The following is a 72,089-nucleotide window of genomic DNA, read 5'->3' on the forward strand; positions in this document are numbered from 1 at the left end:
TAACAATATTGATCCATTTATTTATAAACCAGTTGCTACTTTTATTTTTGAGATTATGAATCGTACACACTATCATGTAATTTCAAAAGTGAATTAACCAATTAGTTAATTAATCAATTACTTTTTAGAGAGTAGGTAATGCCATGTATGTTGTTGTTGTTGTTGTTGTTGAATCACTGAACCACACCTCCCCCCACCCCTTTAAGAAGCTAATTCCCCATGAAATATTTAGTCTTTATAAAATATTAAATTGTTTTATAAAGGCTGGTTGTCATTCACGAAACTATTTGGCTGCGTCCAGTTCACAGTTTATGTCTCATAAATATAGGTCAATCTACCCGTATCGTAAATTTGGCCGATTTTGTGTTTAGAGTTTGTTTTCTTTGCAAACTCGGCCCGACAAACCGTTACGTGTAAACTACCCTTTAAATTGTACATCACAATATCTGACACTCTGTTAATACTTTTTGTTTCTTCAGGCGAAACTGACCCAGGAGGGTTGATAACGTATTTAACATTTTCCCCTACGAATAATCATATAATTTTGCAGTCCGGCTACACAAACTGCCCTTTGCGTGCTGTGTATTTATACGGCTAAATGTGCGCTATATTTTAACTACAAATTATAAACGTAACAACTATATACAACGTATTCCAAAAAGGCGAAGTCATTCTGGCAAAGTGACGTGTCTGACGGTAAACTGATCGAAAAATCTTTTATGTAAACCATTTTCAGACATTTCACTCACGCGCCGTCATTCTGTTACTTTCCGCGAAAGGAAAAAAAGCTTCATAACACCTTGCAAAATTATGACTGACAATCAAAATATGAATAAAATTTCAATTTTTTAAAATAAAAATGAACATTGAAATGACACGGCGATAAAGCATACTTATTTTATTTTAATTAATGTGGGAAGAAAACGTCATTTACAAAAACTGTCAATTTAAGTTCACAGCATAAAATTGGAAAGAAAAAATTTCACATTTGCTTCCTAACTAATGCAATAAAATGCTTTTTAACCACAAAACAGTAAAAGAAAGTCGGTCGGATTGGAAAAAAAAAAAAAAAACTAAAACAAATCACAAGAAGTCTCGGAATAGTAAGCCCTGGTACCCCGGTACCACGTTAAAAGTTAACATTCACATATTTGGATTAATAAAAGGCACAATTATATACTGTAAAAAGTGTTCATGTTTTTGTTCCTGTTGTTCTCTTTGCTGTTACTATGCTCATTTTTCAGATTAAAAGAATTATTTCAAGTGAAAAATGGTTTAACTACGTCGTTACCTTTTTTTTTTTAAATGCTAAAAATTTGGGTCGGTCGGACGACGCTAAAAGGAGAAAAAAAAGAGCTGGATGGCCTTAGCTGTTAGAACGAAATCATAAATGACTGTGGCACCTAGCGTTGTTAGCAGTTTCGTCATGCAGGCCAGACCAACCGTATATCTGGTCAAAAAAACTCCCGCAACGTTGTTAGCATCTCCACAAAAATATGATGAAGCCTTTATTCATCTAGGCATGAACATCTCAAATGAAAAAAGCACTCACCCTGACTTACAGAACCTCTCTTTGGTTGGTTAACAGGATAATAGGAGCAAAGCACCTCAAAATAAGGAAGTCAGTTATTTTTGGCTTGTATACATGTAAGATCAGAACACAACCAAAAGGGTTAATTGTGTGGGGTATTTTGTGCTCATTAATCCTTGCTAAGACCTGTCAAGTATTTTATCCTTGCTGAACCAAAACAGGTCTTCTTTTATTACGCATATTACATTGAACATATAATACATTATAAAATAATTTAATATAATCGGTTGCAGCATAGTAGCAAGCACTATAGTGGAACCTCGCCTTACGATCACTCTGTCTATACGACCACCTTGTTTACACGAACATTATTCTTTTGACCCAAACGTAAGAATCACTGAGTTATTTCGTAACAGTGGAATCCCTTTAATGCGACCACCTCGTTAGTGCGACCTTGATTTTATGGCCCAACAGTGGTCGCATTAGCCGGGTTCCACTGAAACTAATTTATTACTGATGAAGGACTGACATGTGTCTGGAAAATGAGTGATGAAACAGTTTTTAACCCTTAGTCTCTCTTTGGTGTGATTATGTGCAGGACAAAACCTTAATCCATATACTAAACATTTGACTAGAACGTTAAAGGTCAAATGAACCAAAAATTGACATATTTTCTTTTGTCGCTTTACCCTCACCAAACACTTAAAAGAACTATCCTAAGTGAGATTTGGAAAAAGATTTTTCTTCCCAAGCCTTTCTAGAAAGATAAAAGATCAAAATCCGAGCATTTCCGAAGACTTCACGAAAACGTTTCTGAAATGGCCGCGTTATAGACTGGAGACTACGTGACGTCAATGTTGGTCTTTCAGGGCGGAAAAACGTTCTGCGCAAGCTTCTGTGCATCCCTTATCGCCTGCGTTTGTTTGTCTCATTCTGTGAGAGCTCTGACTGAGACTGAATGAAATACACGAGGTGCGAACGTTTGCTCCTTGTAAAGGCTTTTTTGTTTTTGTTGTTGTTGTTTTTTGGCACTTGAAAATTACTTTGGATTCAGAACAACCAATGTTAGAGTAAAAACAGATCATTCCATCAGTCTGAGGTGGAATAAAACGTTTTGAACATTTCCAAACAGGTTTGTATTTTTCTGATTCGATTTGTGAGTTGATTTTGTGCCCAGTGCTTCGCCTTCTTTCGCCAGGTTGAATTAAAACCTGCTTGTACTCCGTTATTAGTAGTTATGGTTACTTTTTTTACATGCCCAGATTTATTTACCTTTGCAAAACCAGCTTTATCCTTGTCTTCAGTCAAAGAACCATAACGGCTAACGCATGCGAGTGAACAACCTTTAGCGCTTTTAAGCTTTTAAAGTTTTAAAAACTTTCTCGGAACTTTAGAAGGGCAGCAAGCTTACTCGAGAAGAAAAGACTACTTCGATCATTTTTCTGTTGCTCAAGTAACAATAGTCAGAGTTTTTTCAGTTTTATATTACATAGTTTTGTTATCTTTCTGTACGCAAATCTTCCTTTCATTCGCTGTGAAGTAGCGGAGAACGACAGCTGCCGGCAGTGACTCCAAAACAATCGACTCTTCGCCCGTAAACAATTGCTGGAGCTGGATTTGACTGAAGCGAGCAAAACAAATCCTTATGTGCAGTTTTCTGTATTTTCTAATGATTCAGTTTGCTGAGTTTAATTTGCTTGAATGAAGACCCTCGCATGGACCAGTTATTAAAAGTAGCTAGCTAATCTAGCTAAGTAGTTGGAATCATGGCTTGGCTGCGAAGCTTGCAACTGATCTTTTGCTTTTAGGATCTTTAGGTAGGTTGTTTCCGTACAGAAAATTCACTTCTTCTTTGTCAGCAGGTATAAGAGCCTTAAGCCTTATGTTTTTTTAATGAAAATTTGTTGTTTTGCAACCCTATTGAAGCTTTTTTTAGTTCACTTAAGCTGAATTTTATGCATGATGGAATTGTTCTTTGCTTGTCGCATCTCTTTGCCAGCTTAAAGTGACGTCTATGGTCCTTAAAATGACCTCAATCGGTAATTAAATCTTATACATAATTGGAAAGAAGTTTTTGCAATAATGTAACTTTAACTTTGTTCGAAGGAAATCTTACTTACGCGTAGGTTTTTGACAGGTGTTATGCATGTTCAACTTGACAACACAAAGCAGAAACGATCAAGTTTAAAAAACTATGGTTGCTTTGAAACCGATCTTGGGGAAGATTTACTAGATAAATATTAACTCTTTTTCTTGCCCACATATCAACGCTAAAACTTCTACATTGAGGATTTTGTTTAAATTTTAGCGATCTGCGAAACTAGAAGTGTCCGATCGGGCGTGGGTTTTAAATATCAGCTCGCTGGGTGCGGTAAAGTTCAGTGACTTCAAACACATTGTGGGCAAACTTGAATTTCTTTGGGCAGATTATTATACAAAGATATTTTGTTTTCGTGTCCACGGTGGAGCTCCGGACGTTATATATCCAGGAACTTCCTTATATGAACACATTTTGTGAATGCATCTAGAAAAAAATCGGACTCACGCACGCACATTTCCAGTACAACTCAAAGAAATTAATAAATGTCGTTAAAGTCCGTTTTACTATGATGTTCGTTCGAGAAATTAAATAATAAGAAGGTTATAAACACAGCTTGCAACTTTTGAAGACAAATTGAATGTTCTTTCCAGGTTTATAGCCGCACAAACCACTTCTGCGCCAAGTCGACTCGAAAAACTCTGTTTTGAATTTCCCACTTTTTTCACCTGACCAACATTGACGTCACAAGCTGTTTTTTCCCACAATTTTCCCGACCGCTCTACGAAGATAAGGACCAAAAAATAGCAATTTTTAATTGCGAATATCTCGGAGATACTTGCTTCAATTGAGCTGAAACTTCATAGTATGTTTATTTGGTTCATATTAAACACATTTCACTAGAATTGGACTAAAATAAAAAAGGTCGAAATTTTGGTTCATTTGACCTTTAATTGATGATTTTGTTTTTAGCTCAAAATCAACTTCACAGGTTTCATCTCTAACCTCTACAATAACTTCTGAAAAGCTGTATCATCCGGGTACAGTGGAACAGCCCGAGGCGTAAAAAAGTGATTGCTTTTACTGTTTTGCAGTCCTTGTAATCTTACATTCAACAATTTTTTCAAACACATTTAGAGCCCTTTCAAAGCAACATTCCTTAGGTACCAATCGACATGTACAGATGGATCTTGCACGGCTTTCAGGTGTTAATGATCACATATGGGCAACCAACGACCATTTTTATTATTTTTAAAAGGGCTGGGACTTTGGTGGTCTCGAACGCCTTAATTTAGATGGTTATCCTGATGGGTCCGGAAGACTAAGTTCGAGGACATGGAGTAACAGTCCTTTCATAAGTGACGTTTTGTTACACCGAAATTTTCAGAAGACTTTTTTTGAACAATAATCACGATATCTTGGTAATAAATATGAACTGTCAAAAATCTCTGAAAAACGTAGGAAAGTTGGTAAAAAAAAAGACTCCGCCTATCTTAGGCGAGTTTAACAATTATCCAGAAATTTTTAGCCTTTCTGGAGCTTTAGGGATTTCGAGGTAGTATCAATTTGCCGCTTTGTAACAGTTATTTTGCAGAATCAAGTCATTGGATGTCCCTGTAATGAGATGCAGTCTAACTTCGCGCCATTGCGCGTATCTTGAAGCCACCTGAGCCGCTAATGACATACAGCAGACAGTTGACCAAAAATGGTCATACCCATCGACTGAGGAACTCAGCATTCGTACAAATTGCACTTATGTCCAGACAAATTGTACGAATCTCAAGGCTTAATTATTTGACAAATCGTAGTGTTTTACCAATGGCACGATTGCTGTGGGTGTTTTGACGAATCCGTATGTGTATATTTAGGGCACGTGTGAGACATACCGGACCCACTGATTTCTTGGCTTGTTGAATAGGCCACTTCCGAGTTCCAGAAACTCTCACTTTTAAAACGGGGCTAAGTGCGAAACCTTTACTGTGCAAAAGAGTTTTTATTTGCATGAGAATTAAAAAGTTATTTTCATATCATTAGCTTCCGGCACTTGGTTTCGCTTTGAAACAGAGGCTTGGAGCAACTCGGAAATGGCCTATTATTTATCAAAATTCCTCACACGATTACCAGAAGAAACAAAGAGCGCAGAGGAGTTACTTGTGACCTTAATTTCCGTCAAATTTTGTAGTTGAAGGTGCAAATCGCCTTACTTTTTGCTGAGAATCGAACTGTATGAACTTGACCGTTCAAACCCCCACGTGAACTTGTTACAAACCTGGTAAAATTATCTAGAGCTCCGGAAAACTGCAAAAAGGTAATGTAGCGTCTAATAATGAGACTTTTTTCTCGGCACTTTGTGTCCCTCTTCACCGCTCACTGGACGGCTCACAATGCAACCAGTCCTTTCAGGCGTCTATCTAGGAAGTTTGCCACTCGAGGAAACGGCTGAAATTCAGGCTACAGATTGTGAGGTCATGAAGCTGACCTGTTTCAATGATCAATTATTTTTTTGTTTTATTGGGTTTGACAGGAATTTGTCTCTGATGAGATGCTGTTTTACCTTTTCTATTGCTCTGTGTGGGGGACCTGGAGTGGGACGTTTATATGATGAACCGGTTTTGGAAAAAATCTGCTTCACTCTTCCAGAGTACCTGACTCGGTGTATGTTGTGGCCTGCGTAGCAGATGTCGAAAGGGGTAGGGGATAGGGAGGAAGGGAAAAAGGGAGGGGGATTGGGGAGAGAGGGAGGAGACGGCGCTCCCTTTCTTTTTCCCTTTGGCGCTTTTCTCCCTCCCCTTTCCCCCTCCCTTTTTTATGCCTATCACGCAGGCTATGTACGCTGAATGTTTGAAATGAATGAATTGTATTTGATGCTATCTTTCCTTGTAGTGTTTTTTGAGTACTTAATTCTGTTTAGGCTGATTGCCGCATTACAAATGGCGGACATCAAAAATTGTTCAACTTCTATTTCTAAGAAAAAAAGGCATTGTATACAGGTTTTTCTTCTTTCTCTTGTCAGGTATTTCGCAAAGCAGAACCCTATCCATTAGTGTTGTCACTTTCCAAGAAGATTGCCGATTTACTACACATGTAGGGCATAAGCCAATCAAAGCTAACAAATGTGTTTTTATACTGAGATCGTTAAGGGAGGAGGGTTATACTCAGACAGAATTATACCATCTGTTTCAAAATCGTTATACCTGATTTGACCTTTGGTCTATCGCTCTACGGTGCTGTTAATGCAGGTCTATATTGAACTATAATTCTTTAATTAGGATTTGCCAAAATGAATTTCTTCTTTGCTCAGATAACTAATCCCATGGTCATAAGCCTTTCTTAAAAATTCTTCGAGTTACATCAGTTTCAGCCGTAGCACCACAGTAGGGGGATATCATTATATTCACCTAGCGCTCGCACCAGCGGCCTTTCGTGATCAAGAAAACCAGGCAAAACATAAAACGAAATATGCAAAATAATGTAGGCTTAAAATGGCAAATTTGACTAGACAGCCCAATATAAAAAACGCAACAGGTGTATAGTTTGCAAATCAGACGAGGAGAAATGTTTGAAAAGAAATAAATAAAGAACATTTGGTTACATATATTAAAGATCAGTTTAATAAGGTGGTACAAGTTTTATACTGTAACATACAGGTCTCAATATTGAATTGACAAATTAAAATGTACTTCTTTTTTCATTGCCTGGTTTATAAAAAAATATTATCCTGGCTTAATCAGTGTTATATTAAGTGACTGTCACGTTTGAAGCTGAATACGATGCCTCAGTTTTTAGGTTGTTTCGTAAAATGTTTCTACTTCGTCGGGAGTAAACTGATAAGTGCCTGCCAGAAATGTGTTGCTGAAGGTGCTTCCATAGCTGTACCCACTTTGTGTGCTGTAGGTATGGCCAAGGTCAGCATAGGAATTGCTACTGGATGACGCGTAGTCGTAAATGGCAATATCGCAGCCTCCTCCGAAAGTAGGTCCATAAGACGAGCAGTCGTATATTGAATAGCGGTAATAACTATATGTCCCTGTCTGAGGCAGTTTCACAGGTGCCCATCCTGGCTTGTTCACCAGCGAGAAAAGGAATGCCTGGGAATCATAATGATACTGGCAGCTGTAACCTTTTGGGAAAATAAGAAATGAAAAAGATGACCAATGCACAGATTTCATTCAAAAATTCGAATTCATACAGATAAGAAAATATACTGATAACTAATAATAGTAGTTTAAGTTCCTTAGCAAAGATCAATGAAAAGTGTGATTTTAATACTAATTTTATTCTTACTTAAGTATTTACTTTTGGAAGGAAGAAACTGCTTCTTATTTAAAAAACTAAGACGCCAAAAATATTGAACAGAGCGATAAATTGCAGAATAGTATTCAGTTATCGGTACCCCGATATAAAGCCCTTACCAAATCCAACACTGTTTTGAATGTATTTTTAAGCTATTTTTGAAAACTGTTTTTAACCTGTTTTGTGAAATAGGTTTTAAATAGGGTGAAAAGTATATTTTTAATGTATTTTTCGACTGCTTTTAAAGGTGTTTTAACCTGTTTAAAACGCTATTAAAAAAGAATTTTTAATGTATTTTTAAATTCGTTTAAAATATATAAAAAATTCCAGGGCTTTTGCAAGGCTCAAAACAGGTCTAAAATAGTTTTTAAATATCTTATAAATCGGAATAAAAACAGGATAAATACAGTTTCAGAAACATATTTTAATTTGCTATACTATTTTAAAACTATTTTTAATGGAAATTTTAAACGTATTTTGAAAAAAACAGGTTTAAAATAGGTCCAAAAATATATTTTTAATATATTTTTCGACTGATTTTAAAGGTGTTTTAACCTGTTTAAAACGCTATTAAAATGTTATGCTTCAAAATATATTTTAATAGCTTTTTAATGGGTTTCGAAATTTAGTAAAATAATCGTATTTGCAAATACAATAAAAATACTTTGAAAATAGTATTAAAATACCACAGAGGAAGAAAAGCAATAGCACGCGTATATTGTGAAAATACATCAAAAATAGGATGCAAAAATGCAAAAACAGTATAAAATTGTAAGAAAATAGCCTTAGAGTTGTCTGAAAACAGTACAAAAATCGGTCGAAAGAGCATAAAACAGTACAAAAACAGGATGAAAATACCATTTAAATTCATGAAATAAAATGAATACAAAACCGTCGAAAATTACTCTGAAAAAGCAAGATTTACTTCTGCGAAATTTCTCCACACAGTCCTACGCTAGCATTTCACCGGAATTATCTCTTAGCCGATTACTTTACGTTGATTTCCCTACGAATTCTCGGGAAATTCTTAAGGAATTTTTTAGAAATGCTGAAATCAATCTTTAGCCTGTGTACAAACCCCCTCCCCTCAATAAAAATCGGAGGGGAAGGGGGTCGGTACAGAGGCTATCAATCTTCCGCTTCAAAAGAGTATTGCGTTACGTTACCGGTAAATAATAATCTACATACATGTAACTTACATTTTTTATTATATTCACGGCTTTACTCAATTATTATCAGAAGCTTGCAGGCTACGCCTGAACGTTTAATTATTGGCTGATAAAGAACAACATAAGAATAACACCATCAAATTTACACGAGCATGAAAGAGGTCGGTGACGTGACATCAAGTGACTGAGAACAGCGAGGCTGAGCATGGAACCCTGTAAAAACTAAAATTGCCGTACAGGCGGGAGTATATAAATGTTTACTACCCTTCATTTGTTTCTCATATGGCGTATGCTTAAGCGTCTTAGTAACATGTTATGCATATATTGTGTATAATACTCACATAACAGAAGACTCTTGGATTAACACACAAGACAGCACAAGACCGCGTGCTTCGGAGAGAAACTGAACCAGATCCTTTCAAAGTACATAACAGTCGCTGAGGAGTCATACCCATTTTTAATCCGCGATAAATGCAACATCTACGTGTTCAGACAATCCGCAGAGTTGAAATGTATACTTTTGTAAGATCGTAACAAACAATAAAATCAAGCGCACCCGCCATCACAGCAACCGCCGGTACAATAATTTGAAATGAGCAAAGGACAAAGGACGGTTTGTTTATCACGTGCATTTGTCATATCACCGCGGCGCGAAGTCGTGATTTCAGTCGCGAGTGACATCTTAGAAATAATATGCCATGCATGTGCGGAATAATCTATGAGAGAAAGATAACCATATGTCGGAGTTTATTCATATCTGAGCTTTGTTTCTTGATGCAATATATATGAGGTGAGATGTTAGCTTGGATAATTTATTTATTATGTAATTTCAAGGGCTTATTTTAGATAAACCTCTGTTGACCGCGTGCATCCGGTTCTCGGCCCGCGGCTTCGGCTGTTTGTGAAAAAATTTCTATATGAAATTAAAATGCGATTTTAAGAAGTTTCTTTTAAATACTTATGGAAAGTCCCGTAACCGCATTAATTGAATCACGGCTAAAATCTACGCGGAGATTTTCGCAGAGAGCTTGCAGGTAATGAACAGTGAGGAACGGATAGATATTTTATCGGAACACTGTCACAGTTACGTGTTGTCAGTCAAAGCTAAAACCCATTCCTAATTTTCTTCTCTTTTTTTATTTAATTTAGATTTAATTTTTCGCTCAGCTTCGAACTTTGTTGGGAGGAGAATCCGGTGCACAATATGTGACAGCTTGTTTTGAGTCATTTATGAGTTCGTGACACCATGAAGGCTTAAAAATTAACTTTGTGCAATTGTTACTTTTATTTATAGTCTGAGTATAAGTCTCCCAAAAGACATTACAGTATTGCACCCTAGTAATAATAAGTTATAAGTACACTACTTTAAAGTATTTACAATAAGGTAAGCATTTGATGACTTTAAGCAGACTTCAAATAGTTTATGGATAATCTGTTTTTATAGTCAGAGTGCCGTGTGCCCAAAATACAATTCAAATAGACCTCAAAACAGTGTTTAAGTACTCTATTTAAAAGTATTTAAAATGTGGTCAGTTCTTAAGGTTTTAAAACATATTTCAAATAGTCTATTTGAACTCTGTTTGTAACTTTGTCAGTGGATGCGTCTCAAAATACATTTTAGATACAACTCAAAATAGTGTTAAAGTACCCTATTTAAAAGGATTTAAAATACGGTCAGCATTTGGGCTCTTAAAACATATTTCAAATAGTCTATTTGAACTATGTTTATAACTTTGTGAGTGGATGCGTCTCAAAATACATTTTAGATACAACTCAAAACAGAGTTAAAGTACCCTATTTAAAAGTATCTTAATTACAGTCAGCATAAAAGCCCTTAAAACATATTTCAAATAGTCTATTTGAACTCTGTTTGTAACAGTGTTAGTGGTTCTATGCCCAAAATACATTTTAAATACTCTATTTTAATCATATTTATTAAATAAAATACATTGTAAATTGATGAGAGAGGTTTTCCTTTACATGAAATACAATTTAACTACACTCAAGATATATTTCAAACAGGGGCGAAAATTTAAATTTTTTCGTCAAATAGTATTAAAATACAGGAAAATAGTGTTCAAATACTGAAAATACATTTTAAATACTTTAAAATCAGTTTCAAAATACATATGGTTTGGTAAGGGAGGTTTGAATCGTTCAATTGTTGTTTACTACAGACGAGTGTGACCTCGATATAACGAACCTCTGTATGACGAATTCCTTCACGTAACTAACGATTTTCTTTACCCCAGGTTATAGTAAAATATATGGAAACGAATCTCAATAAAACGAAACTCGTTATATAGCGAAAATTGTCTGCCAGTCCCTTGACCTTTAATTACATTGAGGTTCCAATCTGCAACCTCCGAATTAGCCCCTGCCGTCTTTGCCTTTCGGATCTTGTGATTTGTTACAGAAATTCACGGCGCGTAATCCTAGCTATTGTAGCTTCAAAACGCTACTGAACGGTGTTCTTTTTTGGGGGGGTGGGGGGGGGGGGGGGGGGGGGGGCGAATAAGCACATGAAATAATTGTGCAAAGAAAAATTGAGTGAAAAAAGAGGTGATGCATATTAATTACGGTACAACCCTCAGAAAAGATATCCCGCTTTGGCCTTTTTTTTTTTAACAAATCTGACCTGCTTGAGGGACGCCTGCAGGAAAGGAAAATTTGACTCGAACAAATGTTTCTCTTTGTTTGCAAGTGTCCCTTGAATAGAGGTTGGGTTGAGGTTGGTTAATAATTAATCAGCAAAAACAAGACAAAAAAATCGTCATTAACTTATCTATGCGACTTTATATGTTGAATTCACACAGGTGCAGTATATCGATGCAAGTGAGATAGTTCAGTTTGTGAAAGCTGCCATCATGGTCATTAGTGTACACTTAAAGATATCAACCTTCTTTGTGGTCAGTCACGTTTTGAGTGCTAAGGTGTCCCCTGAATGGAGGTTAAACCCAGGTTTCAGGACCAAGAAAACCTGTCCCTTTCCCTTAAATAGAGGTGTCCCTTCAATATATGTAACAGATATAAAGATCATGTGGACGTCTTTCCCGGACCAAATTTTGGGTCCCCTGTATGGGGTTTCACTCAAGGCGTTTCGATACAGTTTTTTCAGAGACCATACCGATATTTTTCAATCGCCTTAAAAGTCGTTTTATCCTTGTCCGATGGCTATGAAATTTTCAACACTTACTGACTTTGGACTTTTTAAGTAAAATCGATATCACCATGACAACAATGGACAAAAAAAATGAAATCAATAATAGCCGAATTTTCAGCAATTTAGGCTCGCTACTGAAAATCCGACACCAGGAACTTGTGGTGTTTAGCAAATAACCTCCGTAAGAAATAAAAAATTTGGTATATTTGACTTCAAATAAAACGTAAATATATTACAAACCTTATATTTTCAATAGTCGGGATAAATTGATCAATAAAAAGAGTTGTAAATAACTTATTTACAACTTTTTTTATTAAACAATTTATCCCGACTATTTAAAATAGTCTGGTCTTAGAGTGTTATGTCTTAAGTAGCATCAGAAAGTTGTTTAATATCATATTTTGCTGCTTGGAAATTTTGGCGTATTTTCTTTTTTGCCATCCTGAAAACCAACCCGTTATCTCACCACCTGTTTAAGTGCAACTTTCTTCTAAATTTTGACTTTTAGCGCTTTTATGCATCTCTGTATAGAAAGGCTCGACAGAATTCTTTTTAAACCTCATCAAATAATCTTCACGATGCATACAATAATGTCTGAAACTTTCATTGAGATTGATTCACTGCAACACCTTGAAATTTCAAGACAAACCTACTAGCGTACAAACCGGCCAAAAACTTGGCTTATAACATTTACTCTTTCGACGTTATGCTAATTTTCCCAAACTTATGCCTCCATGAATAGCATGAATAGTACACTGATTCAGTGCGAATACAGCTATTTCAAAAAACGTTGTCAGAAGAAAAGCAAAAAGTTTAAGCCAAGACCGAAAGGTAATGTGGTATTTTTATAATGACCTGTTACAGGTCCTATAGGAGTTTTGCGGCCACTCAAGTATGTTCCTGAGAACAGTATGGAACGTCTTTCCGTAAGTGAGAGTATTTCTAATCGTTGGACAACTGTTAAAACAGAGGTGGCTGAAGGGCCTTCAAACAGTAGGGAGCTTAAGCAAATACAATAGCGACAAAAGAGACCGTGAGCAACAATAGGTATAATTTAGCAAAACAACAACTTAGGCCCCGTCCACACGTATCCCGGAGATTTTTGTATCCGCAAATTTTTTTATGCGGATACAAAAATATCTGTGTCCACACGTAGGGTATACGAATCGTATACGACCCGTCCACACGTATCCGATTCGTATCCGAACATCTCAAAGGATTAGTCAACAGAGCATGCGCATTACAAAGAAAGCTAAGCTTGCGATAATTTTGGCGCCAAATTCGCGGCTTTCTTGTTTGTTTGCTAGTTGTCTTCCCGCTCTTTTGAGAAGTCTTTGGCGTCTGATTCCTGAATCAGATATGGCTAGAAGCCGCATAATGCTTAGACGTCTTCTCAGTAGTTAAAGTTTAGATTTGACATTGCAACATTTAGTTCGAGACACGCTATTAGGCTTGAAAGTAGTCCTAGTAGCATTGAACACACAACGTTTCTGCTCGCCGCCTTTTGGAAAATCTCGCGCGGAAAAAGACTGGTTCTGATACTGTGATGTCAGCGTATACAAAAATATACGGATACGAGCGTCCACACGTATCCGGATACACAGCGTATACAGAAATTTCCACTCTGGAGAGCGTATACAGAAATCTCCGGATACACGGAGCGTATACGGCGGACACGTGTGGACGCTAGGTGTATCCGCATAGAAAAATTTGCGGATACAAAAATCTCCGGATACGTGTGGACGGGGCCTAAATTTGCACGTGCATCACGCTTTCTTTGTCCGTGGCCGTTGTTGCCCGACTACGGTTTGAAATGTCTCATATTTTATTGGGGAAGTGAACAGCAGACCACAATTTTCTTTTCTTTCTTTTTTTTTTTTAATTCAAAACTAGTCCTTTATAATTCATTTCCATAGGAATCGCCATCATTTAAAAAATTGAAAGAGGTGGAATAAAGGCGGTGTGGTTGTCCATGCATTCTCACACGCTGGTTTAGTGCAAAATATTACCTGCAGTAGACTTTGGCTAGCTTTAATTAATGCTTGAGTAGGAACCATTATTCGGAAAAAGGTTTGTTTATAATATTTTTTTCGCACACTTCGTTACTACGTTATGCAAATTGATAAAATGTAAAATTTACTGTCATTTTTCCTTGCTAATTACCGGAACAAAATTGCTTTCAACGATGGGAATAAGCAAGAGTGCACTTCGACTGAAATTTTACCTTGTGCTTTTTTAAAAACTAAAATGATAAGTATGATTCAGTATAAATGACGAATAAAATCAGCGACCAGTTTAGTGGAGTGATTGTTTGCCGGCAAAAGACTGATTTGAAACAACCCACATTACCTTGCGGTCTTGGCTTGAAGACTTTTTGCTTTTCTCCCGACAACGTTTTTTGAAATAGCTGTATTGTCAATATGAAAAGATGAAATAATTATTTCTGCCGCAGTGAGTGAGCCTGAAGCGAGCGAACGAGGCAGCTCTCTAATCGGCAAAACATTACATTAGAGGGGCATTCAATCACGTTTTCTTACCAAACGCAAGGAATTGTGGTTATGCGCGGCTCAAAGATTTAGGATGCGCAATGGACTCGCAAGGAATTGTGGTTAAGTGCGAATAGAAGATTTAGGATGCGCGGTAGACTCGCAAGGAATTGTGGCTATGCTAGAATGGGAGATTTCGAGTGCGTAGTGGATTACCACATGCTTTCTTCTTACACTGATTTTCAACTGCAATTTGAATAATTTGCAATCTCGTTAAAGTATAGAAACAAAAGGTCTAATTGGAAAACAAACAACTTTACACGTGCTCTATACTTTTGCAGTTGGCCGAGACTTGTCGACCGAGAACCGAAGGCATTCATGATGAATTCATCATAGTCGATGCCAAGGCAGAATAAAAGAAAAGTTCGGAAAACAGAACACGTTAAGACCAGCAAAATAGCGTAGCATATGGACAAAAAAATAGCATCACTGGAGCAAGCAGCCGTTTAATATCTTTCAAGCATATTTTCACAAAATGCAATATTTTATAAGTCCGTGACTAGGGTTAAGCACTGAGAATACTAATTTAAGCACTAACCATACTGATTAGGGTTAAACCCTGAGAAAAGTGATTAGGGTTGACGGTTAGCTTCTATTTTGGGTTGGGGTTTACGCTACAATATTTGAATAAAATTATCAACTTGCGGAGAAATTGAAGGGACTTAAACTTTGACAACATTTGTTGATCAGAAACTAAGTCTCTCAGTCTATTCTAAATCGACCGACGTATGATGGTTTGGTCTGGCTGGGATTCTTCGATTTGTCAAAATTATTGAAAAAAATATCGGACTGCCGGCCATTTAGTGTCTTGAACGGTTACCGGCCATATAGCCGCAGCCTTTATTATTTTCCAAGCAAATTTCCTTCTGTTTTGAGAGGGAATCAAACAAGCAGCATTAGAGCTACGAGCCCCAAATTTATGTATCATATTTATCAAAAATTGAACATAACTGCCCTCCAAAATTGTTTAAATTGGTGTTTGATTCGTGACATGGATATGGTTGGCCAAGTTAATGTTGTGTTTTCATTGTCGTTTCTCAGAACTATCTTGCAGCGCAGATCACAGCCGAACAAATTCCCTTAAAGGGACAGTGTCCCGATTATGCGCACGCGCGAGCGTCATCTGTTTTTTCTTCAAAAGACAATAAAACTGTCATATTGACTCGACAAGATTTCCATCCGGACCGCACCGCCGACGGAGATTTGTTGTTTATATTCTCAAGTAATATTTTAGACTTTCGAAGAAGTCTTTCGTCTTATATAAATATTTGGTTCGCGGTTCGAAGACTCATCGCGATTTTATCGCTAGCTGGGCCGCCTTGCTACCCGAAAATCTCGTTTCGCTCGCTTTAAAAACATATTTTCAAATTTGAAACTCGTGTCAGAGGTCAGTTGTGCCAAGTCCAGTAATATCTGCCTGATTTGCTCGCGTTCTAGCCTCAAACACTGAAAGACATTAAAAAAATGCAATCTCAACGCTATGAATCATCACAAAGGTTAGTCAAAAATTATATTATGATTTCAGGGCACTTGTTTTTCTAAACATGTAGCGCCTGTTTGTTTGATTTTGTCGGCCGTAGGCAGATTCATTTAAAAGTTTACTAACGTGTCGTTGCAAGACATTCAGCTTCGCGAAGCTCCCCTCCACAAGATCTCCTCATTCACATCAATGTCTCAATTGTTTCTTTCTTACAGTCTTTATTGTTGCTGTTTCATTTCTGCGTATTCCTTTCACAATTATCTGAGCTTGTATGAAAGCTAGCAGAAGAAATAAGCCTTCAATCGGCATCAAAGTGCTTCCAATCTTTTGGTCCTCTGGCAAACGGCAATAAAAGTAACGACATAAAATCCAGATTTTGCCCAAATCGAAACTTAACCGGAACAATATATCACTGGTCTGTAATCCTGAGAAGTTTAATTGTCGTATTGAACCCGGCCAAGCGCGATGCAAACGGATTTTTCAAGGTTCTCTTACTCTCCTCGCATCTTTTGATTTCGCGACATCCTGTCCAAAAATCAAAATTGGTGCATGCGCAGTAACGGGATACTGTTGGCAGATGAAATAAACAGTTGTAAACTCAAGAATTTTAAGTTTCGTGGAAATTGCTCGATTTTTGTGCGAACAGAAAGACTGAACACCAAAGTTAGAAAATAATTTGCTCGTATCGCCAAATCAAAGCTTCAAAATAAATTTCAGTCATTCAGTTGAAAGCGAGAATGATTGAACTTATACATATCAAAAATCGAGTTCCGACGCGATGCGAGCACGTTAGAAAAATACTAAAACTCGCTCATAATTAAGTTAGTCACCTTAGACGCGATCAAAAGGAAGATAATTTCTAAATTTAGGTCACAAAGATTTTGGATAGCTGTCTTAGCGTCATATCACCTTCTACTAAACATTTCACACTTAATTTTCAATTTCTTCACTATTCCTTGCCTACGGCAACACTTCTACCCTTTAGGTATACTAGTATTTAAAATAAATGAACTTAAGCCATTTACATTTTGACGAACCAAACTTGCATTTGCAATTTTTGTCCAGTATTTTGCATCTTCCCTTAGCAAGTCGCAGGACAAATTGTCACAGTTTTGAAAATAAGTTTTCACTGAAGGGAAAGCGTGAACCCTTCGTGTGACCTTTGTTAAAATTGTCCGTTGTTATTTCCTTCTAGAGTTTTAGTGATAAATATAAATTATATATAGATTTAGCCAGGGTCTGAAAGCGAAGCTCTCGATAATATTTATAGCTTGTTCAAACCAAATATAAAATCGTGTAATGCTAAGCGGGAAGGCAACGCCGGAGAACGGTGAAAAACAACAATCGGACTAATTAGCAAAAAAAGCAACTTTGCACGTGCAGCACACCTTTTTGTACATTCTTTGCTATGTTTTGCACCCCTACAACGTGAAACTTCCAGAAACGTCTTAGTTACACGTTTTGTGGAGGAAATGTCGTTCGTGTTCAAGTTCACTTCTTTTTTTCACTGCCCTTATTTTCACCTTGCATTGGTGACCATTAGCATTTCCCATTTTGTCACCGCCGCTACAAAATTTTCATGTAGTTCTTCCAACAAAAAAATGTCTCCTCTGTTTGTTATCTCTCGCTCAAGACCGCCTACTTTCTTTTTTTCTCTGTCTTTCTCCTCCTTTAAATTCCAAATTTGTGGCAACAAGAGAAAAAAAAGTTGTGCATTGCGTTTTAATGGAAAAAAAAAGGATAATAAGAGAAATGCCGGGCATCCTCCCCCTCCCCGTCGTGGTTGCTTAAGCTCCTAATGATTCACAAATGTCTGATGGTAAGCCGTAACGAAAGTGATTGCAAAAAAAGAAGTAAATGAATATTTAACAATTATTCCTTGAAATCGAGGTGAAAAGTGGCAAAATATTTACCGAGCCACGAAGTGGCGAGGTAAATATTCCTAAAGCCACTATTCACCGAGATTGAAAAGAATAATTGTTTTAGTATATACATACGAAGTGATCTCAACAAAATCAGAGAGGAAACCATTCAAAAGTACGATTTGATTGACAGATCAGGTCAGCTAGACACGCGACAGTTTAAAAATAGATCTTTGTAGAATTTTCAAACATGGCAATTCACAAGCTTATCACTTCGCAAACAACAGCGTAATGACTTAAATGGAACCGCTAAAAGTTTGAATTGTTTCCTTACCTGAGAAGAAAAGAAGAGCTTTGATGTCAGTTCTGTTGACTTGCCAAGTTTATAGCTGAAGAGGTTTGTTGTGTCGTTCTTCGCATGAAGTGCCGACAAAAATGGCGATTCGGTTCCTCGAGGTAAGACGTCGTTTTCATGTAGCATTCTTTCTCGTATTTACTTGAAAATTAGAATTCCTGCATTTGCTTTCAAATTTGTTTGTCATAAATAAACTTCGTTTTTGGGCCAAATTTTTCTTGTTAGGAAACGCTGAGTTCAAGAAACGGTCTCTTCTAGGCGAATAAACGGGAGTTGTAAACAATCCATCGACCACAAAACTCAACAACAGTAAATGGAAAAACGCGGTTTTGAATCCTTCGAAGTCTTTTCTTGCCTGAAAAAAAGTCAACCCTAGGATTTTGTCGACTTTTAAAAGATCTTTCTCTAAGAAAATGGGAAAAAAACCGAGCTCGCACATTATCCACTCGCTAGGAGGTGAATATTGTCGAATAGTCCGAGATAGCGAACCAATCAGATTGCTTAAATCACCAAGATCACTGTATATACAAAAAAATATTCATTACAAATTCTTCCTTACACAATTTTACATGCTGTCACGCTCAGGTTTAGAAAATCCTTCCACTTACCCCAAGAGTGGCTGGTATACCCCCCAAATATGTATTTCCCCCCGACTCTTATTATTGTGACAGTTGGTCCTTTATGGTCGCATCGACCGTGAAAAGTACTGGCAGCCCAGCCGTCCACGGACGCACGCCAACAGCGCCTCCATCGTGAAGATTTGCTCGAGACTGGTTTGAGCAAAGTGCTCAAATATGTTAAGTAGCTAACATCATTTCCCACAATAGCAGAGCCTGTCAATCCTCCTACGAGATATAAACAAAAAAATTAGCAATAGTGATGTAGAGAGCCATTTAATTTAAACGGATTTAGGAAACAGCCTAAGACCGGACGTTGCCTTTATCCGAGGCCAAAAAAAAAAAACATGACGGCTTCAAGAACAAAGAAGGACACTTTAAAATTTTATTTTCTTGCGTTGTTCTCAAAATCGTTAATATAGATACACATTTTTCAGAACTACAACAGTGCCAAGTTAACCTGAGTCTACTTCAATGAATACTATTTTAAATTCCTAAACGAGTTAAAAACGTCAATTCAATATTAAATATCAGAGCTCCACCATTCGAGCACGAGAGCTGATGGAGGAAAGGAAGTGTGAAATCAATGCTAAAAGGAGAGCCGCTGCAAAGTCCCGAATTGACAGGATTGACGAATCCTGATCTGCTGATCTACTCCAAGCGGTACAGCGGACAAGGGACAAGGGAGTCAGCTCGTGGCTGAATGCTATTCCAATCGAAGAACACGGACTGGCTTTGAACAAGCAGGAGTTTAGGGACTTCCTTTGCCTTCGCTATAACCTCCCTCTGCCTAATCTCCCTAATTACTGTGCTTGTGGAGAAATGTTTACTGTCAACCATGCGTTGTCATGTAAGAAGGGAGGTTTTGTAGCTCAGAGACATGATACAATCAGAGATCTTCTGACATCACACATCAGTAAAGTGTGCAGAAACGTGGAGACAGAGCCACTCCTGCAACTACTCGACAAAGATATATTCAACCTTCAGTCCACTGTTACAAGTCGAGCTGGATAGGCTGGATATGAAAGCAGGAGGTTTTTGGACACCAGGAGTAACGGCATTCTTTGACGTACGTGTAACGCATGTTAACTCCCGGTCCAACCAGGGCAAGTACACAGCTACGGTCTTCAAAGAGCAAGAAAACGAGAAGAAGAGGAAATACAGCCAGAGAGTGCCTTAAATGTAGAGATGGGAACTTTTACACCACTGGTGTTTGGTACAAACGGGGGCATGGGACTCGACTGTCAGAACTTTTTAAGGTGAATCCCTAGTTTTGCACTGCGCATCTCTTACTGCGCATAACAAGATGGCCACCGTAAAAAAGAGCATGTGAAGTAATATTATTAAAATGAAGTTGACTGAAGAGAAACGCTATTGGAATTTTTGCTTGCTGTTGTTTCTTGCCGAGGTGAGACTCAATGTGTTGCGAATGTGCATAACGTAAGCAGTACGCGTGTTGCTGAGTTCGACCTCCTCTCGGAGAACCTCGATAGTGGATGTTTAACTTGTGCTTACTCACTTTGATTTTCATTTAAACACTTTCTTTATCACATTGTGTCCTAAATGTGATATCTCGATGTAAATTCTGTAAAAACGGATTTTTTAATACTTTCTTCCCCTTTTCACATACATTCTATTTTGAAATTCGCCCCAGTCCTCTCTCAAAAATCGGAGAAAATGCGTTTGGTGCGCACTTTTTGCAGCTCTACCGCAAAAACGAGTACGGTGACCCCCATTTTTTATTTCATGATTTTAATAAGGACAGTGCTTCCTTTCGATGAGAAAAAAATTGGCACAAATCTATGTTCAGTTTTTTGGCAATTTTACTAAATTGTACGGATTGAGCCATCACGGGTCGAAAAGCGCGCGTCCAATTTAATTCTACTTTGGAGCGTCAAGTAAAAACAAGGGCATTAAAGGGCATTTTTCTGGTACGTAAGTGGATAAACAATACATAAAAGTCAAATTCTGTGTGATGTCACATGCATCATCGAAAAAATCTCTCCTTTTTGTCTAGTTTTGCGCTGCCCGCGGTTTTTGTAAAAGGGTCCTAAATAGCCGTATTTGTCAGCATTGTGACGTCAAAACGAGCACGGTGACCCCCACTTTTTATTACTTTTTTATCATCTTCTTGACTTGTTACATCAGTGTACCAAGTTTTAGCTAAAATCTATGTTAGGTTCTTTTACTATGGAATCACCTTAAGAACTCTCGCAAATAAGCTTTCGACTAAGAACAATGAACACTACGCCAGCGTTATTTCCTGGCTTCGAATACAGCTCTCATTTGCTATATTAAGAACTGTACACAGATACGTCAGAGCTTCTAGATATCCATTCAAACGGCACGTGAGGTCTCAGAGGACTTCACGTTCGCTGTAGCTGGTCTACATCTGCACTCATAATTTTAGGCCTAGATTTTTTTTTATAATTTTTCTTAGTAATGCTTGATTTTCCTTTTCCCACTTTTAAATTATTCACAATTGTAAATAGTTTTCTATCGTGGACATATATTTAATTTTTAATTTGTAAACAAGACGACATAATTTGAAACTGTAAATATTACTTATTGTTCTGATACTTAAATATTAAAGATTGTTTATTATTCAATATTAATTAATAATTTATCCACTTAGATTGCGCAAGTATCCATAACAATGATTAAATGCGCCTTACACTAACAGGTAATAAAAACATTAAAAATCTATTTACAATACGAAAACAAATAATGATATGAATAGAAACAGAAATATATGTAACCTATTTTTTGAAAACCAACCTAACGAGATTTGCAGTCATTTGAGTGAAAAGGTGTCAAAAGGCAGGTTTCTTAACCCCAAGAAGCTCCAAGATTACAGAAACGAAGGAAAAGGAAAGGAGAAAAAGAAACAGCGAGGAGGAGGAAAGGAGGAGAAGAGAAAAAAAGCAATGGCTGCGCTCGTAGTTTTTATAATAGCTACTCTGGAGATAGTTTTTGGCGGAGAAAATTAAACTGTCTGGCGCAAAAGGTCCATTCAGTTCACAATAAGCAGATCATTATATCAATAGACATGTACCAGATTCGGTGAGAATCATACTAGCTTTTTAATGACCAAATATGGACTACATAAAGCAACAGTAACACGTGACCTGGCCTACTACAATAATGCAATATCGCAACATCTCCCTTCCTTTGAGGTGAACGAGCTTATGAAAAATAACAAAATTTGATAATCTTACAAAACCGAAAGTAAAAAAAAAAAAAGAAGTAATAGAAAATAAATGTTACAAAACTTACAAAAAAAAAAATAATAATAATATCTGTCATAAGGGGCAATGTCTTTGCAGAAAGATCAGTAAAAGTCTGTTGAAGTTCAAATACCCTTCTTTTTTTTTTTTGCAACTGAAAACTAACTAAGCAACAAAGTCCTTGAACCTAGAGGGTGGTTTTACGACTCGGGTGCGTGTCTTCTTGACAGCTGGAAGTGGGGACGGTGTAGACATCTGCTTTTGTTCAGGTAACGGCGTCTGCACATCACGCTTTGTTGGTTGAATCTCAGTGACCACTACTGTCTGCCGCTGAGTAGTAGCTGCTGGTTGCTCAGCTGGCCTCAAGAATTCTCGGTTCCTGCGAAGAACTTGGTTGTCTGAATTTGTTTTCACCACATAGGATCGGCCTGACAACTTCTCGATACACGTGCCAGTTTTCCAGGTTTGATTCTTCTGCAAAGGTGCAATTCTGACATCTTGTCCTATTTCTATTTCTGGTAAAATGCGGGAGGATCGATTATGATACCATTTTGCTTTCTGTCGTTTCAACTTCAGCTTTTCAGTAACACTTTTAGGAACTTTGGGGTATAGAAGGTTGGTAGCTGTGAGTAACAAGGTTCTGGTGCGACGAGACATCAACCTCTGTGCTGGGCTTGTTCGGATTGACTCCGTTGGTGTGTTTCTCTGGTCTAGTAGGGCTAACCAAGGATCTCTGTTGTCCTCGAGTGTCTTCTTGATTGAGGACTTAGCAGTCTTCACAGCAGACTCCACTTTTCCGTTAGCTTTGTGATGATGTGGGGAGGATGTCACGTGGACAAATTCCCAGTCGAGTGCAAATTGACGAAACTCTTGACTTGAGAACTGAGAACCATTGTCGGTTACTAATGAATCCGGAATACCGTATCTGCTGAATTGTTCCTTGAGGAATTCAACCACAGAACTAGAGGTGTTCTCTTCCAATTTCTTGACTTCAATAAAGTCGGAATAGAAGTCCACAAGCACTATATAATCTTGGCTATGAAGCTTGAATTGGTCTGCAGCAACTCGACTCCAAGGGCGATCTGGAAGCTTGTGACTCTGCATTGGAAGCTTCTGATTCTTAGCTTGAAATTCGTTACAGATTGAGCATTGCTTAATTTGATCACGTACTTCAGCATTCATGCCGGGCCAGAAAACAGTGTCTCTAGCTTTACGAAGGCAAGCTTCTACTCCCAAATGGCTTGAATGGATTCGTGACTTTACCTCGGGTCTTAGTAGCTGAGGGATGACTACTCTTGAGCCTTTGAAAAGAACACCGTTGTAAACGGCCAGTTCCTCACGGTAGGACCAGTACTCACGAATCTTGATTGGCACTTCCTCTTTTTGCATTGGCCAACCGGTCAGAATAGTTGTATTCAGGGTTTGCAAAGTGTCGTCTTGACCTGTACTTCGTTGTAACTGCTCTAGTCGTTCTGGTGTGATCTTCAGGGCTAACATAGGGTCAAGGGTCTCTAACTTTAAAGAAAACACTTGAAATGATTCTTCTGACTTCAGGGTTTCGTGCTGTGCTGCTCTAGATAAATGATCAGCCAAGAACATCTGCGACCCAGGTTTGTAGCTGACTGACAGGTTGAATCGTTGCAGCCTGAGAAGCATCCTTTGAAGACGGCACGGAGCTGAAAGGAGAGACTTCTTGAAAATTGATTGAAGAGGTTGGTGATCTGTTTCTACAAAAATCTTCTCTCTGCGTGCTAAGTATTGATTGAATCTTTCCCATGCAAAGACTATGGCCAGACATTCTTTCTCGATGGTTGCGTAATTCTTCTCTGTAGGGGAGAGAGTTCTAGAGGCAAAAGCTACTGGTTGTCCGCTTTGAAGGAGGACTGCTCCAAGGCCTTTGTCACTGGCATCAGTCTGGATGGTGACTTCTTCTTCGATGTTGTAGAACTTAAGCACTGGATGTTGAATGACAAGTTGCTGAATTGTAGCGAAGGCTTCATCATGCTGCTTTGCCCAGGTGAATTTGGATTGGCCAATTGTGAGCTCTCTCAATGGTGCTGACACATCTGAAAGCTTCGGAAGGAATTTAGAGAGGTAGTTAACGAAACCAAGTAAAGTGAGTACTTCAGGTTTAGATCTAGGCTTGGGCATGTTCTTGATGGCACAGACCTTTTCTGGATCTGGCTTCAATCCATCCTTTGAAATCACATGGCCCATGAATTTCACTTCTGCTTCTCGAAGCTTTACTTTGTTCTTGTTAAGCTTCAGGTTAACTTGCTTGGCTCGTTCAAGTAGGCGAATCACATTTTGATCATGGTTTACAAGGGCTTGGGAGTCAGTATCACCACAACCAACCACAAGGATATCATCTCTGATGACTTTCACTCCGGGTAGATCTGCGAGGCACTCTTGTAGTTTGCTCTCAAAAACTTCGGGGGCTAAGGTTATACCAAAGGGCATTCTTAAGTAACGATATCTTCCAAGGGGTGTCCAGAAAGTAGTGAGTTTGCTACTCTCATCATCAAGGCTAACTTGATAAAATCCATCCTTTGCGTCGAAGGAACTGAAGATTCGTGCTTTGCTGAGCTCAGGTAAAAGTTCCTCTAAAGTAGGCATTTGGAACCTAGGGCGTTGGACTGCACGGTTTAGGTCTTTTGGATCCAAACAGATTCGAATCTTCTGAGGTTTTGCAACTATCACCATACTGCTGATCCACTCTGAGGGCTCAACTGCTTTCTTGATAATGCCTTGCTCTTCCAACTCCAAAATCTCCTTCTTTACATCTTTCTGCAAGGCTACAGGCACACGTCTAGGGGAGTGCTGCACTGGTGTAACATTTTTATCAACCACAATCTTTCCGTCTCCAATGTGTCCTAGGCCACTGAAAACTTCATGATACTTGTTCAGCAGATCTTCTCTTGACAGAGGATTTTGCATTGGACTCTCGCACATTTGGTGTAGACTCTCAGGGACACTGACATTCAAACGGATGAGTTGCAACTTTTCGCATTTGTCGGCTGACAGCAAGGGTTTGCACTTGCTTTCAACAACTTGAAACTTCAGAGTCTTCTTTTTGCCTTTGTGCTGCACATGTAATTTGCATTCACCGAGTGGCTTTAACGTTGAACCACCAAATAGCTTCAGTTTGACAGAGGAGTTGTCCATGGGTGGATCTCCTAACTGTGTAATGATTGAGAGGTCGTCCAAACAAAATACGTTGCAGGTAGCTCCAGTATCCAGTTGACAGGCTAGGGTTGTTGTAAAATCTTCTTCAGCTGATTTGAAGAAACTGACATCTGCGAACCACTGCTTTGCTTTAGTCTGTACCAGGGAGACAGTTTCCACTTGCAGGCAGCTTTCATCAGAGCTTTCTTGGTCTTCTTCAAATTGTTGCACTTTTTTTGATGAGCGACACACGGACGCAAAATGGCCCTTTTTGTGACACTTACTGCACGTTTGCTTGAACGCGGGACACTCTGTTCTTCTTGTATGACGTTGTTTACGACCACAATACTTGCATGTCGGTTCAGAAGAACTTTCGGAATTCTTATTCTCGTTTTTCTTCTCTTTCTTTGAGGATCTGGATCCATCTCTCTTCTTTCGACGATTTGTATCTCCGGTTTTCTTGTCACGAAGTTTCTTGACGTCTTCTGTCTGCTTGTCTCCAGTGGCTTCGATCGTCTTCATCTGGTGCGAAGCTGTTTCGCTCGATGTGCACATTTCAATGGCTTTCTGAAGGGTCAGGGATTTTTCTCTCAGAAGCCTGACTTTGTCACCTTGATTCTTTAATCCGATGACTAATCTATCTCGTATAAACTCGTCTGTTAAAGCTCCATATTCACAGGACGCGGCTAATTTCCTCAATCTTGTGACGTAAGTTTGAACGGATTCTTCGCTTGTCTGTGAACAAGTGTTGAAAACATACCGCTCGTACACGACATTTCTGGTCGGCTTGAAATATTTTTCCAGAGCTTCTAGACATTTGTCGATTTTCTTCTTATCTTCCTCAGACAGGTTAAGGTTAAGTAGAATTTGGAGACATTCTCGTCCCGTCGCTGATCGCAAAGTCGCAAGACGGACCGATTCCTCTCGCTTGTCGAGGCCTGTCGCGATATCATAATCGCTCCATTGCTGTTTAAAAAACTCCCAGTTGCTAGCAACATCACCTTGACGTTTCATGGAACTTGGCAGCGGAAAATTTGACGCAATAAGCTGAGGATAAACTTGCGGAATAGCTTGTGCTTGCGCTGTGCTTGGTGTTGACGCTGATGGCGCGGAAATTTGCGCACTCGACTCCACGAGGTCGTTGTCTGCCGGCATCTTCTCACACTTTGAGCGGACAATTTGCTTCGAAATTACGCACAAAAGAAGGAAACAGCATCAGTGTGCCACCAACAGCATTAACTATTCGTAAGAGGAGCTGGACTCTTCAGAAGGTAAACTTTACTTCTGACACCATGTTTCAATAGACATGTACCAGATTCGGTGAGAATCATACTAGCTTTTTAATGACCAAATATGGACCACATAAAGCAACAGTAACACGTGACCTGGCCTACTACAATAATGCAATATCGCAACAATCTTAAAGGGTGGGTCTTATAAAGTATTCGATAACTTTGGCGTAGCCACCTGGAAGGACCCATCGCCTATTGCTGAACCTTAATTCTCATTGTTGGCGACGCTAGCAAAACATCCAACCAGGCGATCTGAAGTTATATCTGCTTTGCGATTTCAAAGAAACTAGATTCTGAATGTATGTAGGGGCTATATGCAATGAATTGCCTTGCGAGGGTAAAGTTGACGAAGAAAAGTAGCACTTGAAAGTAAAGCAATGTTGAGTCAGTTGCAGAAAATAGACTGTCTTGTTTTCTTACAGTTGGAACGAGTTTGAATTAAGCTAACTTAGCCTGTCATGTCCAATTGAAGTTTAAAATTCGAATTTGTTAGTCGTGGTGAATTTGTATTAGTTTTTTTGCAAGGAATGTCATGTTGTTTCAGTAATTTTGTTTCGAGATATTTTGATCACTTTGAAAATGAGTCCCTTTAAAATTGTATACAGGTGTCCAATTTTTCGTACTTTAAGTTAGTGCCTCATTTTTTGAGGCTTTATCCACTGAAAAACAATGAAATTTAACATCTTTATTAACATTTTTCTTATCAGTCCGGGAGATATCCATTTCTGGATATATGATGACGTCACTGATAATTCCATGTTGGACCTTCAAAGAAAGATCAGTATTTGCAACGCTTTTGCGCCGCCATTATTTTGTTTCCTTTCAAATCCCAGGAGACCACGCGTTATTTGTAAAGGACCATGAGAGGAACATGTGAAACAAAGAAAGATGGCGTGCGTCTCTGCAAAGCAGAGAAAGATCTGCCGAACGTGATGTGAACAGTTGTGATTTTCATGCATTCTGAGTGGAGTGGTCTTTGAATTCTTGCAAATTTCAGGTGTGTAAAAGTTTTTTCTGGTTTTGCAAAAATTACTTCTAGATACTAGAGTAAATTTGCTTGTTGTTTATTCAAACAAACGTATGTAAGGCCTTTGAAAATCTGTGACGTGTGTAATTTCGGGGCCATTACTGGTTCAATGTGTGAGCGTTTCGTGGATCGTATTCTAAACTGATCCTTGGTTTCGTTTAATTTGGAATTGTTAATAATAATAATAATAATAATAATAATAATAATAATAATAATAAATATTTATATAGCGCCTATACTTTTCAGTGCTAAGCGCTTTACAATGCTTCAAAAAGGTCTGGATAAAAAAATAAAAATCCTAAAATCATTTACATATATGTATACATAGTCACAAAAATACAAAATAAAAAACCTAAGATAGTTCGTAAACTCGCTTAAAAAGAAAGGTCTTCAATTTAGATTTAAACTTATTTACATCATCGAGCGATCTAATGTCAATAGGCAAATCGTTCCAGAGTATAGGGGCAATGACTGAAAAAGCCCTTAAAAAAACAGGGATTAGGTCATTCTTATAATCAGGAGCTAAATTGATGAGTATCTTAAAACAAATAAGATTAATCTTAAAGATTATTCTTTGCTCCACTGGTAGCCAGTGCAACTCCTTTATAGTATCACTTATGTGATCAAACTTACGTAAGCAGGCAATCACGAGCGCTGCAGCGTTTTGGACACTTTACAGTTTGTTAATTTCATACTTGGGAAGACCATGTAAAAGCGAGTTGCAGAAATCCAGCTTCGAATTTATGTATGCGTGCACAAGAACTTCAGCCGTTGTGACATTGATATACTTACGAATCTTAGCTATATTTCTAAGGCGGTAGAATGCCACTTTAACTATGTTGCTAATATGAAAAGACATCGTTACGGTGTTATCGAAAATGACGCCGATATTACGTGCCTTATTTTTTCGTGAATTGTTCGTGTTGCAAGGCGTTGCAAAGTTTTATTAGTTCTTAAATCCAAATCCGTAGATTAAGCTGTGGAGGATTCCAAACTTTAATTGAGCGAATCAGTCTTATCTTTGCTGTTGTTTGTGTGACACTTACAGGTCATTTCCTTTGCTCTTTGTAATTCTTTATTTTCCAATTGCCCATAATACACTCTGTTTGCCCCCCAAATTCTGCATAAACCATTGTTTTTAAATGCTCCTGGGAGTATTGCATTTTCCCAAGAGCATTTTAAGACAATAAGTTATGCAAAATTTGGGGGGCAAACAGAGTGTATTTTGGGCAATTGGAAAATAGTCAATAGTCCATTTTCGAGTTCGCTATGACCGCTGAATTAAAGAAGCGACGAATTTTTTACAGCTTTAGCCTCCGTCTGAAGTAATATGTTCACAAATTCCAACGAGAAAAAGACCTGTTTATTACTCTGTCTATTGTGTATGTTCAAATTTCAAACACTTACTTGCCAGAATTTCTGAATATTTTACTTTACGTCGAGGCTAACCCTGTATGAATGTGTCGTTAATGTTTTTATTCAGTGGTAATTTATTAATTCAAAACTGGACTATTGTCCGTGAATGTGATGATTTCCTGCCCTGCTGGGTGCACAGGTAACCCAGGCTCTGTGATAGTACCACAGTACGGTTCCAGTAAAATTACAGTGTTTGTATGGGGTAAAAATACGATCCTAAAATTTCTAGGAAATACTAAATAAAGATCAATAAAACTTACTCTGTAGTTAGATGTTGTTGTCCTTAATGCTCCAACGAAGTTTCGTGATAATTTGTTCAAATTCACTCTATATACAATAATAATGTACAAGGAAGGAGACACGAGATGCCATTTTCGCCGCCATGCTCCCTTTCAACACAACTTTTTCCACGAAATTCGAACTCCAACGAAAAATAAACATGCCAGGATCGTAGAAATAGGATAGCAACAGATATAGAAACCAATGAGGCTTTCCCAGATAGAGAAACGAATCCCACAGACTTTGACAAATTCGAAGGATATAATGGAAAAAGACCTAGGACATGCTCGTCGAAGTAAACAGGTTGTTCCTAAACAGATCTGAAATAGCTGAAATCATTGTGTCCTTTCAAACCAAACTTGTACTGTCCCCTTGACGATCAAAAACCAACCCAAAATAATATAAACAATGCTTATCGAGAGATTACAAATAAAGACAAAGGTATCAAAATTCTTTTGCTGTTCAGATCTTGTTTGATGGTTTGTTTAATTATTTTTGGTTGGCATGAGGAAAGCGTCGCATAACGGCCGGGAGTTTCGGAAACTTCATGCAGGCCTTGCTTTAACCTTTCAGAACCTGTTTCTCAGGTGAGGTTGCATTTACGTTCTTTATGATATGTCGAGAGTAATTATTTCTTGTCACTCACTATTCCAGTTTTCAAGATTTGACTGAGACGCGCGATGTATGGTCTCCTCCGGTGCTAACACTCGTTTACTTAAGGTAGCGGAAAAATTCTCGGCAAAAGGGAAAAGTAAGAATTACAGCTGTACTGCTACGTCCCATTTTCTGTTGTGAAGCCGTATTTTGTAGGTTATTTTAGTATATTTCATGTTTGCATTTGACGTTACACTCGTACCTTATAGAGTCTCGTTATGATTAGGTTTGTAGATCAAGGTTCATCCGTATTTTGTATCCACAGGTTTCAATTCTATTATTTTCCTTTCTTAGTAGTTTTTCAACATAATTGTCATTTATTAAAATTTGAGTGTCAGCCCCTGAATTGGGCACGTTTAGGGATAATCGCTGACCGTGATTGTTACCTACATCAGAGTTCCTGTTTTGGTTTAAGGTAGAGCCCGGTGGTATCAGCTGTCAAGCTTTCATTGGTTTCTTGCTCATGTCATTATCATACCTTATAGGTTTGTTTTTTCCACTTTGGTGATCAACAGGAAATCCCTAAACTCATTAGGAAGGTGCGTTCGTTACTCTCATTGTCAGAAAGCCCGAACGTTAAGTTATTTATTAAGCCTTTTTCGCAATATTTTGCGCAGTTAGAGTGGAGTGCGGTTATGTTGTAGTTATGTTCAGCAGCAGTCGGAAAGTGATGCTGTAGAAGAAACCATATGAGCTGCTGCGAAGAATAAAGAATCCCGAAATGTAAGCTAATGTAAATCAGGGCCGAGTTGTTCAAAGCTGAGTTAAGATAACTCAGGGTTAGTGCGAAATTTGAATTCAGAAATAAAAGCTTAGACAGTAATTTCAGTTTTATTCTTTTTGTCAACAAGTTGATGATTGGATGCTCTTAAAAATAACAGAGAAAATTATCCGAGAAAATGTTTTTGACAAAACGAAATAGAAACCCGGGTAAAATTTAACCCTGGGTTAAGCGCTAATCGGCCTTCGAACAACTGGGCCCAGATACCTGGTACCTCTACGCCAAGCGAGCGAGTTGCTCGAACACCCCTTCATTTGTCATATAAAATCAGCTTGTAACAGAAGGCCTGCAAATTTAAAACTGATTTCTCATGTTACAGATTAATAATTAAAAATTTTACAAAAAATTTCCTGTCCTTGTTTTCAAACCGTTTTCTCGGTGGTTGAAAATGATATAAAATTGCCCTTCTCGTGATCTTTAAACTTCGGCATTGTAAAATTAATTCTTTGCATAAGATCACTTACTTGCATAATTTAAGTTGCACTCAAAGCCATCCCCGATAAAACCTTGTTGAAGGTCACAAGTGCAAGTGAAGGAACCACGATTATTCGAACAGGTGGCAAAACGATGACAATAATACTTGTCCCTGCTGCACTCATTTAGATCTGTAATGTACGAAAGATACCATGTTTAGTAACTGCAATTACAGCAGCTATCAATTCTTTAATTACCGTATTTATTCGATTTAACGCCGCCCTCGAATAAACGCCACGTCATGATGCGGTGTTTATTCCAATAATAGACTCAAAAAGTAAATACATGCAGTAATAATCATGTTTGAGCAAGCCTGAAAAAATTATTTTCTTTGATTTTAACAATGCTTTAAGATCAGGACATTCGAAGCTCAAAGGATTAATTAACTAATTAATTAACTTTATTCACTTTATGTATTCCAGTAGTATATTAACATGCAAATTGTGAAATTGAGAAAGATATAGATAATGACTTTAGTCAGACAAGCACTAAAACATTTTTCTGTTTTTAAAGTTTAAATGCTCAGTTACCATACTATTGTTTGCAAGAAATAAATGGATATTAAATAAACGCCGCACTCGAATAACGAAAAATTTAACAGACGCCGCGGCGTTTAATCGAATAAATATAAGAATTCTTGAATTATAATTAGGAATTGTTCATAAGCTTGTCGTTTACTCATTTATTTCGGTTGTCGTTCAATTTCATCTATGGTTTAATTTCTTTTCTTTTCTTTTGGGGTATGTTATTCAGATATGATAATGAGTTTGAAAAAAGGGAAATAAAATTTAAACCAAGGACAAAATTCAACTACAGCGGGTCATACTCCGCGGTGTAAAAACACGTGAAACTCACGAGTGACGTAGAACAATTAATACAAAGAAGCCACTGACAAGTCAACATAATAGAGCCAAGGGAAATAATTGCTTAAACAAGCATCCTCGCGAGAGGCGCAAGCCTAATAGGGCCGTGCAAGAAAAAAAAAACTCGAATCGATGTAACATATAGTAATGTAAGGCAACATTTGCGACGTAATGCAGAACAGAGAATGCATTATTTTCGAGGGAACACCTGATAGTATAGAACAGAGAATCCACGAGTCGTGTGAGTGCTTGTGAGTCCTGTGTTCATCCTTCGTGTTCATTCAACCAATCATCGGCTGGATTTATTTGCAACATACTGCGGCGTATGGCTGCGCATTTGCCCGCTGGACTTTTTTTATTGCCTGCCGCTAGGAAAAATAACGCCGCTAAATTTTTTGTGTTTTTGAAGCAAAATAATTCGGAATTGTTCATCGGCGCACCATAATTTTTATTTAGCTTTAAAAAGAGACCAAATTTAAGTCTGTACGATGAATATTCGCGGACTTTGATATGATTTTTCAAGGATTCTAAGTTTGCTTATAAGACCACTAAATTTTACCCAAAATGATATGTGCTCAACTTCGGACAAAACCACTAACTTCAATATCTCGAAAAACTTGCTATGTAAAGTCGGGATTTCAAATTCTTTATGCAGTAGAACAGTTGAGCTCACAATATTTCTCATAATGCCATGTGCCGAAGTAATTATCCATTATAATTAATCCTTGTCCTATTGTTGTTTGTCTGTGTTGGATCTTCGATTTTAGTTGCACTTATGTTTGATAATTGTCAAATTTTGATAATTGTTATTTGTTTGTTGTTTAAAACAATTCTAACAATGAAATTAAGGGCCTGTTTACATGGAGTAGGGGACCCCGGTCTAGTGGGGTAGGTTTCTTTTGTTTTGTGTCCCCCAGAGCTTGAAAACAAAAGAAACCAACCCCACTAGACCGGGGTCCCCCACTCCATGTAAACAGGCCCTAACATGTGCAAGGCGTGTAACACTACAAATCTGTATTCTTTATAACCCAGATAATTCAGTCATTCTGCTCAGTACAAGCCTCAGTTTTGAAAGGAGATGGATTCCTCGGAAGACGAAGCATTATCTATCACACAGAGCTCTACGAAAACAGATATTTCAGCTGAAATCGAAGGTAATCGCGTGTAACGTTTAGTCATTTCTGGCAGTGCTTTACTTCTTTATCAACCTCTAAAGGCAGCGTTTCCATTTTCATTTTAAAATAGAGCGAAGATGTAGAACGCCAATTACAGCTTCAGAATTGCGGGAAGTTTGACAAAAGCTGGGTATCAGACGCCAGCCGCCGGAAATGGGCGTGGGTTTTGAAAGTCTTTGCAATGCCGTGGAAGAAGCATAGAAATGAAGCGCTTTTGAAACAAGATTACGATGGCGATCCAGTAATGGAAGAAGATATAGACGAGATGTCAGACGAGTTGTTAGAACAAATTGCACTAAAATTGTTATTTCGTATAAATAAACTTATGACTAAAATGATACAATAAACTGCCCTCCATACCGATCAGTCTCCGTGATTCCATTTATTTTCAGTGTTTGAAAGTTTTAGTTAATTAAAGTGGCACTTAAAAACAAAAAATTGAGTTGCAATGAACGAGAGTTCGACCCAAACGGTGCTGTTGACAACATTCTAAATTATCAGGTATAGTGCAATCTACACATTAAATTTGCTAAAACAGGTTACTGCAATATTTTTATATAAAAATATTGCAGTGTGCAGGCTGCAATATTAAAAATATTGTAGCCTGTTTTATTTAGCCGGTTTAGTATACACCTATTTCAATTAAGGTTGCTTCTGAGAAATTATTAGTGAATTAGGAATTATTAGTGATAGGACTGTACTCATGCTTGAGGTACTGGCCTGGCAGTAGGATGGTATATGAGTGCCCCTTGCTTTAAGGTCGCACCCGTTTCAAGGTAATTTTCGCTTATGCGATCGAATTAAGTTCAATCTATTCTTTATAAATTACTGTAATTCATGACATTTCTAAAAACATTGAACAGTGCGCGCGTATTGCTGGTTTCCAGAGTCACGCCATTCAAAATAGATCAAAATAAAAATCAAAACCGTTCAATAGATAAAGTCCAGAATCTGGGAAATGAAAGGAGGTACATATACAGAGACCCTTGCCAAGATTCAGGTCAGAGGAATATTTCGTATACGAGATATCCGAAGAAATGTTTTACCCAAACCTATAGAGATTTAAATAGTATAGAGACGCCTTGCTGGTGTTCACCTGGATGAGCTCCAACATGGCGGACGGAAACCAACAGAAACATCTGTTACTGAGTTTTGCTACAGAAGTAGTAGAAGCGTGAATTTTTTTCTTCGAGAAACTCATAATACTTTTTCTAACTCATAATACTTTTTCTAATACATGAACTGTTTAGATAGCAAAATTTCCTGAGATAAGTCATTTTTTTAACCTACATGACAGCTCTCTTGGCCGTCATGTAAATGCCGCGTCTCGCAAAAGTTTAGAAATTCAAGCGTACTTTCTCACAAAACCAAGAACCTTTTTGAAGCGAAAATTTGTATGAAAATTAGTTTTCAGCTGCTCTAATTCATCGTGAAAGCAAAATCACGGTAGGATCGATAGTTTTTTAGTTTGAATTTTAGTGACGTCATGTGAAAACCAACAATAAGTAACAGCTTTGCTCGTTGGCACTTAGCGATAGATATAACTAGTAGTTACAATATAGAAAACAAAGAAAAACTTCACAGGTTTAAACACCAAGGATGACCCACCGCAACATATCCATCAGTTCACTCATTGCATCACTTAATTATTTTTTTTCAACTGTCTTGTTTGTCTCTGTTTAATAACAAGATATCATTTAATCATGTAATTTTCAGAGATAATAATCTCTTTTTATGACCATAACCTTACACGTAAACATACATGAAAAACTATACCTTTCTTGCAAGTATACTGATGACAGTCACTACATTTCACGTCATTCCATTCGTATTTGTATTCAACACCAAGTGTATGTACACAGTCTTCATCTCGAAAATTGTTGGGTTGGTTTTTGGCCCAAGCTGTAAAGTTCCCATTACCACGATCTGCCCAAGTAAAGGAGCCCTCTGTGAAAATATCATTCATTCCCAGCCAGGATTTTGCTCCATTGTGAAGATGCTGTAAAAACACATTTTCTTCATTGTTTTGGACATCAACAAGAACTGAGTTTTCTTGTCGGCATTTAGCCAGTGATGTGGTCCAATTTTGACAAGTCTTACTTGTGAAATAGCAAAGGCCGTTGAAATAGTTCCATCCAGGATCACAAATATCTAACAAAAGGTAAAAAGGGGAAAAGATTTAGATTGCTGATATATAAATTGTTATATAATAAATATGATTATGGTCGGATTGATAGATATAAATTATTCTTAGTGGCACTTTTGTAGGAGTACTGTTGCAAGGGTGATAAGAAAATATATTTAAAAATGATTAACATTTTTTTCGGGGCAACGAGTAGACCATCATCATTATTTTTATCTTGAAGGAGAGTAGGAGTGGTGTCACAATGATAAAAGAGGAATCACTTTATCAAATTAGAGTAAAAATTCTGAAGCAAAACTAACTTTTAACGTTGTTCGATGCATAATGGTTTTCATTTCGGCAACTGAGCTCTTCTGTCATTATGAGTTATTAGGGACCTTAAGATCCGACGACGGCGACGGCAATGAGAACGGCCAAAAAGCAATAGGTTTAATTATAGTAAAACAACAACTATGCACGTGCCATCACGCTTTTTTCTACATTTCTTAGCAGTCGCTGCACGACTACAACGTGAAAATGCCTAGTTTCATGTTTTTTAGAGGACGTAAACAAGCAACGACGAAATTTTCCTTCTCTTTCTCGGCTTAACTGTTATAAGGCTCTTAGGAATTCAACTTCAGGAGGAGTAGCGTACTTTCGACAAAGTAAGCGAGATGGAAAAATCGCGATGAAGATTGAAAACCCCGAATTCCCATTTAAGCGACGTTTCACCTGCCGTCGCCGTCCTCACATCTTAAAGTCTCTAATTTCTTTGCGACAAGAACTTCAAAATGGTACCCTGCTGCTAGCAGTGAATGGGGAATCGAAAGAAGAAAATTTGAACAAAAAGCGACTGGAATTTTGTTACTCTCTTGACTCTCACTCGGCATGACTCGCAAAACCATATGCTTGTGTTAGTTTAGAGCACTTCCAAAGTATTTATAAATTCCTCATGAATCGGGTAAGATGTTTGCTAAAAACTACTTCATAAATGAGTTCAGTACTTATTACAGACCTGTGAGCACAGCATAACTGACGGACAAGGGGTCATATCTGGTCCCGTATAATTCCTTGACACAGACTCTGAATGCAGAGGTATTCATGTTCTGAAAAAATAAACACTTAACGTAGCTGGTACATTTTATGCAGTTGTAACCATAAACAACTGGATTAACGTGGAGTGAATGTTAGAATAGTCTCTGAAATTAAACCTTTCTGCTACACCTTTTTATGTGACATAGAAATGCAAACAGATTCGCCAACTGAAAACCGTGGTTTGATGAAAGCTTGCAAAGACCGCTAGAAAATTAAAAGATTGGAAGGTTTAGAAATAAAAAAGTTATAAAAGCTTAAAGAATTAAAAGGTTCAAATGTTATCCAAAATATCCTTTTTACCCTAATAAGGGGTATGATGGTGGCGCAGGAGCTATAAGGCCCAAACAGTTTGATGAAGACAGCAAATGATTTCTTGTTCCATGAAAAAAAATACGGTAACGTTTAAACCCGTACTGTCAGATCTAAAGTTTGAGACCACCGCGGCGCCTGAGTATTTAAAGATATTATTCTAACTTTAATGAATAATACCTACATAATTATATTCGCGATCGAAAACATGAAGTTAGCCAATAAGCAATCTCAAATTTTCTTGGTCCTTTTTTGAGCCACTTCTATTATCGCCTCAAGCGTGACTCCGTTCAGTTTTATCTTTCGTCGAGCTTCGGTTTGAATTTTTTTTGCCAGGACACATCCCTACACATTCGCCCCATGACGGAAACTTTTACCTCGATCCAAGTTGTAATTCCGTTGTGGATCGGTGCTGAATTTCCAGATACTGTCGTGCTGTGATTGGCTGAGACAAGGACTGTCGGAGTCGAGTTATAAGCTCTCGTGAATGTGACGAACTGCCATGGAAGAGAAACATACAACGTTTAACACTGTTTCCTTTAAATGTAGTTACCTTCGGTTGTGTTTATTTTTGAAGTCACGATTGGACAAACAATATTTGCGATTAATTATTTTAACAGAACGAACTGCCCTTTTAATATTTTGATTAACGTTTTTCAAACACTATTTTGTGGACCAGCTTCTTAGCTTTTCTGGTTAATTTGATCTCTACCACGCACAGTGTATAATGACTATAAGTGCTTTGAAGATATAAACAGTGATGTAAGTAAGCTAAATATTTGTGAGGGAAAATCCTGTGAATAGCACGCTTATGCTTATAATTTTGCAAAGAATTCTTTTCTCACCTCACAGTAAGCATTGTTCATTTTATCCGAAGGTGGGTTCGTATTTGGAAAACTTATGACACCATGTTCAGTGAAAAGAGGCTTGTGCAGTTTGGAGAAGGCAAACCAGTTCTGTGAAAAGAGGAAAAAAACAAAAATGATGCCACTCATACTTGTAACAGTTTCGTAATATACCCACAGAAAATTTATTTAAAATCAACTGCATTTTTAAGGCCCTTTCAGTGAACCTAAGCATTTTGAACTCTATAAATTGGTGAACTAACATAATCTCGTACCCAGATCTCACTCTGTTTTACACTGGCCGTGGGAGATCTGGGTACGAGATTAGAATTAACAAAGAGCGCAGAAAGTCAAGGAAAGGATGCAAATCCACAATTTTTTACGACATAGGGGGAATCGCGTAAAAACGTCAGGAAGGGAAACATGGGGAAAAGGCAGACCAATTTGTGTGCTATTTAAAATTCACTCCCTCTGATGATATTCAGTTTTTTTTTCTTCTTTTTCTTCTTTTCATTATTATTATATTTCTGTTTCTTTTTATGCTTTTCTTTCTGCAGTTCCCTTCTTTCGACTGAACCATCACTCGCCCGGACGATCTTTAAAGCTATCAACGCCATTTCATCTTAACCGCGCTGTTATGGTTAACAGACCAACAATCCTCACAAATTTTGCAGACATTTGCGTTCCAGTTTCTAAGAAAATCACTTAGAACGTACCACAGTGATATCTTGGTGTCTACCGTCAAAGTTTTGCATTTCACGAAGACAGACTTTAACTGAGTCCTTAGTTACGTCTTCAATCCAAATGAGAGCAGCATCATACTCTTTACCAGTCCTCAGGTGCTCTGACGTCACAAGGACTATTGGCGCCTCAGCAAACTTGCCCTGAAGAAAAAACCAAAAAAACACAATAACAACAACTGAAGTCATATTAAGATGAATGTTGCTGCAAAATTACACGTAGCTAATCACTGAGTAAGTTCCCCTTCTTATTTATAACCTAACTTTGCCTTGTTATTTATTGTAGCAATCGTCTTTTTTCTTCCTAGTCGTAAAGATCCGTTATTTTTTAATTTAAAGACGGTGTGGATTAAAGCTGTCTGATGAACGAAAGTCTAACATTTGCCTTGGGGACTTGCATCAATTAATCTCTCACCGTAGGAAAAGTCACATCTGCGCATTTGGTACCAGACCACCATTTCTGCAACTCAACCGTTCCCGTCAATCCTTCGGGCGGTGCACCTTGATAAGCCACCCAATCAATGGTGGCAAATTGATTCGCACCTTCTTCTTTCCTCCCGGTTTGCATGACACAGACGGTGAAGTTTTTTGTGTTGATACTTTCTGTCCATGAAGTAACAGCGTCGTGTACTGTCACAGAGTCATTCAGCTTCATGTGATTGACGGTTATTTGAACATGAACTTGTTTATCGGGATAAAACCGGTATGGAGGAAATGTGACTGTCTGACAGTTTGAATCTGACCATTTTGGAACCTGTAGCAGATCTATACGGCCCCGTACAATTGGAAAACCTGTTTTATAATAAATTAAGTACTTTAAAAGGAAGCATCATTGTACTCTTTAAGCATTATCGCTAAGGTCGTAGTCAGCTTGCGTTGTAGTGTAACTCTAAGTCAGGTGAAAGGTGGTGACAAAAAAAGCGTGGAAATTGAACTAAAACTAGGCTATAACTTGCAATGTCGGCTACCTTTCAACAACGAAATGTATAGTGGCTGCTTATTATTGCATGCTGGTTGCTGGTTTCAGTGCCCAAGATAAACATATGCCAGTATAAAGATAAACATATGCAGTACTGGAGGAGGCCAACAAAAAAATTATAAATCAAAAGCGTACCTGATGACATGTACGCGTGGGAGCGCTCGCCACTGCGCGAAATATTTGATTTTCAGCAAATTTACTCTGTGCTAATAGGGTGCAAAAAAAAAGTGCAAAAGAGGCTGAAATCATGGGCAAAGATAATAAATACTGCATTTGCCCTCAAATATGCAACTCCATGTAAACTGGTATTTAAATGTGATATTTACCACCCTTGTCTTTGATTTCCTCCTCTTTTGCACTTTTTTGAACCATATTTGCCCCGAGCAAATTTGTGTAAATCTAATTTTAAGCGATAAAAACTAGATTGCAAGGCAAAAGAGAATAAAAGATCTTACACAGATCAAACATCGGCTATAGTCTGGGCTGCTATATGTTTGTTTGCCAAAGTAGAGAGACGAAGTAACTTGTTACAGCTGTCTATTGTTGCTTAGCCTGCGTGAGGAGCTAGAATTGAGCTTAAAAGTAACGGAAAGTTATAAACATCCTATAGCTAGAAGCCAAATTGAATGCAATTTTGAGCCAACAACTATAATTCTTAGCGATCGAGAGCTTAACTCCCAGACTATTTTATGTGGCATATAAAGCCAAAAAAATCGTTGAAATCATTTTTCGTTACCTTCACAGCTTCCTGGGTGATAGACCAGATTATTTTCGAGTCCTTTGCAATAGCTTAACTTATGCCAGCATCGGTTGTCGTAAGTTGTTCCGTTCGCAGTGCACACTGGGTCTTTATATGAGGGGCATTGGTCATCGCACTCACACTGAGCGTCATGCGCACTGTAGGTCCTGCAGACTCCAAATCGAGGGCAATGCACATTAAGGCAAGGATTAAGATCTGCAGCAAGAAAAAAAACATAATATTGAGTAGTTATCCATTCGGAAAAAACATAAATTTCTAACATATTTTTCATATTTGAATTAAAACTAAATAGTAGTGACATGTTTGCATACAGGCAACTCAACCTGTTATTTTTATCGTTAGAAGACCTTATTAACCATACCGCCATCTTTGCACGCGCTTAAGGCTGATGGAATAAATTAAAGCAATGTTGCGTGGTTTCTCAGGGGGCAAACAAGAGATAAAATCTGCAAATACAAAAAATGCAATAATAATAATAATTCTAGAAATAGTGATCATTACAATAGGAAAATTAATAACAACCTCCAGTAACGGCGTAGCTGACAATCAAGGGATCATGACTCGATCCTAATCCACTGAGGTCTTTAACGCATATCTTCATAGATTCTAATCCAACGTCCTACAGAAAAATATGATAGCACTCATCAGTTACTAGAAAATCCATAATTTCTTCTTAATTTCTACGACGACAATACAAGTCATGAAATTTACGGATCAGATCCAAATTATCTGTTTCTTATGGCTCTTTCACGGTCCTTTTATCAATTTACTAGAATGTACGGATTACTTCTCTTCCCTTATTGAACAAGAATATTATCCAGTGAGGAAAACCCCATTTCGCGACGCAATTAATTACTGCTGGTTGAAAAGACGTCTGTGGAACGAGTGAAGAAATCCCATAATGATGACTTTGCACTTCCCAGATCAAGATACTGCTCCTGATTGGTCGTGCCGCAATCAGAAGCACTGCATGCCCAGTTGACACATCATCAGTATACAATTTTTGCTATCGTCGTTCATCAGACGTCATTTTGTGGAAAAACTAGTGGTGGCGTAGCGTGAAATGCCGGCTTTTTTCTCAGGTTAGAATAAAAATTCAAACCTACCTCAACCCAGGACGATATTATATTATTTTCTGGAAGACGGCTTCCCTTGACCTGAAGATTATACTCATGATTTACGGAAAGAATCACAATTGGCGATTTGTAAAAGGTCGTATTGAAAGGTACTTCCTATAAATAGGTAAAAAAGTAATGTAGGTTAGTAAATGGATGTGAACGTGCTCACTTCTCCCTCTATTTTTGCCCATCGTCTGTAAAGTCCCCGCTTCTAATATTCGCCCACTCAACAACGCGAAATTGAGGTGATTCGAAATATAAAATTCTTGCAAAGTCGCGAAATTTAAAAATCCCAAAATATGCGCACATTCAAGTCGCGAGATAAGCATGTCTCGTTCATCTGGGAATTGCCATTTTGGATACATTGTCGATCACCATGGTCTGGTAAATTTAGGTTTACTATATTAAGTTTTCTCTAGTGTGGCCTCAACCACCGAAAATGTTCTGTGGCTTGCTAAATGTTCTTGTTAGGACTAAAGTTTTCACCTGACAGAAGCCGTAGTTGTTTTTGGCCGATGGATTTCCACTGTTTGGAAAGATTTCTTCTCCAGTTATTGTGAAATTAAGTTGACTCCCATTTCCAGTGAATGCGAACCAGTCCTGTGGACAAGAAAATGATGTTTAATTTGCAAGACGAGTTGCGTCAGGCATCGAACGACACTTCCTTTAACAAGAAATGACTGCATGAGACACGTGAGACAGGACACTGACCTTAATTGTGTTACGAACGTTCTAGGTAATTGCTTGTCCGGGCTGCCGAAGTGTGGCAAAGTCACGTTATTTATTTATTTATTTTTCATCAATATTATAGTTTACTCGAGCATTTTTCTTCACTTACCACAACTGCATCTTGGTGCTTTCCATCAAAGGGCAAGAATTCCCTTAAGCACACTTCAAATCCTCCAGAATTGACGTTTTCTAACCATAAGTACATAGCATCATTTGGCTTTGTACTGCGAGTGTACTTAACAGAGACAAATACACGAGGCTTGGAAGCAAAGCTCTGCAAAAAGATGTTAGATACAGGAAAAACTATTGACTAAAAAATAAACAAGCTTCTCGAGATATAAATCAACATGATCGTATCAATGAAGTGCTCAGTGGCACTTAAATGAAATTAAGGATTTATCAAAGGCTAATGGGAGCAGATTAATTAAATCTTGACTACTTGTCTATTCACATGGACTCAATTTTCTACCCCTCTTCACCTCTTTCTACGAAGTGTTGAAAAGGTTGTTGAATGCATTTTATTTGGCCCATTACTTAAATAAAGCTACTAACAGCAAGGTTTCTGTTCGGCTAACTTTGTTAGGTTTAATGCCAAAAATTTAACATCATTAAATAAATAGACTTCTATTTTCCCAATTCCCTTTGATACATCCATACAATCAAAACGGTCAAGCATTATTCAATCACTACTTCTAAACATAGTTATTAGAGGAGACTGGTTGTGAAAAGCGGCAAACATCAATGATAAAAACAATTTACAATGCTGCTGTTTATGTTGAAAGCACCCAGAAAGCGCACAATCCTTTGTTTTCTCTTGGCAAATTGTTACAGAATAAATTAATGCAACGTTTTTATTGGTCAAAACAATCAAAATGACAGGAATGCTTTTGAACGTTGTGCACTTTCAGGTCCACAAAAACATATAACAAAGGAGTCTGACGGGTTTCATAACCATTCCACTCAATTAACTATGTTCTAAAGTAAAACGTGAAAATGGCTTGTAGGCGATAGAAGGAAAAGTTTGAATCTAAGCCCGAGAGGAAGCTTAAAGGCTTTTAGCAATGCACTTTGATAGGTCCGATTATCCAATAAGAACACATATCGGATATTGAACTAGAGATCATTTGTTTTAGAACTATACTTTCTGAACCTATTTTATTTGTTTCTACTATTTAATTACGTTTTACACCTTTATAACAAAATTATACCCTTGTTATCCGTTATAGTTATCTAACCTGAGAAAAGGCCACCTTCTCACACTTGGTTTCTGTTGTCCATATTCCACTAAAAGTAACGCTTCCATGCGTTAACATGGGTTTGTCCTGAAACGCTACCCAGTTGATAATTCCAGTGTCATTTGTAGAACCTGTTGCACGCGAGCATAACTGAAATCCAGCTGTACTTATGGACTCTGCCCACACAGCAGAAGGCGAATGAACAACTGAAGACTGATCCTCGTGGCTTAATGACACAAAGACTCGAACCTGAAAAGATAAGCATCAATGAAAATTTGCAGGCGACAATTCAACCCTAGATTACGAGCAGTCTCTCTTTTTTCTTCTACCTTGATCAGTACGGAATATCTCTAAATTTAAGGGCAGTTGTGACGTCATGGAGCTATTGTTCTCGAGAAAAATGGCGGATAGATTACCTAAACGACCACAGTCACCGTTTGGAGACTCTCAGGCATATTTGTAAGACTTTTCATGAGGCATACACAATTTTTTCAAGTGGAAAGCCTATCGAAAGCCATACTGGAAGTGTCTCGTGAAATATTCAGCACATTTTGTGGCTTATTTCTTCTTTTAAACAACACGATGTAGGCGAGAATTTGGTCGGTTTTCAAGTAATATATCAAACATGAGATGCAGTGTTTCATCACCAGATGAAACACCGAGAAGAGAGTTGAAAATACGACGCGCAGCGGAGTATTTTTGACGAACTTCGAGGTGTTTCATCTGGTGATGAAACACTCTGTCGAATGTTTGATATTTCTTCTCAAACAAAATCATTTTTGAAGGAGAAATTAAGGATGCAAATACTAAGCAGTGTTTCATCCGATTTCCAAACACTAATTAAACATTAATTTCCTTTGTATTTTCTTAATGAATTATTAATGAGTTTGAGAAGGTAGGTGAACAAGTATCTATTATTTTTTTCGATGTACAGATTTTTACGAAGTTCTAGATATTTTTCCTCAATTGTCATATCCATTAACGTTTATCACGTTGAATGTGGGGATAGTAGACAACCTAGAAGAGGGTCGGGATGGGGTTAACTGACGACTGACAACTCACAAATAGCCGAAAATTTAACTGACAACTGACATTTGCCTTGGGTTTTACTGTCAGCTGACAAAGGACCTGATTGTCCTTTATTTTCTACAGAACTTGTTCTTAAGGCCTTGAATAGCATTGTTCCACTCTTTTCATCGTATAATGTGATCAAATGTGCGTTTTTAGGGGTAATCTTAGCAGCAAGACACTTAAAATCTCATGTGTGTCATGTACCATCTGCAAGTGACCTATGATTTCAAATTTACGTTTCTCTGAGAACGCGCCAGCATACGATGGCTGCTCAGAATGAAAGCGTTACAAAGGCAATTGCAGGGTTTTACTGAGATGATTTAGAGACGGTTTTCTTGGTCTTCTTACGATCTACGTCCCAATGTTATACCTGCCAGCTTTTTCTGAGTCAAATACGTGAGATTTTCACCTTGTCATAACCAAGATTTCACGAAACGTCCCGGCGACTTCCAAAGATTTCCGACGAATTACCGAAGACTTGCGAACGTTGCCGAAAGTTAAATGTCCGCAGAGGTTCCGGAAGACCTGACGTTTGAGCACTTTCGAAGGTACTTAAAAGACGACACTTTTAGCGTGCTTTGATATGATTTCGTTAGAACACAAAAAAGGACACAAAGTCATGATGTGTTGAGAACAATTTGTCCGGATTTGAGAGTCAGATGTGAGAAATTGTCCTTGATACGTGAGATCGAACGTGTTCCACTCCCAGGTTTCACGCAGACATGGCAGAGCCGTGTTATTAATTTTCTTCGCATTAATTCCAGCCTTTGCCTTTTTTCTTTTCAAGGCCAAAACAACCTTATTAGTCTTATGGATATTCACGTCCAACATGCATCTCGTCTCACTTTGCCGAATTTGCGGGGATAAAATTAAAAATCATAACCGCAAGGTAGTTATTAACCGCTTTGTTTCTGTAATTCACCAAATCAGGAGAGATTTATTATTGTTGGATTCTCCAAATGTTCATCCACAGTTAAAAAAATCAAAGAAAGAAGACAAATTTCAACTGTAAATGATGTAGTTCGCTACACATTAAACACGCACTGATTATCTGGGATAAAATAAAAACATTGCAGGTACGACAACAAGCAAAGAAAGCACCAGATGCGTGAAGTCAACACAAAACAACACAAAAAACAAACAAGGAAAATTAATAAATTTGAACTACTTTTTATTCTTGTTATGATAACTGGTTCTTTGATTCTTGTCCTGTAGAAGTTAATAGGTAGTACCATTCCTGTTTCGTACGATCTCAACAAATTTTCAAGTTTGCTTCTATCAAAAATCTTGCAAGCCAGGTCAGTGAAGCCACGACCTCTGCGATCGGTCCAGAATCAGTTCGAACACCCCAATGATTCCTTGCGATGAATAACACTCTTATTCTCTTACATCAAATGTTTTCTTTGAAATAATGTGAAACCTAGCCGAGTATTGTAAGCTTATCTTAAAATCTGTACGACTCCGTGCGCTGTTGTGAAAATTTTTGATCACTTGGTCGATGTTTTGATAAACACAAGCCCACCATCTACTTGGTTGAACAGTGTCGCGTGACCATTTGGCCCTGTCCTTAAATTTAGGGATATTCCGGAATGTTGATCTGTCTGTCGTGCGAAACGCGCGAGAAACGAAAATGACCACGCGCGACTGAAGGGGCGAGACTGCCGCTCTCGTTTCTCGCGTGCGTCTGGTGGTTTCAACGCTCGTGCGCGCGTGCACTCCTCACACTAAATCTGAAGAAAAAGAGGATCTAATTCAACCCTCCATTCCCGGCCCCATTCCAAGGATTAAAGATATTCTAGCCTATTTTTATTGTCAGAATTCTCTGGCTTTTTTGTTTCGCCTTGTTTTGTTTTGTTTGAAAACACTCGCATCCTAGGGATTAGGGAGTACTTGAGAACACCTATGCGCACTAAATTGTCTGAGGTCATAACATTACAAAGGCGACAATGCTGGCAAATCAAAATTTGTTAAAAACATTAGTTTCTAAAGAAGCTTATTGTGTTCTGCTAACAAAAGAAAGTTGCCACCAACCCTTAAGATTAGACTACCGCATTTCCTCGAAAAATAGTCATCCCTCGATTAATCGCCCCCCCTCAAATAATCGCCCCTAACCCCCACCCTTCTCGCTATCTTCTCTTTCTTTACCACCTCCCTGTCGAGTTAAAAAACAAACAAAGCTGAAGTGGAATCTCATCCAGCAAAACTGATCAGTGACGATTCAAGCTCTAACGCCAAGGATATTGAAATTGAAAAATAACCAAGGAACAGGATTGCTCCTGACAAGGAACTATTTTTTGAAAACTTATAAAGCCCATGTTTAGTATATTTTGATGTGATTATTTCTTTATTTTTATTTAACGGGTAACAAAATAAAATATTTAGGGATCGACTTCCAGTGACCAATAGTTGAAATAATCGCCTCCCTCGAATAATCGCTCGAGGCGATTATTTGAAGAAATACGGTAATTTTTAATTGCTTAGGGTTTACTTACTGTTCCAGATCCACTAAACGCTTGAGGAAATACCACGTTAGTGCAGCGTGGCAGTGTACAATGTTGTGGCGCCTCACATCCGCTGTTGCAATTCCATTCTTGACGTGTCTCTGATGCGTTCAGTTTTCCAACCTGATAGGAAATGCCTGTAAAATAGAAAAAAATGTCTTAATGTAGTGTAGGTATGGGATGGAACGAGATGGAGTGTTGCTTGAAAAGAAATGAAGAGCGGCTAGGGGTGTGTCTGTGTTTATTTGAAAGTTGAGGAGAGATAAGTAGCTTTCGCGTGTTATTAAAATGTGAAGACAGAAAATTAATTCTTCTTCATTTAGTGAAGTTCAGTTTGAAAGAAATGTCACCAAAAGCTGTTCTTTTGCAAGGATATTGTGACTTTTCTTTTCATTTAAATAGCGCTGCAAAAACTTAACTTGGCCTACGGATCGAGTCTAGAGGGTAATAAGCGACTCTACTTTGGCGTCATAGGGAAAAGAAATATGCGCTTAAAAAACGTAGCCTAGCATTTTTTCACTTTTCATTTCCAGGCGAGGTGTGAAATCTTTGCCTTTTCGTTATGTGGAGAAAATTTAGGAAGAAGAAGTTTATATATACAGACTCAACATCATGGGGGGAGGGGAGGTAACTCTATTGTTTTATTCCTAAGTTTCTTGACCCACTCTGCCTGCCAGTATGACATCACATAGTAACGGGCAAGAGCCTCGGGTCGCTTGTCCAAATTAGCAAGGGATACCACAGTTATTAGGATGAGCGAGGTCGAGGAAAAGCTAAGCTATCAGATATCGCTATATATCGCTAATTTGAACGAATGTGTGTGAGCTTTGGTGTTGCTATAATCTGCTTGTGTAAACCGTTTTGATATTTTGTGTCCGTAATTGTATAATTTTGTTAATCTGTTTTGCGGGCCGTTTGTGGGATCGCCGTCTTTTTCATGGGACCGGCAAGGTCATCAAAACTTAAATCTTTTTTTTCTCTGATATAGACAAGGTCTAGTCTCCAGAATAGGAGGTTCCGTTGCTTCATATCAATCCTTTCGAGTGTGGGCCTCTGTTCATCTACTAATTCTCCACCAAACTCAGTAAAGCTAGTTCGATCGATTATCTACATCGGGTCGGCCGGTGTTGAACCCGAAATAATGCGAAATAGCTTCGAAATACGCGCTTAAGCTAATTTTCCTCAAATTAATGTATGTTTGAATTCATGATAAATACAGCTCCACCAGCTTGAAACAGCGTCTATGTTAGACTAAAAAATGGATTCCAAAACATATGTGTCACTGTGGTGCAGTGGTCAAGGAGTTGCTTGCACGTGCAGATAAACCGGGTTCGACTCCTGGCGACGCTGTTTTCTGTTTGTTTGTACCGTTTTTATTTTTTTTTCTGTTTAGTCTTGGTTTTTCCTTTTCGCCTGTTTTTCTTTATTCTTACTGCGGAACCTGCTGGTCATGCACTTGGATCAATTTATATTTTAAGCTTAAGTCCAGAGTATTATTTTGGAAAAGGAATTTCAAAAGTTCTTGATCTGCATACTTGCCAAGCTTACGGCCACAAAAAACCACAAGCTGTCAACTTATGTCCCCTCTCCTCTCAAACAGCTGAATTTTTTTCAATGTTAGTTGACATCATGACAAACAACACACAGTACACCACAAGACTGTACTAGTTTACACCAAACACCCACCAGTGATCCACTGGCGAAATTTAAACCTGCCTTTTGTACATCGGCTTAATCATCAATATTATTACCCTAAAATCTCCACTGGGTTTGCCCCCAAAAAATAATTAAAGGAAACCATCGGTTTTCGGGATTTAATTACAGAATTACAGTACAGTATTAAAATATGTTAAAGCAACAAGATTCAATGCTCACAGTCTCTCACAAATATCTGTCATGCAGCTTCCTCTTTCAACGCTACAGCTAAGCGAACTTTGAAACTGATTGATATGGGGCTCCACTAGCTCTGAAGAGCTGAAAATACGCATAATGTAAAGTATAATAAATCCTTTGATGAACCTCCTACTGCTGTGTCTAAATTCCTCAATCTTGCTATGCACTGGCCCTCAAAAGTGTGGCCGGTCGGTATGATTGCCCGTAAAATTTGTTCAACGATAGAAAGGAATCTTTACAATTTATTACACCAGTAGACGTTTCATTCCAAAAAAGTACTAAAGTCTAGTTTTCTATGACAAGAGGGACCTTAAAATCTCCAAATCCAAGAAATCGGAACAGTATTTCCGTGATAAATTAAAAATTTTTATCTGTCTCTTTGATGAACACTTTGCTCGCCATTTTAAAAGTCACCGACGCGAGACGTGACGTCATACTGGCGGGCGGACTGAACCACCGATTTCCTTGGACACCCTCCCCCCCCCCCCCCCCCCCCCCCCAATTGCTTAACATGCTTTTCTGGAATTGTACTGAACAATTTGGTGAATGGCATATCTGGTCAGCTCTATACAAGAGCATTCTCGTCTTGGAGGTAAGTATCCTTATGCAAATTTTAATATCATCTAGTTTTTATATTGTTTTTGCTTTACCTTTATCATATTTCAATGTTTAACTCTTGATTTGGACAATATTTGATAAAGATCGCGGCGGTCCAAATGGCAAACTCGGAGAATAGCTACTGCAATAACTCTCTTTAGATTTGTTTTAAGTCCAATTTTATCTCCCCTAGCTCCTTTTTCGTTCATGTTCAGTTACTCCACTTGTTGAGAGCAAATCTAAATATCTAGATTAATCAAATTACCGTTTTGCTACGCGCGCACACGCAATGTGTAGAGTAAGCTCGGTTCCTTGCACCAAAAGGGTAGCCCGCGAATGACAGTTATCTCTGATTGGATTAAAACAGAGCTGCACGGATTAGGAAATATGAACGTCGGTAGAAGTGCGGAAATGACTGATTCCAAAATAGGAAAATCAAAGAATAAAAACTCTTTTAAGGTTTTCTGTAAAAGATGGGTTGATGAACTGCCAGATATCACTTTGGCCGTCAAAAGTTTGAAATGGATTAAAACTTTCGCGTTGCATCAGAATGTGGGCGTGGAGTGTAAGGGGCAGGTTTAATTTCAGAGCTCTCACCCCACCGTCAAAATCTTATGTTCTAGATTTGAAATCTTCAAACTGTAGGTCTTCTGGGGATATGAAATATCGTATCAAGAATCGATCACCTGTCTGTGTTTACAATTTTGTTTCGTTTTCCTTCAATCCAAGTGGTAGGCCGCTGACGGGAACAGACTGTGCTATTTTGGAGAACCGAGTTACAACAAACAAATTAGTCCATCGAAAACTTTGTAATATAATCATTTTCTCGAGATCGTGGGATGTATAGAAACTGGCACATTAAATGAGATGGAAAAATTCATCGATCAGAGACTTTGACCTTAATACTCTAGTCGCAAGCTCGAGCACTGAGTTAGTCACTTAAACGAGAGGGAGGGGCTTGTTGTGTTCCCCAAAGCTGTAAATCAGAAGAACTAAGAAATTCAAAAATATTAGCTGTCAGATCTTCTGTCTTTATATGAGGTCTAAATAAGTACATGCCGTGTTCCTTAAAAAATAAGGAACAAAATAAAAAGTCTTCGACCGAGATGAATTGCTTTTCAGGAGATGAAATTTTAGCAATTTTCAACTATGTTACAAGAAAAAAAGTAATATTTGCCTTTTGTTAGGTATAAGAACGTACAAATGCCGATTGCAACAGCCTACGATGAAAAGAAGAGTGGCATACCTTTTACAGTTAGAGTGAGAATCCCCAGGTTTAGGAGAAAGACAAAAGGAGCAACTTTTCTGAGGTCCATCTGGCTGCTAGACCTAGATGCAATGACCTGTCGACATCTGGATGAGTTGCTTTATAGCGGTACAAACGTTTCCTCGGCTCATATTTGACAAGTCAGCCATGTACACCAAATCCTCTTAACAAGTAAAAACAAGCTGATTGGGTAGTGAAAGTGCAATATGATGCAAATTTTAAATTCTTTTTTACAGTTGATGGTTTGAGCCGAGGAGTCATTTCAAACGTAGGTGGAATGTGATCGTCTGGGTTGTGTTGGAGTCTGAGTCTTGAATAGGGTTGTTGTTGAGACGTTAAACCGACGTTTGGTAGTCGATCATATTCAAAAACAATATTTTATTTGGCTTTTCACAGTATGACAACTTTAAGTAGCCGTGTACTTAATCATATGTTATGTTTTAATAGAGCGAATTTCATGTCTTGCATATTAACAAGAAGAACAAAAGGACTCGCGAACAGTGACTTCTGCCAAGTATTTCATCACTAGATTCAAACTAATGAAAACCGACTGTCTTATGAAGCTCGGGGCACACTGTTAGAATCACGCTGTCCGGCACTTTGCCTAATTTTTATTGATTTCATATACTATGTAAATTTAAGAGACAAAGGCACGCTTTCAGGAGCTCAACAAAAGAATTGTCGCTTCGGTCCCAGAGTGCAGTGCGAGAGACAGCCGTGTAAGTGGAAATAGTTTATCAAAATATTTTAAGAACAACTCCTTCTGAAGCAGCTTAAAAATATTCCTACAATTAACAGTAATTGTAGGTATTTGTAAGAGCAACGTTTATCTAAAGTTTGTTGCCAAAACTCTAGTTGTTTACCCTGCATAGGGGCAGTTTAGCCGGTCAAACTTGAGATATGACCCTCTTGGCAAAGGGAAGCTAATTTTATTCTTTCTATATGCATGCGGTATTCCACGTAATGAGTCTTAAAAGACTTTATCACCACCCACACATGCACTACGTTTCCTGAAAGGAAGAAACCCAGTGGATCCTGGAAACTGTTATTAGATAAACCCTCAACTCTTTTCTTGGTCATTCAATGCAATCATTGCGAACGCAGTCGTTGTTTCGTGGTTTAACTTGCTTTGATTCAGTGATGATAATTCTTTTAGAAAACTGTCACTTCTTTCCGAAAGCCAAATAAATGTTAAGGGTTTTTGGTGATGATCCGTGGTAAGTATGCATGGATTATGTTTAGAAAACGTCCGCATGCCGCACGCAATCCCTTTCATGGAACATTCAGGAAGTATTCTTTCTGCGGCTTTGAAACAGTCAGTAAAGGATAAGCCTATAGTCCATAGTAAGAAACGTGCATCTGATTTTCCGACGTTATAGAAGGAGATCTAAAACAGTCATTAAGTACAAGCAGCTAACATTAGTTCAGGTTTTTTTTTGTGTTCTTAGAGGGATACGTCATATTTGCGTGCAGTCTGTATCAGGTGTAAGCCAATGCACACAACCGAAACCTTTTTGAAACCACGTGCACTTAAAAGTAGAAAGGCTTACTTAGAATAAACCCCCTGATCCTACATTCCATGGCATTCTACTTTGAACTTCCGCATATCAAATGAGTGAACTGCAAGCACCGCAGTCAAACTTAACAAAATAAGTTAGCAAAATAAGCGATAACGTCTTCTCAGTCAAAGCTAAAACCGCCTTTGCGAGTATCGGATATTCCGGGATGTTAGTGCTCCCTAAAATCCACTAGTAAGTTTTAAGAGAGGTTAAACATAACGTTTACGTCAAACGGCAAACGCGAATTTGTACCACGTGACTAAGTTTCCCCTTTACTTGTCGTTTACTGTTCATTATATCTACACAAATGTTGGTATTTTCATGCAATTTTCTATCCATTCGATTAATTAGAATTGTTGTGAGCTGTTTTTATCCGCTCACCTTCCGTTTTGAGAAATTCTCAACTTGAATTTGGCGTTTGCCGTCCCTCTGTCACTTTAGACTTTTCTCCCACACGAAATTAGAAGAATCTAACTGGACCGACATTTTTTTTTTTGCGAAATCAGAGAGCACAATAAACAAACCCACACACAAAATCCAGATTGAAGACAAATGTTCTCGCATTTTTGGGTGCAAGCCAAAGTAAGAAGTACAGAAGTTAATCCTCTTTTAAATCTTTATTCACCGTGCTCAATGGAGCAGTGGCAGCAGTTTTTATTCCGCTTGTTGATATCTTTAACCAATTTTAGAACACATAATAAGTCAATGGCTATAATCAAGGTCCTGTGTGTCATTTTTCCCCATTACAAGTTATAACCTGTGTTTCTGTCCTTACAAAATATGAGCTTGTTTGATATGCCTATATCATAATGTCCATCAATTACGTAACATCTCAAATGAACCTCCTATTAAATAATGACAACAATTTTAACTTAGATAGTATAGTATCATAATCATCATCAGACTTGGTAATCCATCTGGTGGCTCTTCGCTGTACAGCCTCTAGTTTATCAATGTTACGTTTAGCATGAGGCTTCCAAGTTTCCCATGAATATTCTAATAAAGGTCTCACAAGACTACGGTAAAGTGTTTCCATAGTATCAATGTCCTTCAAGTCCCTGCAGGTCCTTTGAACCAACCCTAAAACCCCATCAGCCTAAGCAGTTATTAGTTATCAACTTGTTGGTTCCATGAGAAGTCACCAGCAGTAAACAGTCCTAAATCTTCACATTAACACTTTCCAAAGGTTGACCCTCGATATCATATTTTCTTCATGTCGTCACATTTGCTTGCAGTTTGTGTGAGGTGCAAGCCAATGTACACAACCGCAACCTTTTAGAAACCACTTAACAGTAGAAGGGCTTAATCCGCTACGTGTAGCCTGCGTGGCAGCTTTAAAAGGGAAAGGAGAACGCGGGAATTGGGTGCGTCAGAGCGCAAAGGGGCGCGCGAGGAGGGGCAAAAATGGGAAAAGAGGGGAAAAGGTTCCCGTTTTCAACATCCTCGCGCGCCAGAATTCCTGCTTCCCCTTCCCCTTTTAACACCTGCTACGCAGGCTACCCCCCTTAGTGAAACCCTGCATTCCAACGTCCGCATGTCAAGTGAATAAACCTCACACTGTCAGGCTTTAAATTAAAACATATGTAGGCGTTAACATCTTACAGCTAACCTTGCATACATTGGAAATCCAGTTTCAGACTTTTCAATCCAACCTGTGTACACGATATTCGGAGAATCTAGCCACACATGTAGTAAAAAGTAAAACTCAGGAGTAAATCATTTTATTTTCCCGGTTAGACTTAATTTGACAAGATCTTTTCATTCTACAGCTTTTTTGACCGCGGTACATCTTAATACCGCTTAATCGACGATTAAGCAGTCTTTAGACTGAAGGAATCACCCTCCCAAGAATTAGCAGAGGAGACCTGAAAATTAGAAAACTAACTCAAACAGTTGTTTTTCACATTTAAATGGTCTTATTGATCCTTTATTTTAGGTCATGTATGTTGTATGCAAGTTTTATGCGCGACCAGAGAAAACATTTGACTTATGACAACACTGCTAAAGCTCTCTTATGCTGTTTTCAGGTCGCCTAAGTGTCTAACACTTATTAAAGTGAAAATAAAATGTGAAGTCCCATAACGATAACGAAAACCTGTTAGAGCGAAAAACGAGAGTGAAGAGATGGCCGGCTTACGTTATTTAGGTGGGCTAAATTTATCTTTTCGGGCAACTTTCTTTTATAAGGGTAATTGATCAGTATCTCAACACATTTACTTCCTTATAAGACGATACGCCGAGACACTCAAAAGGCATTTCCTCCTTATTTGCTAAGTGGTTTATACCTATCCAGACCTTTAACGTTAATTATCGAATGTGAGGTATAAGCTGCTAGTCGAGACAACAAGTCTGGGCAGATTTAAAAATGCATTCTCCTAGCTGGTCACTAAACAGCGTATTATCATTCACGTATAGAAGCTTCTCCTAACCATGCAGGTTCAAAAATGTAGTACAAAGGAAACAACAACAACAACAGCAAAACACGATTAACACTAGTAGGAGCATCAGGCATGTAGTCAACGTTTTCTAAGAGGAACACCTTTGGGGCGTACACTGAGTGTCCGTCTTATAAACAGTCAAATAAAGGGATCAGAGAAAGGAAAGGACCATCCGTAGATGTCCGTTTCACTGAGATACCCTCCTTATAGAAAATTCCGTTAAGACAGAGTCGACTGTACCAGAGACAGAAGATGGGCCGCCCAAACTTAGAAAAGAGTTTACATGGTAACAAAAAAAAATCATGTCTCGTATCATGAGGACTCCACTCGACGATCAGAGCCTCCTTTTGTCTTCTTGATCGAGGAGGAGAAAAGGAGGCCCAGTCTGAAACGCGTCAAGCCTTTGGGGTCGCCGCAGCCCTTCGTATTTTACTGTCTTCTTTTACTAATCTTGAAACTTAAGGGTCATACAAGAAGAGGTTAATCTCGAGAATCTGAAATTGTTAATAAAATCCATCGAGCGGTTTCAAAATTATTCGCTTATTTGTTTAAGAAGACCAAAAATGTTTACAAAAGAGAGCGCCTCAGTACATACTAATCAAATCCTTCTTTCTACATCGTTCGCGCTTTCACTCACGTTTTTAAAGACAAATAAAATTTCACTTCAAAAGCGCTTCGTTTTCTATAGATAACGGCCGAACATGAACTATAAAACTGTTTATGATACGGCAACCAAAATTACGAAGAGTGATACGATGTACCCAACATTTCCAACATCTAGGTCTACATGTAACTTGATTGACACAATTAAGTGATTTGACGTTTTTATGATACGGTCATTTTTGTTTGTCCCTGGGAAAGGTCCTGTTAGGGCAGGAACCCTGTTAGGGTAAATTCTGACAATCGACATAGCCTTTCAACTGCGACAATGGAGCAGAAATGGTGACAAGCGACACAAAAATGGGTTGGAACTGCGACAGCTACAGAGAAAAGCGAAAAGACAATAGCAATATACCAACAGCGAAATGGATTCCTCCTCAATACGCGAAACAAGAGGTTTTGACATTCAGACTAGAGACGTACGTAAACCACCTGAAGCCCTGAGGGGGCCTCTTAAATGTAATATGAGGCGCTCTCCATTTACTACGAAATAGCGGAAATTCCGGTTAGGATGTTAATGGAACATACGTTTTCCGGGCGTTCCATTGGAAAGTTCCCGGGAATAATTGGAATTTTAAAAAGGTAATCCTGTTTTCCCGTTGGAAAATTTCCGGTGAAAAAGCATGTTGCATTTACGAGTTTTCACAAGGAATCACCGGCCGTTCCAGGCTATTCATAGCGATATCTGTGCTACCAGCATGAATATTGGTGACAAAAGCATAACGAATGGAGCTTGTGCCAAATGGAACACATTTTTCACTCGATGGACCTTTCCATGGGAGTTTCCGAAAGTTTTTGGTAACGGGAAAACGTTCATAGACACTTGTCAATGCGGACAACAGACACTTGATTCTCGCCCAACCAAGAGATTCTCGAAGAAAGCCAACCTCGCTAATGCGAGCATTTGCGTGCAGTATTAAGGCTTTCCTTTTTATTTGGGCGTCACCCAAAAAGAGTAATCGAGTTCGCTTGTTTTGATGCAAAGTTGCAATAGGCACGCCGTACCTGCTAGCGTAAACAAGCCAAGCGACGCGAATGTCTGCCGCGCGGTGTGACACAACACAGCATTTATCTTCGTTACCTACGACCCACAGACAACCCACGGCAAACAAATCGGCAATAGAAAACAAATGTTCAGGAAAAACAAGGTATCAAAGGTACACGAGAACACACACAAAATGTCAGCCCCACGCCCCTTCTCAAAATCTTCAATACCCCTTTCTCTATACTAAATGGGCTTTTAGCCTTATCCATGTCCTCTCCATACAAATATTATCAAAAATAATCGAAAAACAATCCTAAACAGAAAGCCTGAGAACGTTTAAAATAAGTACAAGTATGTTTTCGACTATTATTCACAACCACCACTTTATTTCAACACACTGTGTAACTACATTATCCCTTCATAAGCAAATAATCACTACTTCCACAACTACCTCACTGCAACACCTAAAATCACTTTTACCTCCCAAAATAGTTATTTTTTGTTACTTCATATTAAATTCTACGAGAAACAATTCTTGGCAAGAAATGACCTCCTTGAGGCCGATTTACATGGTCTTGAGCCTGAAAAATTGGTTCTGCTCATGCGCAGTTTAAATAAGCGGGCTATGGGGCTGAATGAAGAAGGCAAAACAAAATGGTGGCCGAAAAGGGTACTTGTGCCGTGGAAGATTTTATCGCGGAATAGGGAGCCACGTTCGTCTCAAAGTCTATGATTTATTATCACACTAGGGATCCCACACTCCTCTCCGTCTTTTTGTGTTATAAGAATCCTTGCCTAAGCTTTCCTCTGGATCCAGTTCTTCATCACGATAATCAGCGTCTTGTTGTGCAGATTTGCAATGGTACAATTAGTACAGAAGTTTACTGCCAACAAAAATATAGAACATTTATCAGTTGCTGATCATGAGAACCGAGCGGAACTTAATAAATTTACGACCAACTTGTAATTTACAGATTCAAAGATTACTTGTTTATTTGGGCCTGAAATAATGGATATCCTTTGTAGTTGTATTTCCTACCATCGCCGATTTCCTTCTTTTCTTGGTCGTTTTGCACGGCCTCTACACAACACAACACAAACGTAATGCAAATTACAAGAAGGGCCAGGGCGCTCCACAAAATCGCCATCATCTGCGAAGGAAGGAGTACTTTTCAAACGCAGATTTACATATATTTTTATTAGATTCCAAAGCTTTCCATATCAACCCTTACATATTTCAAATACGCATGTTTTAAACGACTAGGCCGCTTGAAGCGATTATCCTGTTTTGGCCGAGCAGTCAATGACAGTCACGGCTTCTTTCAAGTTCGACGACTTCGAAGCCCGATTTACATGGTTTATTTTTCATTTTCCCAACCTATTATCGACTTCCAGATGGAGTAATATATAGGTTTAGCTAGGGCTAAAAGCGAAGCTCCCATTAATAAATTTATAATTTAAATCAAACAATTAACTTGTATTTCACAATTCAGTTAACTTTAGAGCACATTCATGTGCCTTTTTAGGGAAAGGTCAAGTGATTTTAGAGATAAATAATTTGCAAACAGCCCAAGAGTGAACAAAATCTTACTTCGACTTAATAGCCTCATATGTACACCCAAAAACTTGTAATCATCTTTAATCACATTTGAGAGCCATAATGGATCTTGACCACAGTAGATTAATTAGGCCAGGAAAAAAAATCAGGCCGAATTTTTAGCGTTCGATAAGTTTACTTTACAAAATCTTGCCAACAAACTTCTGGGTGCGTGTAAACCAACCTTTTATACCATTTATACATCACATCTGAGGTGAAACAGTACCATGAGGCAGTGTTTTCATCATACAGATCTCGGACAGAATGCAGTATTTCACAATTTTGCAATACAAATTGCACTCCGCCAATGGCCGAATTTATACTAGAGACGAGTTATCCGTCCAGACGGATTATCTGTCAGACGGATAATTCGTCTAAGTATAAATTCGAAGAAGAATTTTGCTCCATAATTTGTCTAGATATTTTAAGTGGGAAAACGACCGCGGGAAACAGTAAACATTGCCAAAATAGAGAAACCAGTCCCTCCAATGTGGAAACTTCGTCAAAAAACCGTCTACGTTCCATCTAGATATAAATTTAGAGACAGACGAATTATCGCTAAGCGACGAATCAGCCTCAGACGAATTTTGCTTCATAATTCATCTTAGCACCGAATTTATACTACAGACGACTTATCCGTCTGAGACGGGTAATCCGTTTAGGTGGATAATTCCTCTCTAGTATAAATTCGGCCCATATTCAAGACGATCGAAGCACGCGTGGGCTTTTAGCTAAACCGTTAAAAAAATATGTAAACAACATTAACACCATCCTCGGTGACCCAGGGGCGGTCAGTCGGGCCGGGAAAAGGCGTGACAAAAGTTTTCAAGCACAGGCGAAAAAGCCCCTGGGTACCGACTCTCACCGGACCATTTCCAAACGGTCAAGCGAATGCTGGCTCCTGATTGGGCACAAAAAATGCTTTGTATTATTGTGCCCAATCGGCGAACAGCATCTCCTGAGTTCTATTCGTGAGTTTGTACACGACGGCTATTGACTCGATCACGGCTTGTCTGTTTCATGCACCAAAGAAATGCACGCAGTCAGTAATCTTTCGGTTTGATATAAACGCTACATTTCAAAATACTGGTAGTCTCTACACTAGAGCCTGAATAAGCTAAGAAATATTTCAAGACAAGTAAATTTTAAATTCTTCAAGTAAAAGAAAGCTTCGCACACAACCTACCCTTTTTCTTCAGGTTTCCCCACGCAACGTAATTAAGATTGATTGACATGCTTCGCCTTTCTCAACGCTTGGAAACCGCAAGTTCGCTAAGGGTGTCTGTAAAACGCGGACCGGATACCTGCGGATGGCGGATGCGGATGGGAAAATGCGGATGGAAAAATGCGGATGGAAAAAAATGCGGATAACAAAAAAATTAAGAAGAAAAAAACGAGAAATGCGGATGGCAAAATTAAATAAATAAACAAACAAACAAAGGAAAGAAATCTTGCTTTCAAGTCGCTGTCACATGGTTGGACCCTTCACTTACGTACAGAACGTGATGCCAACAGTTGACACAGTTTTGTACCCTGTAATTCCTTTCATTAATGTCACAGAAATAAGGACGCTCCGTTCCTCCTCCTTAAATGCACACATACTTGGTGCACTTCTCCATTGAGTGTTTAGCTTAAGGCTTGTAGGCAAGGTAAACAGCTCAAAAAATCGGCTAGCAAAGGAGGTGTCAGCAAAACGAGGACCGGATACCTGCGGATGGCGGATGCGGATGGAAAAATGAGGATAGAAAAAAATTTGAACAATAACAAAAACAAAAAAACACAAATTTGGATATATAAATTGTGTCACTAAAACGTTTCTTAACAAAACAAAACGTGTATAACGTTGTCCGGACAACAACAACAAAAAAGGACTAAATTTCCTCAAATTAAAAGAAAATTAGAGAAAACAAACTAAACCAAAAAATAGGGTGAGCTACGTGAAAAAATCGGCGTGCTTTGCGTCGCCTATTTCACGCTTGCCTCCGCTAAATCGCCATGTTTCCTCACAAAGGAGCCTGATCTTCAAATGGGCTCATAATACAAATCAACTTTCGCTATGCCTTGACTCTGGTCGACTCTGCCATAGCAGACAGTTGAGAGTGTGATTGTGAACTGCAGACACCCGCAGAAGCCCGTTTTTGAGATCAAAAGCTAAGCTACTGTTACACTAGTTGTCTTCTGTTACACAATTTCCTCTCGGTTTTGTGTGAATCGGTCTTGTTTAATGAGGTTTTTTCTACAGAAATTCATTTTCAAGCAATATGCCGCACCCTCAACGGAGTCATTTTTCTGTCCTTCGTTCCATTTTCACAGTTTTACGAAAAACTTCCATCAACATATAAAAAATGCTGATCTGGTGTAGACATAGCTAAAAAATTTATATAATCTTCTTAAGAAGCAGCTTGGATTTTTTCTGATTTGTAATAATTAAACATCTTTCCATGTAGAAAAAATATGTTTGATTGCTGCTTCGCAGATAGACGGGAGCGGGCCAAATAATTCGAATATTATATAAATTATTTTCGATTCCGAATTCTGCCCTTCACGCTTTTAAAAACGAGTTTTAAGTTGCTCGATACAGACGTTCTAAAAACTCACTGAGGATATGTTTTCGAAACTATTTTGCTAGCAGAAAAATTCGAAACAAAAACAAATGAAACAGAAAGTAGCCTTCATTAATGCGTTTCCAAGCGACACTTTTTTGCGGGAGTTTAATTTTGCAGATTATTTTTACACCTTGTCGGGAAATAATTTTTGCGATTGATCAAGAAGTCTGTTTTTTTCTTTCAATCTGCATTATACTTGCAATTTTAAAAATTCGAACTCATTATTCGTGCACTTATAAATTCCCAAAGGGTAGAACTGGTAAAAAATAAATCCACATGATGGGCGGATCAGGCGGAGTTGATTGGCATCTGCCAAATCGGAACGTTCGGCCTTTTTTCTGGTTGATACTGCAATTTTTTCTGTCTTGAGCCGCTCAAACAAATAAGTCTTGAATTGATTGCCCCGAGAATATTCTTTCTGTAAGTTGAGTACACTATATCCAGTGAGAGCAAAGAAATCATGCCTCTCCTTCTTAGCGTGATAACAATGAAGTAAATGTTAAATAAAAAATAGCGATCACTCCCGAAAGTAAAGACAGACTGCTTCGTGAATTACACCGCTTTAGGATGCTGATATGGTAACATTCTGCATTCTGACCCGTGATTGCAGGGACCACTGGCTCGTTATTTGGTAAAGAGAAGAATATTAAACGGGGCCAGTGCTGTTTGTTTATTTTTTTTTTTGTACCATCCACATTTCGCGTTTTTCTTCTTCTTACTTTTTTTGCTATCCGCATTTTTTTTTCCATCCGCATTTTTCTATCCGCATTTTCCCATCCGCATCCGCCATCCGCAGGTATCCGGTCCGCGTCTTACAGACACCCGTTCGCTAAGTCGGTTTTAATGAGATGCAAAGTAAAGTTAATTAAGATTTTGCTTAGGCCTTCACACACGCATCTTTGGTTAAGTAAAACTTAGCAGCTCTTAAGTCTTACTTAACAGCCTAGTGTAAAGACAACCACTGTCTACTCGAAAACTAAAGACGCTTTTCCAAAAATACAAGCTCGAGCATACAACAGGTATTCACGCTTGCATTGATCACGCCTTCGTAATTATTAGGGAGTGTAATATGCCACGACAGCTGACAACGAAGAAAACGTCGCATGAAGAGTGAACTCACATTTTTTCAGTCTCTATCGTGATTATTCCAACTCACTTACTTTGTCAAATGCAAGCGAACTCTTCTGGAGCTGAATTTCTATCAACCATATCCAAGTTCATAAAGAGAAATAAAATTTTGTCATTGCTTGTTTACGTCCTTCACAAAACGTAAAATTAGGCATTTTCACGTGCTAGTCGTGAAGCGACGGCAAAGAAATATACAAAAAAGCGTGATGCACGTGCAAAGTTGTTGTTTTGCCTTGCCAAGCTATTGCTTTTTTTACTTTCTTGTCGCCGCTTCATCTTAAACTTAATATTATTTACGATACATTGTGATCCGTCAGAACAGAATTTTCTCAATGCAAATTAAATTGCTCCTGCTGATAGCATCTGAAACGTTTTTCGGTAGTTCTTTCATTTCTGGTTAGGAAAGCTTGGTGAACGAGATAAATACGAGCAATTGTGGCGAGATAATAGCCGTCGTGTACGAACTCACGAAAAGAACTCAGGAGATGCTGTTCGCCGATTGGGCACAATAATACAAAGCATTTTTTGTGCCCAATCAGGAACCAGCATTCTCTTGACCGTTTGGAAATGGCCCGGTGAGAGTCGGTACCCAGGGGCTGTTCCGCCCATGCTTGAATCACCAAAAAGGGAGGGCCATACCTCTTTGTGAGCTATTCCAGGGGAGGGTCACACATCTTTTCCAGAATTTTTTAATGAGGTTTTTTGTGATGTTGCTTTACATTCTTCTTACAGATTAAGTTTTTCTTTTACATGCATACTTACATACATACATACATACATACATACATACATACATACATACTTTATTTAAGGTATCATAATAAATAAACGATACAAATAATACCCTAAAAAGGAAGTTTAAGAGGTTGAACCTATGTTAATAAACTTCCAAAAATAAAAAATATATGCTTATGAATAAAATCTAAGAATCTAAGATGGATGAAAACCTAAGAAACACGCATGTACGATTTAAGAGCTATTTTAAAACGTCTTAAATTTCCTACCACAACAACATTGGCGGGCAGGTCATTCCATTCACGAATAATTTTAACAAAGAAAGAGTATTTATAACAATTCCAGTTAGCCGATTTAACTTGCAGTTTGTAGTTGTGATTGGACCTGGTACGTTTTGAAGCGAACTCAAAAAAATCGGAAACACAAAGGCTATTCAGTCCGAATACGAGTTTATAGCATTCAATCAAAGAAAAATATAGCCTTCTATCAGTCAACTGCGACCACCGTAACATTTCGCAGCGATCTTCGTATGACATCTCTCCCCTTCGCAGACCTAAGGCCAATCGAGAAGCTCTTCTCTGAACTTTCTCTAAGAGAACAAGATTCTTAACTAGGTAAGGGCACCATACAGGGGAAGCGTACTCGAGGATTGGTCTCACAAGAGCATTGTACAGTGTGGAAAAGATTTCCTTGTTTATAGAACCGATTGTTCGCTTGATTAGACCAAGAACTTTATTGGCCTTATTGACAACCTCAACAACGTGTAAAGACCACGAGAGGTCATGCGAGATTGTGCTGTCGAAAACCTTTACAGAACTCACTGAACTTAGACATTCTCCACGTGGGACGAGGGAGTAATGTGGGACAGATTTATCACGATTTTGTGTGACTCGCATAATTTCACATTTCGTCGTATTGAAGTTTCAATGCCAGACCTCAGACCAATTTCTAAGGTGGAATAAGTCGGACTGAAGGATTCTTGTGTCTCTAGCTATGTCGGAGATCTCTGTGTAAACCTTGATATCATCTGCATACAGTTTAACCGTTGATGAAATACCTGACGAAATGTCATTGACGTATAAAATGAATAAGACTGGTCCGAGGATTGTTCCTTGGGGTACTCCAGATAAAACTGGAGACCAGGACGAGCAAGTACCACGCAGGAAGACGCGTTGCATCCGACCGGTTCTTTTCACCTACTTTGACTTAATTTGGTGATTTATTATAGGTACTAGGTTGCATTTCTCCATGTATATTATGCCATGGCACATAGTTTTCTCGAAGGACTCGTGTCCCTTTCCTTCCGTATCGAGATGCACTAGACTCAGGTATCGTTTCTTCAGCTTCTTGCTCCTGTTGACTATCCGCTGCCAGGTCTCTTGGGACGTTTAGTTCCAAAAAGTTACTATTAGTAGGTCCAACAATGCGCTTTACCCTGTAACTGACAGTGGCAGACTCTGAATTTGAGTTAGAGGCAGCTGGCTGAATGTTTTTCTTTCTGTCCTACACAATAAAAGTCATAATCTTACCACCAATATGTGCCTTCACCACTCTCACTTTCTCACATTTCTTTCTTTTAAATGCAAATATTGTGGTGATTAATGTAAAGTTCAAGTTCACCTACTCTAAGGGATGCTATGACAACTGGTTTCTGTGATAGAGATCTTCCAGTCAATGTCATTGTATTCTTGTTGCTTTCTTTGCGCACGCTTCAATCATGCTTCAATAATGTGCGAGAAGTTTCCCTTTCCTACAGAAGCCTGCCTGCCTTTAACAGAATTCGAAAATGTAGGAAATATTTGTTTTTGAGAGCCAGATTTCGCATGCTGTTAAAAAACAACCAAAGGCAATGCCGGCTTGTCGGAGAAAGAAGCGCATGTTTTTTCCCTTCTATATTTTATTTTCAAAACTTTTAAAATCCTCAAACTTTATTCTCCCATATTCAAAGTTCAGCCAGAAAACGTAAATATCCCACACTGATTGTTCGCATTAGGGAATTTAAGATCCAACGACGCGGACGGCAAAAAAACAATTGGACAACAACTTTGCACGTGCATCACGCTTTTTTGTACATTTCTTTCCTGTTTTCGCACGACTACGACGTGAAACTGAATGCCTAATTTTGCGTTTTATGGAGGACGTAAACAAGCAACGACGAAATTTTATTTCTCTTTCTGAGCTTGGCCATGGTCCCTTGATATTCAGCTTCAGGAGGGTTCGCGTACATTTGACAAAGTAAGGAATAGGGTAGGAATAATCGCTATAAAGACTGAAGGAACACAAAGTCCCTATTTTCTTGTTTCAGCGCCCACACATTCAATATCGAGATATATTCATGTTCAAACATATTCAAAGAGAGGGCCAAAACCTTTTTGTAAAAAAGTACGGAAATTACCCAGCCCTCTCCCGCCAAGAAAAAACGTACCTCCCCTTACAGAGTAAAGTTAGATGTAAACGCTATTGTTCTTCGTTACAGTTACGTCTTATGGCTAAGGCATGTTACAGTTTTTTTTTTATCTGAGTCTCAGCTGATGAACATTGAACATTGATTTTAATTACTGTCAGCTCTTAAAAGATTTCTATGATCTTAGACACTGTTGTAAAGAGGGGGATTTCACAGTATATAGGTCACATGTTACGTGTCACGTGTACATTATGCTATCCATGTAGTTAGCCTTCACGTGGAGCGGCCATGTTAGAGTTGTAATAAATGTGTTGAGAATGTAAACCAGTCGCCTACTTATGGGTGACTGTGAAAGCCGCTACATTATATGTTGATAATAGATTTAAAGGTATTTCTCATGTTCTTAAAACGTACAAAGTAAATCACTGGATTCGCACAGGACGGAATAAACGACATTGTCAAACTCCATGGAAGCAGAACGGAGTGTAGCCGAGGATATCTCTTTTGAACAATCGACATGCAAAAAGCTGGTGGCAGAGAGGCGATCCGCAAGCCGGCAACAATGCACATATCAAGTGCAACTCTTTTCTCGCGCTGCAATACTATCGACATCTGGAGCGTAACTGCATCACCCAACTGAGCGTTATGACTACGAATAGCGAGCAGTGCTCGAATGTAATTAACAGGCGGAACAACCAGAAACAAAATAAAATAAGGAAACGAATAAAATAAGGTTAGTTTAAAGTTAGTGTAAAGGCAGCCGCATGTAGACTGATGACAATACACAAGAAGTGAAATTTTACTGAAAAGGAATTTTCGCATTAGGAAGGTTCACGTCCTGTTACATTTGGAAAGTACTTCAGATAGGTAAAAACAACACCGCAAAAAATTCTCAATGATAGTATTTTTACCCTGCCTCCAGAATCCTCAAAGAACAAATACGGAAGTGAAGCGTTACTTGGCCACGCAACACGGTACCATGATGATGTTAGTCTCAAAAATACTATCTTAACAAAGATAATGGAATGACTAAGTCTGCAAACCTACCATACATTTTCTTTCAAACATAGACTACCCCCTTACATTTCAGAGCAAAAAAGTGGCACACCCAGGCCTTAATATACCTGAGTAAAGGTATCCAATGCCTTAAGGCCAAAGGTTGAACTTTTCATAAGACGAACGAGATTCGAATCTGGGTCGAACAAAATTAAGTTAAGATCGTCTATTGGACGTCGAAATTTCACCCGAACGAGGCTAAATATTCATCATTCATTTGTACAAAGTTTTGATTTATTGGTTTAGTTCATCGCATTTGAAGATCCACGTTTGTCCCGGAGACGAACTTTTCGAGCTTTTCCCAAACTTAACACCGGTACTGCAAGAAGTGCGTTTAAGGCAATGAATGTCTCTTGAATCGTATATGAAACCCTTCATAGACTTAATAACATGACAAAAGTATCTATTGTTTTGACTTACACGGATGAGCCGAGGTAAACATTGAGATTTAAGAGAAACATAATTAACTTGTTTCCCTGGGTGAAATATAGCACACAAAGAAAAACCTATGTGAACAAATTTTTGAAAGTAAACATCAGCAAGCGGTCACTGATTTCATACATTTTGCAATGGAACCTACTCAGACACTTTTGGCGGGAAACAGTCTATTTCTAGGCCTAGGTGTCATGTGACCTCCACGTAACCAATGAGAGCGCGCGATCTTGGGCAAAATATTCCAGCTCTTTGATTAAATGCCTTAATCCTGGACCAGTTAGAACTCTATTATACCCTTAGTAACTATAGTTACTTACAGTGAAATTGTCCATATATCTTTTCTTCTGAGAGGCTTTATTTATCAAATGCTCAAGTAAAAGACCCACCTGTTTTAGTGGCGCGAGTTATATACACCAGAGGTCTGTCCAAGGCATAGTGGCGATCAAAACTGATAATTATAACGTTGACAAATGATAAACCAATGGTCAACACTTGTAAAGTGTAATACACATCAAACACCAGAAATTGATGTAGACATGACTGCCGGGTTCTTTGAAGAAAAAGTCGCCACACAATAAACATGGGCTGGACGATAACTCCCGTGAGGCAATCTGCAAAGGCCAGGTTACTCAGTAAAATGTTGCACGGCTTCTGTAAGGAAGGGGTCTTGATTACTGTGACAATGATGACCAGGTTGCTAAGAAATGCAAATATGGCAAGACATCCGTTGACAGTTACGAGTATCATATCATTTAGGTAGGCGGCTGTGTCGTTCCTGTGTATTCCAATCCAGGGTTTTATTCCGCAAATGGCAGCCATTTGTCTTCTGTGGATAAGACAGGCCGTTTTTTTTTGAAAAGATCCATAAAAAGCAATTAATGCAAAAAATTAATTTTCAAAATGTATCTGTAGTGTGTTTATCTAAGAAATAGTAGCTCTCTTTATAACCCGATAAAAGAAAAAAAGCAGGCTTATTTCTTTCTTAGATTTCTCCTTTTCGTTCTTTAGAGCGGTGTGTGAAGCGAAAAAGAGCTTGATGACTGTTGACAATATTGGATCGCTCATTATTTTAACCGTGTCATGTTTTGAATTAATTGTTGAGTTGAGTGTCTCTTTCCTCAAAAGTGTCAAATGACAGTTGGCCTAGGACTTAGCTGCTAGCTACTAAACTAAACTTATCTGCTAGCTGCACGCCTAAAGTGTATGCAGACCTATGCAAATGTTATGTTCACACAGCACTCAGTGGACGAAATGTCGACCAAATAGTTACTCCGTTCACACGGAACGACCTTAACAGACGCCCAGATGTTCAGAATTTGAACACCAGAACCGAGGCTAATTTCGGAATAAAAAATTGGTAGCCGCTACTTAGGCAATGAGTTTGTAGAATTATTCAGCGTTTTATTAATGGAGTTTCGTTTTCAAAAGTTTTCAGGTTCTGTGATTAGTAAAAAGGTCGATACTTTTGCCATCCTATGAAAAGCATGAATGCTACTTGTTGTTAAAAATTGATCTCGATCGGCTCCTTAAGGTCCAACGAAAATGTGTGTGTGTTTTTTAATGAAACATATAGCTGTTTACCGCAAAATGGTAAGCTCAGAAATTAGAGATTTTTTGAGGGGCCTTTTTTATGCGTCACAGCCCATCGGGAAACTAACCTTTAAACTTTCAATTCCGGTTAGAAAACAGACAAATAAAAACACAGGGAAGTATCGTGCAACTACTGGAAGGGCCGCAAGCTAAATGTTGTAAGCGTAATATTACTGGATAGCTCAAGACATAACATTTCCCATCGCTTTGTTTGAAAAAGAAACTCAAAAGAAAGGTCTTTTCAATTCGATGACATATAGATAAGCGAGCTTAGCTAACATTCACTGGCTTTTTAAATTTCTTTTCGCAAATTTGATTTTCTTCGATAATCATGATATCCACCTACACTGTTATCTAGCAGTTTAAAAATATTATTAAATTAAATCTAACGTTCACTGCCAAAAGGCTTTGACCTCTACCTTCCACACTGCTTGTTAAAGCGAAACTTCTAGAACTTAGGGTTTTCTTTGTTTCTTTTTGTTCGCGTCTACTTGCAATTAGTTGTAATTGTTTATAGTTTTCTTTTGTTATATTGTTTACTTTCTTTTTGGTGTCACCACCGTTGCGTAATGTTACGTAATCTGTCAAGTTTTCTGGTATAAACTTAGTCTTGTCACTCAGTGTTTTTTACAATTTTTATCGGTCAAGAACAGCTCATTCCTTTTAACGTTAAGTCAAGAAACCGTTAAGGTAAATTTTAGTCATACGCCATTTGTACGCTTTTCCGTTTTCTTTGATGTATTTGTTATTTTGTACTGATTTCTACATTTTTCGTAATTTCGTATTGTTTGTATTTTTGGTTGTACAGTACCGTAGGAGTGTGATTTATAAAATAAAGCGGTTGGACACTAATACGCGTGACTTCGGTTACATAGTACTTAACGATCGACTTTGGTAAAAGTTGGCCGCTCTGGTTGGCGACAGATCAAAGGAGTTCCAAGTTGAAATTACCATTAACGATGTCTTCGGTTGGTGAAAGAGACAGCTTGGGACGGACGATTATAGCCTACCGTGGACACATTACGCGGATTATAAATGAATTAGATCCGCTACTCTTGGAGCAAATTGCTTCTAAAGAAGTTGTTGAAAAGCACAGTTCGCTGGTGAGCATATTCGAGAAGCTTAAACGGGCTTGTGCGCAGTGGTATCATTTGTCTGGGGAGCAAGAGGATAGAGAGCGTATTACTCATGACTACGCCAAGGATGTTTATCGAATGCAGATGTTTGAAAACAAATACAAGGAATGGTTAAACGATGTTTACACCCCAATAAGTCGAGGAGTTTACGGTGAAGGAATTGCGAATATTTCTGGATTTGATTTGAGCTCCAAAACGCCTGTTGTACGATTAGAGGGTGCCTTTCAAGGAACTCGGAATACAAATCCTTCAGTTTCCCGTGCGGGCGCGCGTAGTGATTTGTTGGAAACAAAAACACCTAATGCGACTCAAGATCATGCAAGTGGCGGCGATAAGACGCCAAGTCAATTACACCCAAGGGAAAAGAGTTCTAAAAGAGGAAGTCAGTTATCGGCACGGAATGTCAAGTGTACAATGGCTCAGCTTAAAGTGAAAAGGCTTCTGGCTGAACAAGAGATAAAGGAAAGTGAAATTGCGTTACGACTACAAGAAGAAAACACACGTTTGTCAGCCGAGAAGGAACGTTTGAACATTCGAAGCGAATTAATGTTAGCCAGGATTGACGCAGAACAGGCTGAGATTGAAGCCAAACTGGGGGAGCAGGTTGATTTTGACTCTGTTTTTTCTTCCGAAGGATCAGTTAGAGGTCACGAGAACGTGAGGAAATATTTGGAAGGATTGTCACTTTCCGCCGTTCCTGGTCAACCGGATGTTGAGAAATGCGTTTTACCGGAAACCAAACCGCACGCTTTACCGGAAGTGAAAGCTGACATACCGGAAGCGAAGAATGTTACTGGAAATAGCACTGACGAAACAACGGTTAAATTTCAAAGGATTATGGAGCAACAGCAGATGTCTATCGATAAAGTTGTTCTTGGTCTTGAGAAGTTGGACATGCCAAAGCGGGAATTCTTGTACTTTGATGGCGATCCTTCAAGGTACCCCAGATTTATTAAGAATTTTGAGCTAAACGTGGAATCTTCGATTACAGATGACAATGTAAGGCTATCTTATTTGATCCAGTATTGCACTGGCAAAGCTAAGGAGGCAATTGAAAACTGTGTAATTCTGCCAGGGCCTGAAGGATACAAAGCTGCTCGTGAAATTCTTAGAAAGAATTTTGGACAACGTCATGTCATCATCCGATCGTTCATCGATAAAGTTGTCAAAGGACCACAGCTAAAATCTTCTGATGGAGAGAAACTCTTACAGCTCGCAAGGGACATGCGAATCTGTTTGTTGAATTCTACGGAATTAAGCTATCAAGCCGATATAAACTCTTTGGACACTCTGAAGAAGATCGTTATGCGTCTTCCTGTGCACATGCAGGCAAAATGGGCGGATGAATCGGGGAAGATTTTGGAAATGGGTTCTGAGCCAACCTTCTCTCATTTGGCAGACTTTCTCGAAAAAAGGGCTCTGATAGCAAACACTGAGTTCGGGAAGTTAGTTGGATTCAAGCTTGGAGAGTCAAGAGTCACAAAACAACCAAGAAAAGCAGCTGATGGTGATGGTACTGTGCTTGCTTTGACTCAAGTTGAGAAGGATGTTAGTAATCAAGCCAATACAGCCAACAGCAAACGCTCAAATCAGAGGTCAGCAACGGATGGTCAAGTCAAATGCAAGTTTTGCGATGGAAGACATGAATTGGAGAAGTGTTTTAAGTTCCGGGACAAACGATATATTCAAAGGAAGGACTTTGTTAGGAAACAAAATCTGTGTGAAAATTGTTTGAAGCCTAATCACATCGCTAGAAGATGCAGGAGTCTTGATGCTTGCTTGCTGAGTGGCTGTAGAGAAAGGCACCATTCCTTGCTGCACCCACCTAATTCATTGAGCGCTCCCATAGCTTCAAATGAGACTTCTAGAACGCGAGGTGATTCTGAAGATCCTGTTACCGGGCCAACAGCGACTCGTGAAGATCTGACTGAAGCAAGTCCACACCACATCGAGGCCGGGGCGGATTATGCGACAAATGCCGGAAAAAACAGAATTAGTTTGAGGATTGTGCCCGTCCGAGTCTCTGCTAAAGGTGGACGAGAAGTGGAGACATATGCTTTCATTGATGATGGTTCTGACACCACCTTGTGTCTACGACGCCTTCTGGATGAGTTAGGAGTAAGAGGTTCTCCAACGTCATTTTCTTTAACTACCATTAATGCCGAGAGAACCAAACGGTCTGGAGAAGAAGTTAGTCTTACTGTGAGAGCATTGTCGTCAGATGAATGCATACAACTAGATCGTGTGTGGACTGTTGACAAGTTACCTGTCTCAAAGAAAAGCATACCCAGCACCGAAGATATCCGCGATTGGCCGCATCTGCAGGGTATAAGTATACCTAAGCTCGATAAAGAGGTATCCATCTTAATCGGCAATGATGTTCCCGAGGCTCACTGGGTCTTTGAAGAGCGCCGTGGTCGCCGTAAAGAGCCTTGCGCTGCACGGACATTGCTTGGTTGGACACTTATCGGACCAGTTGGCGGTTCAAGCAACCCTGAAGCGACCGTCAGTTTCTTAAGTGGAGGTCAAGAAACGCTGTCAGCACAAATTGAGCGAATGTACAACGCGGAGTTCGGCGAATCGTCTGCGTCATCTAAAGAAATGATGTCGATTGAAGATAGAAGAGCCCTGGCAATAATGGAACGAACCGTTCAGATGGTCGATGGCCATTATCAGCTCTCCCTTCCTTGGAAGTATGATAATCCGTGCCTACCGAATAACAGACCTATGGCCGAAAAAAGACTAAATCTTCTGAAAAGACGTCTGGAAAAGAACAAAGTTCTCCAAGAGAAGTACAAGGATGCTGTTGAAGATTACATTGCACAAGGTCACGCGAGGAAAGTATCTCTACATCAAGTGCCACGTTCTGTCTGGTATCTTCCCCACCATCCTGTGATACACCCGCAGAAACCTGAGAAGACCAGAGTTCTGTTCGATTGCGCCGCTAAATTTCGCAATACGTCACTCAACGAACAGCTGCTTCAAGGGCCAGATTTAACCAATAATCTCGTCGGAGTACTACTTCGTTTTCGTCAAGAGCAAATAGGTCTTACGGCCGACATAGAGAAGATGTTCCATCAAGTGAGAGTGTC

General features: G+C 38.6%; 2 protein-coding genes across 2 annotated transcripts in view; one reads left to right on the forward strand and one right to left on the reverse strand.

The window, feature by feature from the left end:
* Nucleotides 1-7,162: 7,162 nt before the first annotated feature.
* On the reverse strand, nt 7,163-47,044 carry LOC140953717 (uncharacterized). The gene is made up of 16 exons (XM_073403122.1): nt 46,903-47,044; nt 43,340-43,588; nt 42,214-42,378; nt 41,862-41,975; nt 41,364-41,489; nt 40,780-40,876; nt 40,234-40,452; nt 38,934-39,310; nt 38,495-38,662; nt 37,779-37,889; nt 37,311-37,430; nt 36,545-36,635; nt 35,184-35,558; nt 31,360-31,500; nt 19,046-19,282; nt 7,163-7,689 (listed from the first exon to the last, which is right to left on the reverse strand). The coding sequence occupies exons 2-16, from the start codon at nt 43,415-43,417 to the stop codon at nt 7,352-7,354; spliced, it is 2,757 nt and encodes a 918-aa protein (XP_073259223.1). The 5' UTR covers nt 43,418-43,588; nt 46,903-47,044; the 3' UTR covers nt 7,163-7,351.
* A 21,776-nt stretch (nt 47,045-68,820) lies between these two features.
* Nucleotides 68,821-72,089, forward strand: part of LOC140931525 (uncharacterized) — a 6,111-nt gene continuing 2,842 nt past the window's right edge. The window contains exon 1 of the mRNA XM_073381334.1: nt 68,821-72,089. This exon is cut by the window's right edge and continues 2,842 nt beyond it. Within this exon, the coding sequence (XP_073237435.1) occupies nt 68,821-72,089 (3,269 nt within the window).

The sequence above is a fragment of the Porites lutea genome, chromosome 1, assembly GCF_958299795.1.
Source record: "Porites lutea chromosome 1, jaPorLute2.1, whole genome shotgun sequence".
Classification (NCBI taxonomy): domain Eukaryota; kingdom Metazoa; phylum Cnidaria; class Anthozoa; order Scleractinia; family Poritidae; genus Porites; species Porites lutea.

Excerpts from the sequence above, each read along its gene's own strand:
- LOC140953717 (XM_073403122.1), bottom strand. The coding sequence starts at position 43,417 with ATGTTAACGCATGGAAGCGTTACTTTTAGTGGAATATGGACAACAGAA. Across the intron at positions 42,379-43,339 it reads AGAAGGTGGCCTTTTCTCAG|AGCTTTGCTTCCAAGCCTCG; the intron begins GTTAGATAACTA and ends ATCTTTTTGCAG. Across the intron at positions 37,890-38,494 it reads GACACCAAGATATCACTGTG|AACTGGTTTGCCTTCTCCAA; the intron begins GTACGTTCTAAG and ends CTCTTTTCACAG.